Source organism: Lissotriton vulgaris, unplaced genomic scaffold (genome assembly GCF_964263255.1).
Source record: "Lissotriton vulgaris unplaced genomic scaffold, aLisVul1.2 SCAFFOLD_3581, whole genome shotgun sequence".
Lineage (NCBI taxonomy): Eukaryota > Metazoa > Chordata > Amphibia > Caudata > Salamandridae > Lissotriton > Lissotriton vulgaris.
The window spans coordinates 152060-224148 of NW_028245482.1; the positions used below are offsets into that span (position 1 = coordinate 152060).

Sequence of the window (72089 nt, forward strand, 5' to 3'; positions counted from 1 at the left end):
TAGATCGAGATAGAGAGAGAGAGAGACAATTCAAGAAACGTACATATTGCAAATCACTGCGTAGTCACTGTATAGTGACATTGTTAATCATGTTTTTTCCAAGTCTTCTGATTATTGTTGCAAGTATACTACTTCCTATCTATTACCCTATTTTCAAGCGTGAACAATCTGCTTACAATGTTTCTGCTGAACATTCTTTTAGCGAGTTACCTCCACATGAACTTTCGTACAGACTTGCGCTGCGCAACAACACATTCATTAGTATGCTACATCATTCCCATCAAACTAATAATGCTACGAATTGCTGGATATGTGGCCGACTCCCTCCCTACCAGAATTACAAGGGAGCTCTGCCCCTCTTTCCGTACCCGTTCACTCACAACGGCTCCTGTGGTGCATGGTTTAAAATAATTAATTCCTTAGATCCTGATATTGCTGTTTTCGAAGGGAGCTGGGTTTGGGGAAACTTGAACTTAGTTCTGCTCGACGTCTGTTACCCTGATAAGGAGGGACTCCCCACTAGAATAGGAACTGATCTAAAAAATGAAGTATATGGATTAAGTAATTACACAATTAACCTTATGATTCTTACTGTTGAATCCGAAGCTGCACCAGTTCTGCCCGCTATGTCAGTATTACCAGTTACTGGTGAATTATGTGTCAGGAAGAGAGGTTCAGTACACTTAGGTCATAGTAAATGTACTACTGTGGTCGAATTCAGTGATCATGGTAAATCGTCCTTTAAAGCTATCCGTCATTCCTATTTTGTTTGTGGTCATACCGCATACATATGCTTACCTCCAGATTGGGATGGTACCTGTTATATTGCATTCCTTCTGCCACCTGTTTTTCTAGCTCCTCCTGATTATCACAGAAATACAAATCTAGTAAAGAATAGACTCAGAAGAGATCTCCCGCTTGTCGACTACACAGAAACGGCATGGGAACAATACACCGATTTTAATAAAGGATTCTTTTTCTTTTTAGGCCCCGTCCAAAATAGTAAACTAATACGCAGATTAACTAGAACACTTGAAGCAGTAGTGAATGAAACTGCCTCCGCCCTAGGTAACCTAACCAAAGAGCAGTCCGCCATGCGAGTTGTTGTCCTTCAGAATCGTCTTGTTATTGACGTCATCTTGGCAGATAGAGGTGGAGCCTGTAAGGTCATCGGGTCAAGTTGCTGTGTTTTCATTCCAGAAAACGCGCCATCTGTATACAAAGCTATTACACGTCTTCATAAAATTGCTAATCTGATACATCAGAATCCAGGCACCTGGACTTGGTCCGGTTGGTTCTGGACAACGTTAACCGCTTGGGGATGGAAGATCCTATCCTTCCTAGGCATTGGCCTAGTCCTAGTATTCAGTTGCTGCCTGTGCTTACAGTGTGGGCCAGCGATTTGTGGACTGTGTGCCACATCATGCATTGAACATTCCAGTTTTCTTTCAAGACGTGAAAGAAAGAAAGAAGAGCAAATGATGTTACAAGAACAAACTGATCGATTCATGAGGATCGATATATCATGAAGGGTCCGTAGGGAACAAGGAGGGAATGAGGAAATAAAAGTTTTATGGTCAAGTTGTGTTCCCTAGCGTGTACCCCACCGTCTCCATGTACCAGCTTAAAGTGCATGTAACTTCCCTCCTGTGCCAGCTATGAAGACGCAAATACATTTGCGTCCAACGTTAACATGTCCTCTTTCAGACCCACCCTGAATGGGTTGAATAGTCCGTTCCTAAGTATGCTATGCCAACGTCTTTTTGTAGTGTACTTTACACGTTTTTCAGCTCTGGCAAAGTAGGCCCTGAATTTCTGCCATCGAGCCTTTTTCTGGCTTCTGACTCTGAAAGCCTCAGCCCAGGCTGTCTCTGTACCCGTGAACTCGGACTTACTTCCAGCGCGGCCCACCGCGCTTAGTTCAGCCTGCTGCCTGCCAAGACTGACTACAACTTTCAAATTATCTGTTCCGCTCCTCGAAAATACATTCCTGCCTACTAGTTTAAGTAAACATCCCCCAGCTGCAGAGCCGAAGGGCCGGCCTGTCTCCGTGCAAGTAATTCATAGCCTCTGTTACCATGCTCCCATGGAAGGCCCATGCCCCCACGCTTCTCATGCAGACACTTAGGCGCTTATACACGCACTCACAGTCAGTATAGAATAGCTTCTGCCCCAGAGACCTTTTCCGTTCAGATAATATGGTTCCCAAACATCAGATATCAGATATGATAGAAGTACAAGCTGATCTGACATGCCAGACTTCTGTCTCTTTCCGTCAGTGTAAATGTCAAGCCCCCTGCACCCTCCAGTTTCACGTCAATCACACGTCATGCAGCTGCGCGCGCATCCAAGCCTCCGATTTCTGCTGACATTGCAACATTTCTGTTTAGTGCCACCCCCATATGACACCTACCTGTGACGTTTCTAGCGCACACCTCTAGTTCACGCCTAGTCCACGCCTTCTGATTACGTACTAGTAACACGTGGATGCTGTTATCTTGTCTTCTCTCAGCTGTTACGCCTCCTATATTGGTTTCTATGGTGTAAATTAAGTATATAAGCTATGTATTGTCAATAAAATATTGCTCTATCCCTTCCTGAACCCTTTGTGGTTGCAGGAACCTGATATCCAGTTCCGGAACGATTCCTTTTTAAGGAATAAAACCCCTAAGAACTCTAACACCACGGACTCTGTTTCTTTCTTTCCGATTAAGTTATTATAGATTAAGTACTTACCTGCATAGAAATTAAGCCGGTAAATTAAATATTTACGACAGACGGCTCTAGAGCGGACAAACATTTTCTGGTAACGGCGGCCTCTTTGGCTAAATGAGATATTGCAGCGGCCTGCGCCCAGCCCAACCCCCCTACCCTGTGAAAGTGGCACCAGGGAGTGGATTGGTGCGTGTCCCAGGAGGAACATGGCTGTCCCACGAGGTGCCAAATGGCTGAACCTACTGTTTTAAATTGCCAGCTTTGGCTGTCCCATGTAACCGGGTGCTGCTTTCCAGCTTGGGTGGCTTGCATAAATACTCCTACTCTAACAGTGGGTTAATTTACTGTCTGTTGGAGACGGAATTGGCTTTACTGTGTATGATGTATGCTGTCTTTTTTTTTTCTTTTCAAAATGATAATAAAATTGATTATCAAATAAAAAGAAAATTCTCACCAGAACAAACCATCTCAAAACATTACGAATTGTGTAACGGTCTCGGCAGTTGAAACTGCAGAATGATATGGTTGGTGCCTCCTTTGTAAGTTGTTAGACTCTGGACAGCCACGAATCCTCTTTTGATCTCTCAGTCTGGATGGGTTGTACAGAATATTTACACAGCCGGTCTGAAGATACTGATAGGGAGTAGAAGTTCCTGCTTTAGTGATGAAAGGAGTTTATATTTTTTGTCCCCAAGTGGTTATTGATTCCCATTTCTTCTCCTAGTTCCTTTTCCCATGTGCTCAGGTATTTCAATATTTTTTTGTTGAATCCCAGAAGTTATGTCTATCAGGATAGTTTATGATCCACAGTTGGTAACATGTCCTCAACACTGCACACATTTCATGGGAGTCGGACAGGTTTAATTCGCAGTGTCGCAGCCTCTGTGAAGTTTGTTGCCTGGTGAAGTGACGTTAGTGACGTTGAAGAAGCTACATTCTGTTTGGAGATGCTGCGAACGTTAGAGTTTGTCCTTTAACTCAAAGCTCTTCTGACATTCAGAGGAAAGGGAGGACCTCAGCCCGGACGGATTGTTAGATGTCATGGGAGGTCTAACTTCAGCTGTAGATTCTTAGATGATGTAAAGGATCACATTTCTTTGTTTAAATGAAGGTTTTTTGGCAGTGCTTCGAGAAGGCTTCCATCTTGTATGTGTTACTTGAGGTTGCTGAGCACCACCTTTTGTTTACAGCAGTTTCCATATCCTGTACGGCGTCATGGCCGTCGCCTGTGTGTTCTTTGATGGCGTACAAGGCTTGCCTTAAGATCAAAGCTCTTGCTACACACAGTGCAGTGATAAAGCCTCTGGTCTGTGTGTACGCTTTGATGCCGTACAAGGGTCCCCTTCCGTGAAAACCTCTTCTCACACACAGTGCAGTTATAAGGCCTCTTTCCTGTGTGTATGCTTTGATGGCGTACAAGGGATGCCTTAAGAGTAAAGCCCTTGGTACACACAGTGCAGTGATAAGGCCTCTCTCCGGTGTGTGTTCTTCGATGCAGTACAAGGGATACCTTATAAGCAAAGCGCCTGGAACACTCAATGCAGTGATAAGGCTGCTCTCCTGTGTGTGTTCTTCGATGCAGTACAAGGTGTGCCTTCCGGGAAAAGGGTTTGGAACACACAGTGCAGTGATAAGGTCTCTCTCCTGTGTGTATTCTTTGATGTTGTAGAAGATTTCCCTTCCGAGTAAAACTTTTCTCACAGATATTGCAGTGAAAGGGCAGCTCTTCTTTGTGAGTTTTTTCATGTGTTGCCTTTTCAGCAAACCTCATTTCATGCTCAGGGTAGGGATACCGATCTTTGTGTGTTTGTTTGTGCAGTAAAAGATGCGTCTTTCCAGTAAATGTTTTCTTACACTCAGCACAGACATACGCTCTTAGGCCGGTGTGTATTCTTTTCTGCCTTGCAAGTAGTGTTTTATTGTTAAAATTCTCCCTCGGAGTACAACTGCTTATATGAGTGAAATCAAAAAAATGAACTGCTTAATCTGAGCAACCTATATACTATATACCTATATACTTTACAACCATACAGCAAGTGGGTGATGCATGTGAGCCTGCAACATGACAAGCAGATAGTATTTGCAAGTGAGTAACATTTTCCATTTGCAGCAAGCTGTGGCACTTCAAAGGTTGTGCCATAACTTAAAAGAATCGGTAAGGTCCAGAACGCCGCAGCCAGGCTCATTCTAGGGACACCACGCCACAAACATATGACGCAACACCTACAAAGCATATACCTGCTCCCCGCTGAGAAGAGTATCACTTTCAAACTCCTCACCCGCGCCTACAAATCCCTCAACATTGGACCCACATACCTCAACTACCAAATATGTTGATGTCACCAGAGAAATATTTTATGACAGGATGCACAGAACCACATGTTTCTGCTTTACAAATATCTACTAGAGGTATGTTGGGTAGAAAAGACATGGTTGCATCATTATCACACGTGGACTCAGCCTGTGGTATTTCTATGTGGTGTCTCTGCTAGGCCTGGGCGGTAAATTCAGTTCCACTTGCGAAATTTGAGGAATTTGGGTAATTTCACGTTCTGCGGAGAAAGTGGAATTGCCAAAACCTCCGCGATCCCCGGCTTCGTAGAATTGTTTGCTTGTTCACGCTTTCAAAATGTGTGTTTGCAAGATATTTCCCCCCGAGCACGCAAACAGCGTTCGCAAACAGGAAAAAAGCATTGTGAACGAGCGGAAGAAGCAATTCCGAGTATTCGCAGAATTCTGCGTGCTCACGGAAATTTTTTACGCTGGGCTTTGTGTAACACGACTACGCAAATTCCGCCCACCCCTTGTCTCCGCACGAGTAGAAAACCATATGCCAAATTGTGCCGGTGCAAAAAAATGTCTTATTTTTCATACATTTTCAATTCTGATAATGTAGAGCAAGAGTGCATGTTTAACACTGGATGCATATTTAACTTTGTCTTTGTAAACTTGCAGGAACTGTTCCTCTACTGATGGGTCGTGTCGTTTTCTAACTGTTTGAGGAAGTGACTGCTACTAGGTAGACAACTATCTACATTAAGGCTTGCAGTGATGTAGTGGCTTAAAAGGTGGACTTGTTACTCTTGATAAGACAACATTAAAATCTTAACTGGATTCCAGGGGTGCTATGGTGGGATAACCATTCTCAACTCTCCCATGAACATTTTCGCAAGAGTTTTTTCAAAAGTATTCAAACGTTAGTGTAGGCTAGGCCAGCTTCTTTATGTATGTATCTATATGTTATTTCTACATTGCAAACCTAGCCTAAAGCTGGGGCCAAAGATGAGCATAAATTATTTTTAAAGAAGGAAGTCCTCAGCTCTTTCCTAAACGGGAGCAATGTCGGGCGGTCCTGATGGATACAGGGATGTTGTTCCAGATCATGAGTTCATAGATGGAAAAGGCCTGCCAACTTGTTTTTTTCTTTGTTACAGTTTGTGAGAAGTTGGCCTGGTATATAATGCTCACTAATTCTTAGTGATCACTTTGTACCATGCCAAGCAACCCTTATGATGATGGTTGTAATTCAACCTTGTAGACCAGTTATCCTAGTGGTAACGTGGACAAAGCAGTCTTAGGCTAAACTCTGAAAGGCATGTGAAGCCAGCTGTTATACCACACACAACCCCCTTGAATACCAAATGAAAGGGACACCACACAGATATATATTGAAAATATATATTGATTTATTAACTATTAAAATCCCCTGGACTCTTTATGAGCACAGAAGCACAAGCGTAAAATCACAAGACAGTTTAAAATACACAAAAGTTGCACAATATGGATGAGCCCTAGGGGCCACCTAAACCATATACTAAAAAAGTGGTATAAGAGATACCTAGAGGAAAGTGAAGAGGCCTAGGGCCTTGGGAATCGCTGGAGCTATTCGAGACTGGAGTTAACTAAGTCGGGAAAGGCCCACGGGACTCGGGTGCAGTGTTCAAAGTGCACGCACTTCTCAATACAAAGTCTATGGTGCGTAAAAAGCACAAAGTTAGAAAGTTAGGAACCTTCCGAGTGACCTACGGAGCTGAAACTTAAAACACAGGCCCTTGGGATGTGTACCAGTGCAGGAGCACCGGCGGAGCTGAGTTACCTCACCCACAGGAAGCGGGTGCACAGGGTCGAAGATGTGTCGGGTTTCGTCACGCTGGTCGATGGTGCTTGGAGCTGAAGATGCTGCAGGCGGCTCGATGAGAAGAGTTCCGGTGGATCCAAGGGTGGATCAGAAGAGTTGAAGACCTGAAAGCAGAGGGGACAGTGTTCAAAGTCACTAGCCAGTGACTACCGTGGAACCAGATTGGAACCAGGCGATGTCGGGTGCAAACAGGCGTTGTCGGGTAGCTTCTTTCTGCAGCCACGTGGATACCCGGGGTCGAGGACGTCCAGGAATCGGTCACGAGCTGTCCCACGTAGGCTTCTCGCTGTTGGCGGTGTCGGCGACCTGATCGGAGCAAACAGGCCTTGGCAAATGCAAGCCACGCAGAAGTTGAAAGATGCTGTTCACTCGGACCAGCAAGGTCAGAGCGGGTGCTCCTTTTCACAGGAGCTTGGGTAGGTCTGGAGCAACCAGACCTGCTGTTTAAATCTTCGGGTTCGTCGCCAAGATGGCCGCTGGCCGCGTGGCTAGTGGCCGGGATGGCGCGTCGAGTGGCACAATGCAAAAGGGCCCCACGCAGATCGTGGAGATGCTGGAGGGCTGATCTTCGGTGCAAGGGCTGCTCGGTGGTGGGGGTTCTCAATCCCCAAAGCACAACGTCGAGGATACCTCAGAAGCTGCGCAGTCAGCTTGTCGAGTGTCTTCCAAGAGGTCCGGTCCCACGTCACTCGGTGCCTCCACGGGTCCCTTCTTCGCAGGGACTGTGGATCGGGCTCTGAGAGGTCTGGGAGTCTGGTTCTTGTCGGGCTCTGGGCTCGGTCTCCGGCGGGAGGCGGCGGCAAAGCAGACGTCGAGTCGCTGGTTGGTACCTGTGTTCACAGGGTGGTCACTCCTTGGCCACAAGGGAGATTCTTCTTCAGTCTTCTGTGCAGCAGAATGTCGAAGTCCAGTCTTCGTCTTAGTTTTAAGTTGATTTCGGGATGATCTGCTGTGCAATGGCACTGCTCTCCCTCTTATTCCCAAACTGGGGGTGGATCACCTACTAGGTCCCTCCTCTGGGAGGAACCAGGAAGGGGGCGGTTACACCCCCTTTCCTTTGTCCAGCTCCGCGCCAGGACTGGGGCTGGAAGGCCCCAGAACCGGTTTGGACTGGCCTATGCACGGGGACACCTTGTGTGCCCCGGGCATGTCTGATTCTTTTCAGCCCTGTCCTACCTAATACACAAAATCCTGTCTGGGGTGGTGCTCGCACCTCCCAAGGCAGGAAACCCTTTGTCCAGGCCACCATCTGCCGAGTTTCGGTCAGCAGCAGGAGGCCAGACTTGTGTCTGTGGTGGCAGCGTCCATTTTGTGAAGCTGAGGCTCTGTTTAACTTTAACCGGGGTTAAGGCTACACACATGTCGTGTCCCTCTAGAAGGGTGGAATGCTATCCCCGTCGCCAGAATTGGCGAGGGGATAGTATTCCAATTCGTATGACACCTTACTCGACATGTTTTGATAAAGCCAAACCAAAGATAGCATTTAACCGCGAGGATTATAATGCACTTAAGAGTATATGGTATGGCAATATCCCGGAACAGCTTAGGGAGTTGTTCCCGACAGCTGCAGACAGGCTCAGCTCATGCCAGAGCACCATCTCACATATTTCCAAGCACTCTGCCTCCAGGATTGACGAGGCCTTCCATAGGAGTGGCTGATAGGAACATATGTGTCCAGTTTAGGGTTAGGCACAGACATACTGTACCTAAGTAAGAGGTGATTACACCAACTTACCCCAGCTGAGTGATCAGCCAGTTGTGTCAAATATGGAGGCCAGGCCAGGGGTGGCACAATACATGCTGCAGCCCCTGGCAGGCCTTGGCTACACCTATGCCCTGGGTACCTATGGTACACTGTTACAGGGGCCTATAAGGTGAACCAATTCCAATTGTGTTATGCACCTAAGGTACATGGAGTCCATTTTAAGGAGAGAGCAATCAGCCTGGGGCCCTGAATAGCAGGATCCCAGGCCAACTAAGTCAAAAACCAGCTAAACACCAGGCAAAAAGTTTGGGGGTAACCATAGTCAGATATCCACCTTCCTACATAACCCCCCCCCCCCAAACGAAAGGAGATAAGGCTATCCTTGACCAGGTAAGCCTATATTGCCTAAGTGGCCATATAAGGAAGTACCAGCTCTGGCTTGGTAACCCCCTGTCTCATGGTCCACTAAGCAATCCCTCACCCTAAGGGCATCTGAGGGTCTCCACCATAGGGAATCTCTACCTGTGGTGTGTCTTTGCAAAGTCAAAGGCTGGTGTTGGGATGGAGTACTGAAGTGAGTTTCCTCTGTAGGGCTCAGCTTCCTCCAATCACTCTCCACCATGTGTGCCTTTCTTTCTCTGACTGAGTTGCACTGTGCTCTCAGGGTCAACCTCTGGCTACCTAAAGCTGGAGGCTGAGTCCCTCTGTTTGGCTTACTGGAGGGACAGGTCAGGTTTGGGCCCTTAGGGTCCCAGGTTTGGCTGTGCCCAACAATATCCATCTGGGGGAGGTCCCTAACTACTTTTAAGGGGGATCCCTCAGGAGTTTTTAAAGCTTGCACCTCACTAGGGCTACTAGTTTCGGTGCCCCTAATCTGCTGATGGGGGTGCTTTATTTGACAGGGGGCCCTTTGGGTCTCACTGTCCTTCTTGTCCTCTGCAGCCCTGGGCTGAGTAAGGCAAGGTAGAGAGGGGCAGGTTACCTGCTCCAGACTGGGTCCCTCCTGAGAAGGGTCCACTGTCATCAGAGGCTCTGTCAGGCCAGGCCTAACAACCTCTGGGACAGTTCCTTCATCAGGGGTAAGATCAGTTCCCTGAGGAGGCTGATCCTTTCCTAAAGTCTGGTGGGAGGGAGATTTCTCTTCCTCCTCAATGCTCTCTGTTTGGGTGGAGTGATCCATCATTTCAGGCTTCACTACCCAGGTATCTGTTTGAGTTTGGGCTGTGGCCATCACAGCCCCTCCAACCTTTTCAGGAGGAGACTCAGTTTGGGTATGGGCTGTTACCAGTACAGCCCTGCTACTCTTTCCAGGAGGGAAGTTATCTAAAGATGGGGCTGAGGTTTGCTCAGCCCTCCCAACCTTTTCAGGAAGGACATCTTGAATTGGGGCTGTAGCCATTACAGCCCCACTAACCTTTCCATGGAGATTTACCATTCTAGAATGGGTTTGCTGTTCAACCTCAGCCCAGGCTGAGATTTCCAAATCATTACCCAGTAGGCAATCTACAGGCAAGTTTGCTGACACTGCCACTCTCTTTGGGCCAGTGACACCTCCCCAGCTAAGATTGACTACTGCCATGGGATGATTGGATTCTATGCCATCAATGTTTGTCACCTGATATTTGGCATCAGGTAAAAGTTGCCTTGAGGGGACTAGACATTCAGCCACCATGGTGATGCTAGCCCCTGTGTCTCTGAAGGCCTCAACTTTCAAGCCATTGATGAGGGGCTCCTGTCTATACTTGCTCAAAGTGTTTGGGCAAGCTGTGAAATTGGCAAACCCCATGCCAGTCTCATAGACAAGAGTATCTGAGTTAGGGGACCTGGATAGGCCAGAGTCCACCTGTCCTCCAAAAGTAAACCCACCCAAATTCTTGGGGGTGCTCCCACCACCTGGGGGACCACTGCTAACAGTGACAGGAGGTGTTGGAGCCTTACCTGGAGGTATATTCTCCTTATTGCCATGCTTGGGACAACAGCTATCTGTTTTGTAATGCCCCACCTGTTTACAGGTATGACAGTAAGGCTTTTTCTGGGATGTAGAAGTGTCTTGGGACCCACCCCCATTCTTGGAGTTTTGGGGCCCTGGGGAAGTCTTTTCCTTACTTTTATCCCCACCCTTCTCTTGAGGCTTGGTAGTCTCTTTCTTTTGGTCACCACCCTGGTTCTTAGGCCTGATCCTGGTTCTGACCCATTTGTCTGCCCTCCTACCCAATTCTTGTGGGGAGGTCAGATCAGAGTCAACCAGGTGCTGATGTAAAAGCTGATTTTGACAATTACTTAAGATTTGCTCTCTCATAATTAAATTATACAATCCTGTATAGTCAGTAACCTTACTTCCCAGCAACCAGCCCTCCAGAGCCTTAGTGGCACACTCAACAAATTCAGACCAGTCCTGAGTCTGTGTCTTCTGGGTGTCTCTGAACATTAACCTGTACTGTTCAGTGGTTAAGCCCAACCCATCAATCAGAGCACTCTTCAGGACCATGTAGTTTCTAGAATCCTCATCACTAACTGTGAGGAGTCTGTCTCTGCCTCTGCCTTCAAAGGAGAGCCACAAGATTGCTGCCCACTGCTCCTGAGGGATCTGCTGTACCATGCAGGCTCTCTCAAGTGCAGTCATCCATTTGTGGATATCATCCCCAGCTTTGTAGGGGGGCACAATCTTACTCAGGTTTCTTGTATCAAAGGACCTGTCTTTATCCTTCTGGATATTGCTGCCACCAGTGGATCCTAATCCACTCTCTCTAGGCTGTCTTGCTCTAGCAAGTTTCTCCTTAGCCAGGGCAACCTCTAACTCTTGCCTCTGGATCCTAAGCTCAGCCTCTCTCATCTTGGCCTCATGTTCCCTTCTCTGAGGGCTAGTCATCTCCTTTCTGGAGTGACCATGAGAGCCTCTAGAGACATGGGAGGTATTGGATTCACCTGAGTGATGCCTTCTCCTCCTATGGCCCTGGTTAAGTCCACCTGGGGGTCTGAATGGGTTGTTACCTGATTCATTCCCAAGTTGACTTAAGTTAGCCTGGTTCAGTCTACTGACCAGCACCTGACTATCTCTGTCATCATCTGACTCACTGCCTTCCACCTCCTCCTCCTCTTCTTCTTCCTCTTCCTCTACATCTACTTGAGGAGCTCCAGTGGTGGAGGCTTCCTCATCTACTAGGATGATAGGGGTAGGGGTGTCTACAGTGTCATCCTCTGAAGGATGGCCTCCTTCAGCATCCCCTGTGGGGTTTGCCTTAGAGGGCTTTAGAGTCTCAGACTGGTCCAAGAGCTCTCTTAGGTGGTCTGTAGTAGGGGAAGGCCCTGTCTTCAGACCCCTTAAGACACAAAGCTGTCTTAATTCCTTAAAGGAAAAAATAGCAAATTTGGATGGTGCCCTTGGAGGGTCACTCTCAACAGGAGTAAGTCCACTGGACCCCTCTGCTCCAGACATTGCTCTAGTGTGGGTGGATGTGTTGCAATCTACCTACACTGGTGTTTACCTACTAAACCTATCTAGTAGTTGTAGCTAGGGTGTGCTACTCCCTTTGCTCTACAACAACTAAGTTCAGTAGAACTTATGTATACTAGTCTTGTTTTATATGTACCTAGCAGGTACCTGTATGATCTTTCAAATGATAATCTCAAAGATTGTAATGGTAAAACAACAGCAAGCTCAGATCCCAATCCGCTGCTCACCAATGTGAGAAGTTGGCCTGGTATATAATGCTCACTAATTCTTAGTGATCACTTTGTACCATGCCAAGCAACCCTTATGATGATGGTTGTAATTCAACCTTGTAGACCAGTTATCCTAGTGGTAACGTGGACAAAGCAGTCTTAGGCTAAACTCTGAAAGGCATGTGAAGCCAGCTGTTATACCACACACAACCCCCTTGAATACCAAATGAAAGGGACACCACACAGATATATATTGAAAATATATATTGATTTATTAACTATTAAAATCCCCTGGACTCTTTATGAGCACAGAAGCACAAGCGTAAAATCACAAGACAGTTTAAAATACACAAAAGTTGCACAATATGGATGAGCCCTAGGGGCCACCTAAACCATATACTAAAAAAGTGGTATAAGAGATACCTAGAGGAAAGTGAAGAGGCCTAGGGCCTTGGGAATCGCTGGAGCTATTCGAGACTGGAGTTAACTAAGTCGGGAAAGGCCCACGGGACTCGGGTGCAGTGTTCAAAGTGCACGCACTTCTCAATACAAAGTCTATGGTGCGTAAAAAGCACAAAGTTAGAAAGTTAGGAACCTTCCGAGTGACCTACGGAGCTGAAACTTAAAACACAGGCCCTTGGGATGTGTACCAGTGCAGGAGCACCGGCGGAGCTGAGTTACCTCACCCACAGGAAGCGGGTGCACAGGGTCGAAGATGTGTCGGGTTTCGTCACGCTGGTCGATGGTGCTTGGAGCTGAAGATGCTGCAGGCGGCTCGATGAGAAGAGTTCCGGTGGATCCAAGGGTGGATCAGAAGAGTTGAAGACCTGAAAGCAGAGGGGACAGTGTTCAAAGTCACTAGCCAGTGACTACCGTGGAACCAGATTGGAACCAGGCGATGTCGGGTGCAAACAGGCGTTGTCGGGTAGCTTCTTTCTGCAGCCACGTGGATACCCGGGGTCGAGGACGTCCAGGAATCGGTCACGAGCTGTCCCACGTAGGCTTCTCGCTGTTGGCGGTGTCGGCGACCTGATCGGAGCAAACAGGCCTTGGCAAATGCAAGCCATGCAGAAGTTGAAAGATGCTGTTCACTCGGACCAGCAAGGTCAGAGCGGGTGCTCCTTTTCACAGGAGCTTGGGTAGGTCTGGAGCAACCAGACCTGCTGTTTAAATCTTCGGGTTCGTCGCCAAGATGGCCGCTGGCCGCGTGGCTAGTGGCCGGGATGGCGCGTCGAGTGGCACAATGCAAAAGGGCCCCACGCAGATCGTGGAGATGCTGGAGGGCTGATCTTCGGTGCAAGGGCTGCTCGGTGGTGGGGGTTCTCAATCCCCAAAGCACAACGTCGAGGATACCTCAGAAGCTGCGCAGTCAGCTTGTCGAGTGTCTTCCAAGAGGTCCGGTCCCACGTCACTCGGTGCCTCCACGGGTCCCTTCTTCGCAGGGACTGTGGATCGGGCTCTGAGAGGTCTGGGAGTCTGGTTCTTGTCGGGCTCTGGGCTCGGTCTCCGGCGGGAGGCAGCGGCAAAGCAGACGTCGAGTCGCTGGTTGGTACCTGTGTTCACAGGGTGGTCACTCCTTGGCCACAAGGGAGATTCTTCTTCAGTCTTCTGTGCAGCAGAATGTCGCAGTCCAGTCTTCTTCTTAGTTTTAAGTTGATTTTGGGATGATCTGCTGTGCAATGGCACTGCTCCCCCTCTTATTCCCAAACTGGGGGTGGATCACCTACTAGGTCCCTCCTCTGGGAGGAACCAGGAAGGGGGCGGTTACACCCCCTTTCCTTTGTCCAGCTCCGCGCCAGGACTGGGGCTGGAAGGCCCCAGAACCGGTTTGGACTGGCCTATGCACGGGGACACCTTGTGTGCCCCGGGCATGTCTGATTCTTTTCAGCCCTGTCCTACCTAATACACAAAATCCTGTCTGGGGTGGTGCTCGCACCTCCCAAGGCAGGAAACCCTTTGTCCAGGCCACCATCTGCCGAGTTTCGGTCAGCAGCAGGAGGCCAGACTTGTGTCTGTGGTGGCAGCGTCCATTTTGTGAAGCTGAGGCTCTGTTTAACTTTAACCGGGGTTAAGGCTACACACATGTCGTGTCCCTCTAGAAGGGTGGAATGCTATCCCCGTCGCCAGAATTGGCGAGGGGATAGTATTCCAATTCGTATGACACCTTACTCGACATGTTTTGATAAAGCCAAACCAAAGATAGCATTTAACCGCGAGGATTATAATGCACTTAAGAGTATATGGTATGGCAATATCCCGGAACAGCTTAGGGAGTTGTTCCCGACAGCTGCAGACAGGCTCAGCTCATGCCAGAGCACCATCTCACATATTTCCAAGCACTCTGCCTCCAGGATTGACGAGGCCTTCCATAGGAGTGGCTGATAGGAACATATGTGTCCAGTTTAGGGTTAGGCACAGACATACTGTACCTAAGTAAGAGGTGATTACACCAACTTACCCCAGCTGAGTGATCAGCCAGTTGTGTCAAATATGGAGGCCAGGCCAGGGGTGGCACAATACATGCTGCAGCCCCTGGCAGGCCTTGGCTACACCTATGCCCTGGGTACCTATGGTACACTGTTACAGGGGCCTATAAGGTGAACCAATTCCAATTGTGTTATGCACCTAAGGTACATGGAGTCCATTTTAAGGAGAGAGCAATCAGCCTGGGGCCCTGAATAGCAGGATCCCAGGCCAACTAAGTCAAAAACCAGCTAAACACCAGGCAAAAAGTTTGGGGGTAACCATAGTCAGATATCCACCTTCCTACACAGTTCTAAGTCTGCAGTCCGATGGAGTTCTCCAACCTCACATTTATTGCACTTGAAAATAAGAGCTGAACTTAAGGACAACGAGAATGATGAACAAGTGATAAGGAAGAGGTAAAGGCTACAAAAGAGGAAATTTTAAAGGGAAAAGCAAGACTACTGTCCTGGAAGAGTCTTTAACATTGTAAGATGATACGAATAAGTAAGGAGAGCAGTCAAAATTTGATTGACACATAGACAACATGAGCTTCTGACAGAGGAATCAAGCTCAGAAGGTGACTCAGATGACTCTGCTAGCAACTACCTAGAAAAAAACGACTTGGCAGACAAGGACGGACAATGGAATATCATAAAAAAGGAAAACAAAAGCAAGAGGCACAAACAGAGGAAGAGAAAGACCGGATAGAGCAAATGGAAGACAAAAAGATAAAACCCCATAGGAAGAGAAAGGTGATAGAGCAAGGCGAGATATGATTATTAAATCATCACAACATTAACTGACAATGGATGAACTAAATATCCAGAACCTTGGTTTATATTTCTGCCCCAGTAGGGACTTACATTGCAGTTCATGTAGAATTGACATATTTCCGTTTCTAAGATATCAACATAAAATCAGACCCAAGCCAATGCATGAGAATAGGGGAGCCCAATTCAGAAAACATGACTTGTGTTCAAGAGACGCTGATACTTCATGACATTGGCTGGTCTGGATAATAGAAATATATGTGCTACGAAATAGCGGGAAGCGCGGCTTGGAAATGAGGCACAGATAGATCAGGGAAGCCTAACTCGCTTCAAAAACCACGCTACATATAACTCCTCAATGCCTCATGATAATCTGGATGTCTTTAGTGACTTGGTCGCCAAAGACTTGTTCAAATAAATTGTTCACCAGTCAAGGCAAGAAGGGAAGAATCAGATCCAACTTGAGTAATGGACAAAGGGAGGCCATTAACACATTCCGTAATGACAACATAAGTACCAATGTCATCCGATAAGGGGCAAAAATGTGGTTTTAATGATTGTTTGCAATTATGAACAAAAGGCTTTTCAATAATTATTAAATACGGATTGTTGTGAAATGGGAATGGCAACATTTTCATTTGTGTAAAACACTACCCTCTACTCTACCATGCTTTTACCTTCTAACAAATGTATGCAAGAACAAGCGGGCGTATAGTGCCCTCCAACAATCGCTCACTGGAAAACACAGCAATAAACTAAAACCATGTATTGCTGATTCTTGTGGAGAGCCTCCCATCATATTGTATAGATAGAGAGAATTTTCTACAAAAGATATACACAGGAGACAATCATATTTGACAATTACCTAGGATGTGATCTTGATAATTATGCATACAACATACGCAAGGTCTAAGAGCATAAGAACACGCTTTTTGCAAAAGACAAATATCTCCACATGACTATACATGGATGCTTAGGACCATGACTTTTGCCTAAATAACAATATTTTCATATTCAAAGATAGATATTACAGACAAATCTCAGGAACAGCAATGAGCGCCTGCTCTCCGAGCTATGCAAATGTATTTGTGGTCTGGTGGAAGGAACAGGTGTGTTGTGTAGTTCCCACTAATCCGTAGGACCTGCGCGTTTATTGGACAATATAAACTTTGTATGAGTTGCCTTCGCTGGCTCCGGGCACCTCCGCAGGATGAGTTGGCCTAGAGACCAGCTAGCTCACAGTGCCACCATAAGACTCCCTAACCTTACCAGGAAGCCAATGGTTTCTGGCAACCTCAGAACGTGACAACCCTGACCCCTCAGGGATCGAGGAAACAGAACAGAACCTTTCGCTCAGTCACTCAAGCTTACTTGCTCTCAGAAAAATATACAGAGAATACACAGTGGGACGTTTTCAATATATTTATTGAACCAACGTTATTCTTGTATAGAATACATAAGCTGCAATAATCAGTAGTCCGAAGCAGCTGACAGTGATTACAAGCACGTAAATAGTAGATATAGTTCTATCATGGATGCTAAAACAGTGTATATATGCAGGCATATAAGCAAGGCAGTAATCAGGCAGACTCCTACTATGCACTTCCTACTCTGCGTGTACCTAGAGTGTGTGTGGGTGGGAAGCCAAGAATCCCCACTAAGAGACGATCCCACCCCATTACCTGACAGGAAAGAATGCAGGCCTCGTATTGGTTATAAACTGAACTCCCCCTCACGGAGATGCCAAACGTCTGCATAGTGAAGTCTCAGCCTGCACTGACCCTCAACGTCGTCAGCTGTAGCGCCTCCTCTACTAATCTATTGGGATGCTCATTATTTATAATAGAAAGCATCTTTGTGATGTACGTATAGATCAGTCTATGTACTAGATATGTAGATAGCCCTGTCACCCTGTGGATGAAGATACGACATTTGAGCATAGCGCGGCAAGAGGCCTTGTACATGGTGTTCGAGGCATCGTGATAATGTTGTGCGAAGCTAGATGTGTAAACAAAGTAGTTTCAGAGAAACAAATCCAACATTGTTGTGCATGGAAATATTTCTAAAAGGTCACAGCAGAAATGTTCCTGTAAAAAATAGGACAATATATGAAATGAGCTTCTTCACTACATGGGCTTAACCCGGGCACATAACAGGTGGTCTGGACATCACAACATGAAAACATGACAAACCATGCGCTGATTTGGATCAGGGATATAGATGACCTTTCCCTGCTGTGGGACGGAAGTAGGGAAATGTCTAAAAGATTAATCCAGAGACAAAAACTGATCTCAACCTAAAATTCACTCATTAGATCAGAAATAAATCTATAAATGACCTGGCTATCCATACTGAGCTAGAGAAGCACACATGGTCAAAAGCCTACATAGAAAGGAAAAAGCAGGGCATTGAGAATAGCGTGCATCCACAGAAACTGATAGAAAGTATCCCCTATGGTGAAATGCTACGGACCCGTCGAAAAAGGGAAAGCCAAGAAGTGTATGAGAAGGAAGAAAAAAGTAAGCGGCCAGCAGCCAAGCGAGAACCCAGAACATGAATAAACTACTTTCAAATCAGAGACACCAAAGGAGAGACCTGATATTACCGTAAGGTTCATCACTACAAACAATACGAGGTACAGAGCAGCAAGACAAATTCTAAACATTGGAAAATATTAAAAGCTGATCAGGTGATTGGACACGATATTACCTCACATCGCTCCATCACGTATCGTAAAGCCCTATCCTTAAATGACCAACAAGTCCATAGCTATATAGATAATCCAATGAGAGAAAGGGTCCATCTAACCTTAAAGGTTTCAGAAAATGAGGTAAACGTATGGCTTGCAAATCTGGTGTCAAAATAAAGGAGGTTATTCTGCAGAACAAGAAGGAAAGCAATCAATTCATAACCTGTAGCACAGATTTCTGTGTATATATACGTGAAAGAATGCACACACAGAAAACAATATGTGGCAAACTTGATGTTCCTCATTGGCAAGTGATGGAGCACATGAGAGGCATCAAACACCCGGGCTTAAATTCACCAGTGTCTGGAGATTTTGTAGAATGCCATGATATCATTGTAGACGCGCTCGGTTTCTTTGGCCTTATATCAGAGGAGGTGATCAAGAGAAGAAATTGAAAAGAATGGATTTAAGATATTATTCAGAGTTGGGTATCAAGGAAGTGAAGGGCCTGAATAAAGATGAGAAATTACACGGGCACATAGGATGCTTACTGATGTCGAATCTGCACACTTTCCCACTACTGACAATCTCTGGAACACATGTTAAAAAAAGCCACCATTTCCATGCAAGATTAAAAATAAAGAATTTCTTTACATTTCTCAGTGCTCTATTTAGGGTAAGGGGGTATACCTCACAATCATACTGGATTGAAAATGCCCACCAAGAAGGCGGCAGAAGTTGGACTTAAAATCAGTGATACTTCCGCGATCCCCTGCGGCTACAAAATCACACGCAAATACAGCGTCGACCGACCAGGAGAAGGCAAAGCCATCATCCTCAAGAACACCCACCAACTGACCACTTACTCGAATGACTCAACGACTACCATGGAACACCTCCCCTTCCAGATCCAGAGCAACCCCAACACCACACTCTGTGGCGTCCTAGTCTACAAGACCCCCAGCCTCCACCCTTCAGTGATGCCATCAAAGACCTCATCCCACCCCAGGCTCTACCATCCACCGATTACATCCTACTCGGAGACCTCAACTTCCACTTGGACAACCCCAGTGACCAAAATACCGACTCCTGACTGGAGAACCTCGCCAATATTGGACTCAATCAGCTAGTCACCACATTGATCAATACAACCAGACACACGCTAGTCCTCGTCTTCTCCGTCAGCGAGAACATCACCTACAGCCACACCACCGAACTCCTCTGGACCAACCTGCACTGTGTGCACGTAGCCATTACCACCGTTCACCACCACCCTCCCCCCACTCTGCCCCATATGTTGTAGCTGGAACAAGGCCACCAAATAACTTCTCGTCAACTTTCTCAGCATGACCACACCACCAGCAGACGCCAACATTGCAGCACACAACCTTCACCAATGGATCTCCAACTGAGCCGACACACCAGCACCCCTCAAGAAGACACCAGGCAGGCAAAACTTCAAGAAAGTCATCTGGTTCACTTCAGCCCTCCACAAGTCCAAACGTACCAGCAGACAACTCAATAAGAGATAGAGGAACAACAAAATCCCAGAAACCCAAGCAACCTTCAAAACCGCTGTCAACGCACACCACCTTCTCCTTAAAACCACAAAAAAACGGCCATCAAAGACAGAATCAACGCCTACGCACAGAACAGCACAGAAGTCTTTGCCATTGTCAAGGAGTTCGCTAGGCCCAACAGCGAGACCATAGACTTCTCACCCTCCCTACGACCTCTGCAACAAACTCAGCACATTCTTCCACCATAAGATGAGGCAGATCTACGACAGCTTTGACACCCAAGACCCTGCTACAACGCCTGCCACCACCGCACACAACAAGGTCTTACCCCAACATATCATGCTCAACTGGACTCCACTCACCACAGATGACACACTCAAGACCATAAAGAGCATCCACTCCAGAGCCCCACCGGATCCTTTCCCGTACCACATCTTACATTGAGCAGTCGCAGCATCATCAGCTGCTCCATCAAAACTGCCACCTTCCCTGCTGCCTGAAAACATGCCAAGATCAACCCCTGCTGAAGAAGCCGTCTGTCGACCCAACAGACCTCAAGTGTCACGTTTCCCCGACCACTGGTAAACACTGACTGCCCAAATACGCGCTCAAGGGACTAGAAACTACAAATCCCATGATCCTTGGGGCGGGGAAAAAAGGCATTTAGCGTGCATTCAGGCAGAACGCGCTGCCGATTATTTGTTCTTGTGAAAGTTAGTTCTTGTCTGGAGGATCGGTGAATTACACTGCACGTTGGATTACTTGGCAGAGGCTTAGGAAGCGCCTACCTGGATTGACTGGTTTGTTCAGTCCCAAGGGTAGGAACGCTTACCTTTGGATATCTTGGCAGAGGCTTAGGAAGCGCCTAGCTACAGGTACGAGTGGGGCTTACATCGAGGGTATGTGAGTCGGGAGTCCAGTGGATTTTTGGCTGGGGCTTAAGAAGCGCCTACATCGTACGCCGTCTGTTTTCAGGTCGTCATATTTCTTGGTTCCAGGTGGTTCTTACTGAGTTCAGGGTTCCGGTGTCCTGTTCATTTCCCTGCACCCTATTGAAATATTACTTTGTGAATCTGTGAAAGTATTGAACGCTAGTAGTGACTACTTACCAGATTTTTCTTCCTGACTATTGTGGATCCTTATGGTGGGGAAAAGAATTGTACTATTGGATCTTCCTTTTGTCCTGAGCTGCTGATATTATTTGTTTGTTAGAACTTTCGTTTTCAAATACTTTGTGGAGGGAACCAAATGTGTTAGCGACACTCCAGGTGACAGAAGTATGTACACCTATAAGACATTACTTCGTGCATGAAGGAATGCACAAGCTATTGCATACAATAACATTACTTAAGGAGTCTAGAGGTATAGAATTGGTGGTCTTCGGTTTCCAGAGGATCGTTTGGTATTCCTTCTCCCTTCAGGGGTAGGTGTATATTCTAGTTAAAACATACCAAGAAGAGATACTGTGTGGTGGGGGTATTTCGATACTTAGAGGTTGTTATTTCTCATTACAGTAACCTTGGGGGATGAGGAGTTATCCATTTCCTTACCTCTTATATCTCAGCATTCCTGAATGATTATACAGGTGAGGAAAGAGTAACATAGTTAGTTGTGGTTCAATCTAGTAACCCAACACCACTTATTCCGTGCTTTGTATATTTCAGATTTCCGGTTCCAGCAGCCCAGCAGTTCCCCTCCGGACCTTCTATTTTCCCCCGCTTGATCTCCTTAACAGTCTGTGTACTAACAGTGTCAGACTTGGGATGATCTAGAGGTGGGCCCCTTTATAGCATCGGTACAATCCTGGGGATACATCACAGCGGAACCTGACATCAAGTACCTCAGACCTATCTCCCTAGTCCCCCCCTTGCCAAGGTCATCAAAAGGCCATCAATGCCCAACTCTCCAAGTTCATTGAAGCAAACTATGTCCTGAACAACTCCCAATCCGGCTTCCAAAGCAATTATAGCACCGAGACCGGACTCCTCGCTGCCATCGACGACATCCGCTCCCTCCGCGACTGGGGCGAAACCACCACCCTCATCCTACTGGACCTCTCGGCCACCTTCGACAACATCTCCCACCGCACCTAATCAAAAGATTTCAGGACGCTGGTATCCACGACAAATGCAGAAAGAACAATTGATGGACAGAATGCAGAACAATGTCATACATTCACCCTAGTTCAGAGATCTGGGCCTTAAATCCATCGTTTTTTTGCTCACCATGCGATTCCAGTTTGGACCCAGCCATATGCAAATCAGCCTTGACCCTGCGCCCAATGGGAACAGTCCAGCCCAAACTGCCAGGCCAGGTCCTCCCTGGACTGGAAACAAGCATCCTAGGACTGGTTTCGGGGTTTCACCCCTCGTCAGCCAGGATAGCTTGACTCCAGTGGCATGGAGAGCACGGGACCCACGTCTGGGCAAATCCAAAAAGACAAATGCAAAAAGAACAATTGATGGACAGAATCCATAACAAAGTCATACATTCACCCCAGTTCAGAAATCTGGGCCTAAATCCATAGTTTTTGCTCACCATGCCATTTCAGTTTGGACCCAGCCATACGCAAATTAGTCTTGACCCTGCGCCCAATGGGAACAGTCCGGTATCAACGACAAGGCACAGGACTGTATCCACTCCTTCCTGACCGGCCGAACACAGAGTGTCAGAGTATCCTGTTCCTCTCAGAACCTACAAAGATCAGCCGTGGAATGCCCCAGGGCTCCTCCCTGAACCCCACCCTCTTCAACGTCTACATCGCCCCCCCTCACGGCCATCGTCAGAAACCACAGACTCAACATCGTCTCCTAAGCCAACAACCAATCCAGCTGATCCTCTCCCTCACCAACGAATCTACAGCCGCCTGATTCAACTTTCATAGCGGAACGAAGGTCGTTGCTACCTGGATGAAAGACAGCTGCCTCAAGCTCAACTCAGACAAGACCGAAGTACTCATCCTGTGACCCGCCCCTCAGCCTGGGACGACTCCTGGTGGTCCGTCGCACTAGGAACCCCTCCCACCCCTACAGACTATGCACACAACCTCGGCATCATACTCGATTCCTCGCTCACAAAGAACCACCATATCAACGCTGTATCCTCATCCTGCTTCAAACGACATTCAGCTGGATCCCCATAGAACCTAGAAAGACAGTCACACATGCACTCATCACCAGCAGACTTGACTACGGTAATGCACTGTACGTAGGCGTCACCTAGAAACAGTTCACGAAAATACAGAACGTCCAAAACGCCACAGCCAGACTGGTCCTAGACATCCCCTGCTGCAGCCATATATCAGCACCTCAGACAACGCCACTAGCTACCAATCATCAAGAGAATCCCCTTCAAGCCCCTCACACATGCCTACAAAGCTCTCCACGACATAGGACCAGCATACCTGAACCACAGTCTAACATTACACATACCCGCCAGACGACTTCACTCCGTTCACCCTGCCCTGGCCACCGTCCCACGGATCCACAAGACCAAAGCCAGAGGAAGAGCCGTCTCCTACCTCAGGCAATCCCTGTCGCTGCTCCAATTCAGGAAGGACTTCAGGACCCGGCTTTTCAACGGAACCTCCACGCCCAGAGGGATCAGAAGCCCCCCCCCCTCCGCTCAGCGCCTTAAGACCCTCAGGGGTGAAGAGCTGCACTATACAAACTCCGGATTAATTGAGCGATGCCTGCTTTTATTAAAAGAGCCCACTGGGTCTGTGAAACCGAATATATCAGAGGATCTGATCCAGTATGAATACTGTGTACACGTGGCCAATATGGGATTGTAGGAAATCATGTGCCCACTGGGGTTCTCGCTCTGGTATTACCGCAATGACTTGCATTGTATAATTATACCCTCACTGTCGAGTCCCAAGCGATATATTCATAGATAGGGTTCTACTCTTCTGCAATGGAACAGAGCATCGAATAATACATTGCGATACTTGCTGCCATAGTTCTCATTTCAATCCCTCTCCTCTAGTTTGCTAAGCTGTTAAGGGGCAGGCTCTATTGCTTGGACACATTATGATCCACCACAAAAGAATGACATAATCTGATGGACCCACATGCATTTCCATAGTAGTAACAAACTGCTGGATGCTATAGAAATGATAATTTAATTATACATTTGTGACAGGTCGAGTTTAAGTCCCATTTCTATGTTAAGTAATGACAGAACCAAAGCTGATACCGAATACCATGAAAATGAATGTAAAGCTCTAAACACTCTATCAATGAACAAAGATGATTATAATGAACCTGTTTTCAGTATGGTGCATTGGTGCACAAAACAAATGCATCCTAAAAATGATTGTGATTGATGATGTGAAAAGGAGTAGCAATGAGTATTGATTGTTTATCGCGGACCAAAAGATGCAGATCTATGGAGATTAGGGCACTTCACTTGAGGTAGACAAAGGCTTGTTGTTAAGCCACAACGCATCACTACGACACTTGCTGAACACAAATTAGGCATCCAGGAGTACTGGCTTGGACCTCTTTTGTGGGGAGTTGAGTAAATACGAGTTACGAGTCTGCACACACACAGCGCAGTGGCAGTAGTTCTAGTTAGGTCTGAGTTTCCATAGGAAGATTGTTTTTGTATCACTAATAACTTAAGTCCCGTTTGACTTAAGGTTAAAAGTAACATTATAGTTAGGTGTTGAAATACTACAAAAACGAATGTTAAATAACCAAAACACTAATATTTACCAACTACAACCCAAACTAGAACTTGAGCCCCCGCCATGCACTGCTTATGACCTCATATATTACATCACATCTGACAATAGGGATGACATCACTGATGACACCATACAGACATTATGACACCGTACCATTGAGTGTGTTGACATTAAGTAATTCAACATGCTTGACAATTTTCTATCATCAACTAAAAGACTTCGGATTGATCCAAATTTTAAGTCCAGAGGTTGACAAGTATACGTTTGCTTCTGTAGGGCTCCATGGGCTCAACGCTAAGTAGATTAGTCAAATACACTGCACACGTTCTGGAGGTGGGCATCACAGCTGCAACCTTAGGGTCAAGCCTACAGCACTAGAATGAGATAAAACTCCTCTAAGTGGGACACCCCTACATTTTATATTATTCAATAATCTGTAATGCCTGAAAATCTTTAGTTAAGTTCTACAAATAAATATGCACAGCTTATAAAATGTCTCTGGACCACTGTATCACAACTACTTAACTTTGGCCAGAAATCCAGATTGTTAATAAATTGTCAACAGCGACTTTGGCCTTTTTCACAGATTTTCTTTTGAATGGGCTTAAAGCCACAACCTACTTTCAAATATACCTCTGTAATCCACTTCAGGTGCACTCAGCTGTTACCTTTTTCACCATGGAGTAATTCTTCCATCTGAACTTTAGTGATTTGAAAAGCATGCACAATAAAGTTTTTAAAATTCGTATTTACACTTGTCTCCTGGGCTTACACTATTTTCATGCTATTGACTTCCACATGTACATTGAGTAACGTTATGCTGCATATGACTATGATGTCATCAGTGATGTCATCAGTAATGCTGTTTGAGAGCTCAAAAGTGATCTCATCAATGATGTAATTTAACATATCATGATTGATGTAATATGTGACGGTATAAGCAGAGTATGGTGGGGGCACAGATAATAGTTAGCTCAGTAAATTATACCTGGCGAACTTCAGGTTTGTTTTTCGTTCCTTTTTACCTTGTTTCGACACCTAACTAAGACAGAGAGAATGAGAGAGATAGGTTCGGGGTGATTCGTCAAGCAGGGACCAAGAAAAGGTGACTGGGGAGGGGTGGTCCCAAAACACTTTTTCCCCATGCAAATTCCCATAGGATTTTCAACAGGACTACAGCCCAAACCGCTGAACGGAATTACACCACATTTGGCAGAAATCTAGATCTTGGTCCAGGAAGAGTTCTTTCTAATTTGGTGTAAACGTGTTGAGTAGTTTTGGAGTTCTTTAAGAAAAAAGATTTATGTATATCTTGGGAGCGGATCCACGCGCCAACAGCAATGCTGCGATTGTCTGGCTGGAACCTTAGCAAAAAGTTGCAGCCGCCATTTTGTGAATTGGGATATGGGTTTCGGGGTGGGGCAATAAAGTGTAAATAGGATATGAGGGATCAGGATAGAGGTATCCTGACCCCATGGGACTAATGTAGGGGTCTGTGGGGGGCCCCTCTTGGGAAGGAAATTGCCCAAAAACATTGTATTTTTGCCGCAGGAGGATCCACCACGCCGCTCAGCGCGCACCCCCGCGTGAATCTGTAGAGATCCGCGGATCCAGAGCCTAATTAAAACAAGCGTTGGCACAGACAATAGGCATTGCTGTTTGGACCAATAGTCTTTACTAATGCTGGGCAGCATTGACTAAAAAAAGTTACTTAAAAAAAATGGATCTTCACATTTTATTTTCTCTTCGCTCAACAGGAAAAGCTTTGAAACAGCTGTTTGGGGTATTAAAAATAATTCATTTTCAGGCAAGCAAATCAGACTTTGCAACCCCTCCTTTTATTGCATTTTCACTAAATTGCTACTTTCCTAATTATTTTAAAATAAAGTGCTAAATCCACAAACCAAGAATTATAAATAGGCCTTGATTTTGACAGGAGGATATTCTTCTCGATTGCTGGAACTAACCTGTTGGACTTGGCCCTGCTTGGTCATCCCAATTTATTTTGCCTTTCCCCTAGCACTTTCGCTATGATGGAATTGGTGGGTTCAGGATGTTGGCCACTTTGGCGCTGGTTACCAGTGCAAAGTGTGTGTGCTTTCTGCCTTACATAGTTATAGTAGGAACTCCCCCCCACCTTTAGGAGACATCTCCCCCCATGGTAGATAATTTATATGCCATGCATGGTGTGAGAGGAAAATAATAAATGCTGTGTAATAGTGTACGCACCTTTATTTTCACCATTGCAGAAATGTCACTTTTAAAATGAAATGAAAATGAAAATAAGATTTGTAAAGCGCTACAGCTGCCCTCAGGCGTCCAGGCGCTAAGACTAAAAGAGTGCCATCAGATGAAAAAGCAAGGGTTCTAGTTACTGAAACAAAAAAGTTTTAAGCTGCTTCCGGAAGCTGGATAGATTAGGGCTGTTTCTCATGTGCAGAGGGAGGGTGTTCCATAGCTTTGATACATTATAAGAAAAGGAACGGCCTCCTGCTCTGGCTCTGAAGATTCTAGGAGTCTTAGCCAGAAATGCAGACGAGGAGCGAAGCACTTTATTGGGCAAATGAGGGGAGATCAGGGAACGATTGATTTCTGGGCCCATTTTCCAGAGAGCCTGATGAGCAACGCACAGAGATTTAAACTTTACTCTGTCCCTGACTGGCAGCCAGTGCAATGTTCTTAGCCCAGCTTTTATTGAAGTTCTTCGTGGGACTCCAAGTAATGCACGAGCCGCACAATTTTGAGTGCGCTGAAGTTTTTGTAGGGTGTAGTCCGGTGCTCCAAGATAAAGGGCGTTACTAAAATCCAGGCGAGATTGAACGAGGCCCTGTATAAGTATCTGCCTGGCCTCAAACGGAAGAAGGGGAAAGATTTTTTATATCACCCTAAGGAGGCCAAAGCAGATGGCCGCCACCTTGGTAGCCTGTATATTGAAGTTCAGCGACTTGTCTAGCCATACCCCCAGACTTTTGATTTTATATCTGGGGGCAGGGACCGCACTCATGCTCACGGGCCATAACAGCCCCAAAGTGGAAGGGGCTGCCGTGCCCAAGAGCATGAGCTCGGTCTTGTCGTCATTGAGCTCCTCACCTCACCAGCTCCTCACCTCCTCCAGACACACTGCTAGATTTGGTGGTGACTGGAGGCCACTCTTCTGCACAAGGGAAACCCCCAGCTGGGTGTCGTCCGCATAGGAAATGATGTTAATACCATGCGGACGAACAATCCCAGCCAGCGGCCTCATATATGCATTGAAGAGCGTAGGGCTCGGTGACGAACCCTGAGGAACTCCACACCCCAGAGGCCTGCTCGACGAGACGGATGTGCAGTCAAAGACCTGGAACGTTCTATCAGTTAGAAAAGACTTGAACCAAACCAGGGCTTCTCCGGACACTCCTAGGTCGGCGAGACGGTTCATCAGAATTTTATGAGGTACCGTATCAAAAGCGGCACTCAGATGGAGGAGGATCACTGCCACTGATCCCCCCGCCCCCCCCCCCGATCCAAGATCCGCCTCGCCTCCTCTGTCACAGCCAATATAGCAGTCTCTGTCCCATGTTTGGGGCGAAAGCCCATCTGGGAAGCATCGAGGAGATGATTTTCCTCGAGGAACTTCGTCAAGATGGTATTAATGTGCTTCTCCAAGATCTTAGTTGCCCATGGGAGCAGAGAGATCGAGCGGTAGTTACTGGGGTTAGCTGGGTCAAGGGCAGGTTTTTTCAGCAAGGCCCGTACCATTGCATGCTTCCATGCCACAGGTACCGTCCCACTCAGAATGGAGGAGTTCAACAACTCCATGAGAGTAGGGAGAACCAACACCAGTGGGCCCGGAGGAGCAGGGTCGCACGGAGAACCAGTTTTTATTTGTTGTGCTAGAGACTCCAGAGTTTCCAAATTCAACAAGGGGAAAGAATCTATCTTATTTTGAGGGGGAATTACTATATCCAGGGCCGAATCAGAGCATGGGGGGGGGGGCGGTAGTTCAATGACTTGGTCTGGAAAGGAGAGGTAAATTTTATTAACTTTCTGAAAGAAAAAGTCCACCAGCTCGTTGCATCTAGAAGAGGAGTTACTGTTGTCTGCCGCGAGCGGGGGGGGGGGGGGGGGGGGGGGTTGTCAAAGAATTAACTATCCGATATATTTCTTTGGACTTAGATTCAGCCATTATTATTTTATCATTATAATAGGCTGCTTCTGAGGTTTTTATTGCAAGTTTATAGTTCCTAATAGCATCCCTGTAAGTGGCTTTATCAGTGGGGTCATAGGTCATGCGCCATCTCCTCTCAAATCTTTTGCAGGAGCGCTTTTTATCCCTAAGTTCTTCTGTGTACCACGGTGCTGATTTACTCAGTCTCTTTGACCCAGATAAGTACGAAGGAAGAATCAAATCTAATGAGGAGGTGATCCAGTTATTGTATTCGTTATTATTAGCGATGGGTCATGGGAGAGTAGAGGTCTAGTGGTACTAAGGACCTTCGTCCAACTGTCTTCGGAGAGTTTGGACCACTTTCGGATTTTCCAGGATGTGAACATGGATGGTGGAGGTTTACTTGTGGTCCAAGTGAAGGCTATCAAAAAGTGGTCCGACCATGGTAGGCAGCTGATAGTGCCCACTTTGAGTTGATCGCAGTTACTAAAGATTGGGTGTTATAGATGACATTTTTCATGCGTTGGATAGGGAACTAATTGCTCTAATTGGATGGCGGCTAAACTCGACATCATCTCTAGAGCCGTGGGGTCCGAAAGACTATCAAAATGAACATTAAAATCTCCAAGTAAAGTAAAATTTGAGGGAAAAATGGTCATTTTTCAAGGGTCTGCATGAGAGGTAGAAGAGGTAATGTACGTAGTGTCATGTGTGAAAATGATTTCTTTCAAGATTCTAATCCCCTTGAGCATTCGACTGAACATTCTGAACATTCTGAATGTGATGTAAAGATGAGGCGGAGGCAGGAGCTGTAGTAGGAGATTTATTCAGGAAAAGAGAGCCGTCCAGCATGAAGAGGAGACAGGGCAGCTGCAACTGCCAAACAGAGAACATTGGAGGAGAATGCACAGTACATGAAGAACCCACAGGTGACATCATGAAGTTCCAACAAGTATTGCATAATACAGATCACCACACACCTCCCCCCTTTCTAAAAGAAAAACAAGATGAAACAAGAATGAATGATGAATCAAATATAGTCACGAAATCTGTTAGGTCTAACAGTCAACCTTGAGCTTTTCCTAAAACCATTGTCAATTGGGACATTGGGGGTAGGAACAGTTGCACGTGAAGCACGAGAGGGATCTCTGGCAACACGAGAAGTGCTCCACCAATTACCATTAGACAATTTGACAGCATTTTTGCGAACCTCCACAACTTGTTGGGAATCAAGAAACTTGGAAAAACCTTTCTTAACAGTGACAGGATTTTTGATCCTGACCCAATCACCAGCATGAATATTGTGGAAAGACCTCTTGCAATGTCGCACGTCACAAGGCAGAGAGTTGGAAGATTTTTTGTTGGCACAATCCCATGCCACTTCCAAATCACAACCTTTGTGGAGACTTTTGACCATCCAAAAGGGAAGGGCTTGAGAAGAGGCTTTCCTTCCTCTCATCAATTCAAAAGGGGAAAAACCTGTAGCAACATGTGGAGAAATTCTATAAGACCATACAAGATCTTTTACAGCTTGAAAAATACAGCTATTGGATTTGAAGGCGGCCTGCACACATTCAACAATAACTCTATTGAACCTCTCGGTTTTGCCATTGCTCTGAGGGTGATACAAGGGAGTTCTGGTATGTTTGATACAACAATTATTCAAGAAAACACTCATTTCCTTAGAGATAAACTGAACCCCATTGTCGGTGAGAATTTCTTCCGGACAACCCTCCCTCAGGAAAATTTTGGTCAGACAATCAATAACACTCTTTGAATTGGGAACATTGATAGGTTCAACCTCGACCCACCTAGAGAGGTGATCGACGAGGACCAAGAAGTACTTGGAGGTGTTGGGAAGAACATGGAATGGACCCAGAAAGTCCAGGCCAATTTTTTGCCAAGCCCTGTTGGGTGGGGGAACGACAGAATCACAAACACCTTCCAAAATAAGGACTTTATCGCTGGTGTTACAGCGTGGGCAAAGTTTGACAGCATCCACAATTTGATTGTCCATTCTTGGCCACCAGAAATTCGATCTGACATTTCTTTTAGTAATGGTGGCACCTAGATGACCAGAATGAGCATCGGCAATAATCTTTTCCCGATAAACAGAGGGAGGGATAAATTTATTGCCCCTAACAATTTTGCCACTTTCCAAGGAAAGTTCGGAATTGATTTTCCAATAAATCTGGAGTTCAGGAGAGAGAGATTTTTCCTTGGGCCAACCTTTCTGAATGAAGGAGACAACGTCCCTAAGTACAGCATCATTCTCAACAGCATTAACCCAATCATTCTCAGCGAAAGAAATGGAAATTTGTGAAATGTTGGCCACAAAACACTCTTCAATCTCAGTTTCCCACTCATTTTCGTTAGGTTCTTGTATGGGTAACCTGGAAAGACAGTCAGCACGTTTGTTCTTGCCCCCAGGAATGTAGATAACTTTGAAGTTGAATTCTAACAGTATGGTGGAGTCTCTAGCCAACCGTGCGGTTGTGCGCTTGACGTTTCTGCCGGATAGAATGTCGACGAGAGGTCGATGATCGGTTTGAAGAACAAATGGTCTGCCCCATAAATAAGATTTAAACTTTTCAACACTCCAAGCACAGGCCAGCAGTTCCTTTTCAATAACAGAATATTTTCGCTCGACAGGACGGAGAGTCCTGGAGGCAAACCCCACAGTAAATTCTTTACAATAGGCCAATTGTGAGAGAACAGCTCCTAGGCCATATTCACAGGCGTCAACGGTGACAAAAGTTTCTCTGTTCCCATTGAAAGGTTGAAGAGCAAGAGCTTTAGTGATATGTTCTTTGATGAGCTGGAAACCTTTTTCACACTCATCAGACCAGCTGAAGGTGGCACCTTTTTTGAGTAGAAGTCTAAAACATTCAGTGGTCTTGGCGTAGTCTCTCATGAATTTGGAGTAGAACTCACAGAGGCCGAGAAAGGACAGAAGCTGTTCTTTGTTAGAGGGGGCAGGGGCCTCAATGATACTCTTGACTAGACCTGGCCTGGGCTTAATACCACATTCAGAAATGGTATGGCCAAGGTATTCTACCTCCCTGGTTTTGAATACACATTTACTCTTTTGTAGGATTACACCTCTTTTTTCCAAGATGTTGAAAACTTGGTCAATGACTAAGTTGTGTTCGTGTTCAGTTTGAGTGAAGATAAGGATGTCATCCTGGAAGACGACAACATTAGAGAGTTCCTCAAACATTTCAGACATGATACGCTGGAAAACAGCGGCGGCAGACGCCAACCCAAAGGGTAGACGACGAAACTGAAAAACTCCATCAGGAGTTACAAAAGCAGTGAGATGTCGAGAGAGCGGATGTAACTCAATCTGGTGGTAGGCTGCTTTTAAATCAAGTTTGGAAAACCAAGTGGATGAGCCCACTTTAGCTATCAAATCCTCAATGCGAGGGAGGGGAAAGCCATCGACCCAGATAGCTTCGTTGAGACTGCGTAAATCCACACACATCCTAAGATCGCCAGACCTTTTTCTGGCAAGAACAATAGGAGAAAGCCATAACGTGGATTCTACTTTTTCAATGATTTCTTGCTCGCATAATGACTTAAGATGTTTGGACAAATCTTCTCTAATACTAAGAGGAACGTTCCTAAGCTTGTGTTTAACTGGGGAAACACCATCTTTGACCTTGATAAAGTGTTGGAAATTGGTGATCTTGCCTAAACGATCCTCAAAGATTTTTCCATATTTGTGCTCCCAGAATTCACTATTAAAAATGTTGCAAACAGAAGTAGAAGATGCAGGAGAAGAGAGATTGCACCCTTCAATGAATACAGGGTTGGGTAAACCAGGTCTAATGGTGACACCAAATTCTGCCTGATGTATAAGCCCTAGAACATTGATACCATGTTTGGCAACATAGACCTTCCCCTTGATGGATTTGCTGAAGATGGAGATTTCCGCCAAAAAATAGCCTAAAAGGTTAATTCTGCTTCCTTCAAAGGCCACAGAAAGAACATCAGGAGGAAGTAAACATTTATTTTGCCAAAGGTGAGAATATTTCTCATAGGAAACAATGGTGATACGAGCACCGGTGTCCACCAGTAGTAGGATATGGTGATTGTCAATAGTGGCATCGACTTCAGGATCAGGGACAAGAAAAGTACGGCTGAAAGTGTCATTGTCTTTCACTACAACAACATATTCCTGATTGGTCACATCACATTCAGAATGTTCAGAATGTTCAGTCGAATGCTCAAGGGGATTAGAATCTTGAAAGAAATCATTTTCACACATGACACTACGTACATTACCTCTTCTACCTCTCATGCAGACCCTTGAAAAATGACCATTTTTCCCACACTGAGTGCATTGTTGATTGGCAGCAGGACAATTTTTAAAATTGGAAGCATGGTAAGACGAGCCACATCTATAACAGAAAGTACTTTGGCTGTATTGTCTATTAGGTGTGAAAGGTCTTCTAAAACCAGTGTTTCCCATTCTTTTGAAATAACCACGAGAGTCACGAGGAGTGAAATTAGAAGTCTTGGTAGGAAGAGGCATCCTGGTGGAAACAGCACCAGAAATGGAAGTGTTAGAAAGAGAAACTTCTAATTGTTTGGAGTCTTCTAAAGATGTTTCAATACTTTTGGCTATATCGATAGCCTTGTCGAGAGAAGGATCTTTCCAGGACAGTAGTTTCCCTTGGATTTGTTTGCAGGAACAGCGAGCAACAAGTTGATCTCTAATAAGTTGAGAGGTAAAATTGTCAAATTCGCATTTAGACGCAAGTATTTTTAAAGCAGTGACAAAAGTGTCAATGCTTTCTTCGGGTTTTTGAGCTCTGGTGAAAAATTTGTAGCGATGCACAACCATGTTTTTAGTCTTAACAAAGTACTTGTCTAATTTAGCTATAGCTATTTCGAATTCATCAGGAGTTTCACCAGTAGGTGGAACATAGATTGGTAGATGGTCAAAAACATTCTGCCCTTCCACACCAAGATGATAGTACATTAGACTCTTTTTCCTTTCTGCACGGTACCTAAGACCGTCGATTGCCCCTAGGTAGGCCCTGAAAGATCTCAACCAAAGCTTCCATTCAAGAGGAGGATCTCCAGGAGTCTGAAGAAATGGAGCAGGGGGAGATACGTTTTGCATAGCAAGATCTTCTATTTTTTCCTATAAATGAAAAAAAAAGTGCAAGGAAGCAAACAGTAAAATAACAGTGAAATTTTATAACAAACAAAAAAAAAACCTTGTAAATATGACAGCGTAAATGTGTAAATAAACTTTTGTTAAGAGCAAAATGCGTGCATATGATGTGCTAAGGCTGTGCACATCAGCGAGTAGATACAGTGCTGAAAAGCTGTGCACGTCAGCGAGTAGATACTGTGCACATCAGTGTATTGAGGGAAAAATGTATGCAGAAGCTGTGCACGTCAGCGTGCAAGGACTGAAAAGCTGTGCACGTCAGCGTGCAGAGATTGAGTACTTGAGCATGTAAATGTTGATGTAGAAGGTATAATCTAGTATAGGCTGTGCGCATCAGCGCGAAAGTGTAGATCTTCTTCTCTTTTTTTTTAAGAGTAAAAATTTGCTGTGTGCTTGAGCTGTGAACATCAGCGTGATAAAATGAAATATGAAGAGCTGCGAGCGTCAGCGAAGGTAAAGGGTTGAATAATGGTGCAGCGGGAGAAGTCTTAGTGACATGTAGAAGCAGCTGACGTAGTCAAAACAATGAAGCCAGGATTGAAATCGACGCGAAGCCTTTGTGACGTGAGAGCGTTGGAAATCAGGAAGAACGTCGTGACGCGGTGATTGACACAGAGGAAAGGCGTTTTGACGTGCAGGTTGCTATGGACAACGAAGTGCGTGCTGGCGCTGGGGGGAGATGAAGATTCGACTACGTCATCATTACACAGCGTAGCTTGAAGGTGGAAGAACAAGCGGTAAAAATATACGCAGAGCAGGTAATGGACGATCAAAACACAAGCAGCGCTGGGCGGTGAAGACACACGCAGTGCAGAAAATGGGGAGTGAAGTAACACGTGGTGCTGGTAAGAATAGAGTCAGTTGGTAGAACGAAGTTAAGTAAACAGTTTGACGATGGCAGCTGGGACGGCTCTCGATAGATCTCAATGAAAACAGCGCGTAGGAAATATTGGTAAATGTACTCACATGGAAGTGGGTTGTAGGCAAGGAAAATGTTCATAAAATCAAACCTCTTTGCTTGATGAGGTTGATCTGTAGGTAGAAGCGACAGCTGAAGAACAGCTGACCATCCTCAGTCGCCAATGTAAAGATGAGGCAGAGGCAGGAGCTGTAGTAGGAGATTTATTCAGGAAAAGAGAGCCGTCCAGCATGAAGAGGAGACAGGGCAGCTGCAACTGCCAAACAGAGAACATTGGAGGAGAATGCACAGTACATGAAGAACCCACAGGTGACATCATGAAGTTCCAACAAGTATTGCATAATACAGATCACCACACATTTTTCATGCGTTGGATAGGGAACTAATTGCTCTAATTGGATGGCGGCTAAACTCGACATCATCTCTAGAGCCGTGGGGTCCGAAAGACTATCAAAATGAACATTAAAATCTCCAAGTAAAGTAAAATTTGAGGGAGAGGTAACCAAATCGGAGGCCACCGACAAGAGAGATGTGTTAAATTGACCGATGGTTCCAGGGGCGCGATAAATAAGAATGCCAGTGAAACTGGTGTTAGGGGAAAACTCGATCACGAAAGGCAGACTTTCGCAATCCTCAATCTCCTCCGTCAGGCAGCGGCAAACATAGCTGTCTTTATAAATAATCGCAAGCCCACCACCTTTACCCTGAGGTCGATCTGACCGCACTATCTGGTAACTAGGAATAATGGCCTGCACCAGATCCGGCTGAGAGTCTTGACTCAGCCAAGTTTCGGTCAAAAAGATCACATCCGGAGTATGTTCATCTGAGAGCAAGGAGATTTCTAAACAATGCTTAGGAAGAGACCTACAGTTGAGCAGAAACAACCTCAGACCTGGTGGTAGTAGTAATGGATGCAATTTCTGTCTGCTTGTGCCGCCTGCCTTCGTTGGGTTGGCTGTCTAGTGTTTGAAGTGACAAGGGGCTCTACACTTTCCCCACAGTGGCAGAAGAGGCTGGAACTGCCAGGGACCTTCTATAAGCTTCCAGCTCTTTCTGGTAGATGGGAAGATATATGTAGAGCGGTAGAGATGCCATGTGCTCAGACTGAGTGTGGACTGGAATGAGAGGGGACACTCTGCCAGGATGTACCGCCGCAAGAGCCTGTGTGCTGGCCCCTGAGCCCATCTGTACCGCTCTGCTGCCCACAAGGCCAGTGAGAGCCTTTGCTGGAGTGAAGACTGCTAAGTAAGGAGGAGTGCCACTTTATGGGAGAGGACTGCTTCGAGGAGCTGCTGTCCTGTACGGATGAGTGCCCACTGTCTGCTGATCTTGCCCAGCCTGGCCTGCCTGCTCTGCTGTCCTAGCACCTCATGAGCGCTATACTTTGACTGCCTGCACTCAAGGAGGTGAGGAGCGTGGGCGCTACTCCCATGGGTGGGACCCCATCCTGTTAGTCACCTAGCGCCTGGTGAGTGCCATATTCGAAGTGACTGTGCTGCTCTGCCTGCACTCCAGTGTCTGGTGGGGACTGTTTTCCTGACTACCAGAAGAGTTACGCGATCTTCTGTCCCTGAAGCTTCTAGTGGGGCCTAGTGCCTTGCAAGCGCTATATTCAAGGTGCCAGGGGAAGAGGAGCTGACGCCTGCAGTGCTGTGCTGTCAGAGTGCTATATTTCAATTCCCCTTCGCATTGACTGTGCTCTGCTTGCTGCCAAGGCGCTACAACTGTGCTCAGGAGAAGAGGAGCGGACGTCTGCAGCGCCGGGATTCTAAAGCGCTACGAGGGGATCTCACTGTGTTGGATTCCCCCCTGCCTGCTTTGTTGACAGTGGGCAGCTGCAACGTATTGGGGGCATTGTACTCCTCAGGAAAAGAGAGAGGAGGGAGAGACACTCCTGTCCCGCCCCAGTGCTTTGCGCACCTTGCTTTTGCTGTTTTTGCAGCCAGCCCTGACTTTGCGGGATATAGGGCATTTGAGCCCCGGAGAGAGGCCAGTTGGCCAGGGGCCAGTTTCAGAGTGTTGTGCCCCCGATTGGGGCGAACTGTGTTTATGCTGGCGAGGCCTATTGCCCCATATGATTTCTTGCATAATATTGTTGCATAATGCATTTGTACCTAGGATGATAACAAATGCTTTTCCCTCCGGTTTGCAGTGCTGATTTTGGGCCACTGGTAATTTGAGAGCCCCCGAGTAGGGGCTCCCAGGCGCAGTATCGCCAGAAGCGAATCTGAAACTTTGGGGCAGCTATTCCAGGTGTATTTACATAAAGTGTACTGTTAACACCATCGCTGCTGATGATATCCTTCTCCTGTGCTGGGCCATAATAAAAACGGGTGTGGTCATGACGAGCTCAGCTCGTCATGAGCACCGAAGGGGTTAATGTTGCTCATGCCTAATGCATGTGGTTATATCGCTAATGGTTTCTTTCCCCCCTAATGCTTACAGGATGTTTGGGGGTTACTAGGGATGCACCATTATGCTAATGTTCTGTCCTAATGTGCGCCATGATGAAATGCCTCATGTGTTTGCCCCATTCTAATATGATTAGGCCCCATGTACCGCAGGAGGTGCCTTATGCATCTCTAATGCCTAAGGTGATGTTGCCTAGCGTTTTTACCCTAATGAGAAGGCTTCATGCTTACTATGTTTATGTCCACAGGTTGATGCCTAATGCTTTTCACACCTAATAGGTTATTCATACTGTGTGTAGGCCTAATGCATTAATGCTGGCAATGCTTTTACCCTAATGCTAGCTTGTGGGGGTCCTGCGTAAAGTGCCAAATCTATGGTGATTTAATGCTCCCATGGGTTAGTATGAGTATGGTGTGCCTAATGATGTGCAGAATATGCTCACCCGTTATGCCTAATGTATTCGCGTTTTCAGGTCCACTGTGACGGTAGGCCTAAGGTGTTGATTCAGGCTTTATGCCGGACCACTGTGTGTTTTATGGCAAGCTCTAATGGTTTCTTTTCCCCTAAGGCTGCAATGCTGGTGTTCTGCATACTATGACATACAACAAAGCAGACCAGGTCTAGAGGGGGTGTATGACTATGCCAGTGACTATAAAACAGCTGGATGCGCATGTGTGTCAGTGCCGTTGGTAGTTATTGGAAACAAACAAGCTAGAAAAAATCCCATCAGACCACCCTTATTGGTGGAGTATGCGTCACGTGGGACTTTCTGATGAAGCCATATCACATCCAACCGATTAGTGCTAGTGTGAAAATGGATGTCAGTAATCTTAGCCATGGTGTTTGCCAAAGAAGTGGACAAGTGAAGTGCAGTGCTCAAGAAATAGTGATAAATAAAATTAACTACGCAGGCTCTGACTAAGTGTGCATTCAGAAGTCTGTGTGTCAAAAGGTTAAAAGCACGCCTAGTGGAGGGCTATTACTCCATGGCGCTGTACAGTATGGTCGACATGTTTCAGCCTAAGGGGATTTTACCCCGGCTTTCTTCAGGACCTTGAAATGTAAAATAGCTACTGCAACCAAACCCAAGTAATGAGTTGGGAAGAGATGACGATAATGTTACTATTAAACAGATACATATCTACCAGGAATTTGGGCGTCCACTGCTGGGAGAAGATAGTCTTCTTCCTATCAACAAACGAAAATATGTTTTTGTATAACAACACCAAATCACAATTACACAGCCACCAGAATATAGACCACTGTACAGAAAAACACCTGCATGAATATTTTGTATTCTGCATCTATACAAGCATAATAGCTTAATCGCCCAGAGGCATTTCCTCTAGGTGATACTCACCCAGCCTTGTGTGGGTGAAAAACCTCACCTCACCCGGCAACCGCTCGGGAGAACGAGGCCCCGCTCTATGGTGTAGAAAAAAAGAACACAGTAAGTACGCAACTTTACGGTGCCTAAGCAAATTGCTCTACACACTAAACCTAACAAACGTGTGATAGGTACCCATCTGCCAACACAGAGCCCTCTCTCCACAACCCTAATGACACATTTGAAATTACATATCCTGCGACATATCTCATGTCACACAGCGTATTTCCAGCATTGGGGATGTCTCTACCTAATACGCTTATTGGCAATTTAATGACCTCCTCATTATAATAACCAAACAAAACAAACTGCTCCTCCATCCCATTCAAGGGGTGTTGGTGAGAGGGGCATAGAGATTTATCTGGAGGGTAACTGTGACTGAGCTCCCCAGAAATGCAAGCTGTTTTATATCACGAGGAAAAGGGCAACAAGAGTCCCCTTGTGCTGTTTACCAGTAAAAAACAGAGACCAATTCAGCTCCTTATACTCTTATTATTTCATGTGAAAAGGCGGATCTTATTTTACCAGCCAGAGAAGCCATTAAGGCACTCACCTGTCCGTCGGTGCCCCTGTGTCTAAGCCGAGCGGAAATGGAGGTGTTGGGCGGGCCATTTTCGAATCCTTAAATGCACTGCTAACGCTGGCGTTCAATATACAAGAAGCAGAAAACTCGATGACAGACACTTCTCTGTCGCGCATGCGCAGATGCTAAAACCGCCGGTAAAATTAATTTTCATTCCATCGTGCAACTGGAAAAAACGGAATTGTCATGTCCGATCACTAAGGCGAAATAAAAATAGAAATGCCTCTTGTGGGAATGGTGTTATCTGGTTAATCCTATGTCTCACCAGAAGCTAACACGCATACCAAAAACGGGAGACACTGTTCCCTCAGGCATGCGCCTGCCAGATCACGCCGGACTCGGTTTACAGTCTTAAATCATTACAAGTGAATAACTCCAGCGTGTTTATCCTGATCAGAGAGCTGCCAAAATATCATGGAGCAGCTAGTCACATTAAAATGTTACCTCAGGAAAAACTTATAAGTAAATGTTTACTCTCTTCAAAAAAACGTCCACAATAAATGCGGTGGGAAATTAAAGAACCCTGTGCACTAGATGTTTGTGAGCAGTAAGCATTCAGTTAGAAATAAGTACACATCAGAAAATCAGTAGGTATGAGAACCATGGATAGACCCATGGCTATCTTAAGGAAATTATGGACATGCATAGTTTATGCTAGCAACAATCGCTCCATGTTAGGACATTGCTTGACTCAATACAAAACCATCATGTTGTTAAGGTGAGGTGCAGAGTATTAATGCGTATTGATAAGAGGTGGACATGATGTCATTATCATAGTGTGTCATTAAAGGAGGCATGTGGTGGTGGCTAAGTCAGCAGGCGGGCAACACACACAAATGAGTTAGGTGAGCTCTGAAGGTGCAAATAATCGATGGTTGCACCTATATTGAATTGACCCGCAACTAAAAAGTTGCTCTTATTACTAACAAAAATGACGGTGTGTGGAGGGTCAAGGGGAATATTTAGAGACCTGTATGCTACCTCCCCTACTATAAGAACATATGACATACAACAAAGCAGACCAGGTCTAGAGGGGGTGTATGACTATGCCAGTGACTATAAAACAGCTGGATGCGCATGTGTGTCAGTGCCGTTGGTAGTTATTGGAAACAAACAAGCTAGAAAAAATCCCATCAGACCACCCTTATTGGTGGAGTATGCGTCACGTGGGACTTTCTGATGAAGCCATATCACATCCAACCGATTAGTGCTAGTGTGAAAATGGATGTCAGTAATCTTAGCCATGGTGTTTGCCAAAGAAGTGGACAAGTGAAGTGCAGTGCTCAAGAAATAGTGATAAATAAAATTAACTACGCAGGCTCTGACTAAGTGTGCATTCAGAAGTCTGTGTGTCAAAAGGTTAAAAGCACGCCTAGTGGAGGGCTATTACTCCATGGCGCTGTACAGTATGGTCGACATGTTTCAGCCTAAGGGGATTTTACCCCGGCTTTCTTCAGGACCTTGAAATGTAAAATAGCTACTGCAACCAAACCCAAGTAATGAGTTGGGAAGAGATGACGATAATGTTACTATTAAACAGATACATATCTACCAGGAATTTGGGCGTCCACTGCTGGGAGAAGATAGTCTTCTTCCTATCAACAAACGAAAATATGTTTTTGTATAACAACACCAAATCACAATTACACAGCCACCAGAATATAGACCACTGTACAGAAAAACACCTGCATGAATATTTTGTATTCTGTATCTATACAAGCATAATAGCTTAATCGCCCAGAGGCATACTATGCCTAACATGAGGTTACCATTCCAGGCTACGGCAACGATGACTTATGCCTGAAGTTATGCGTAATGTGTTTTCATGATTAATGCCTTTATGCTACTGTTTTTCCCTAATGCCTACGTGGCTGGTTTCATGTTTAGGCCTACCTTGACAAGTGCTTAAAGTGATTTATGCCAAGTGCATGTCTACTTACCAGGAGGTACGGCCGGTGAGATGTTATTGCTTATGGACTTTCAGTTATCCTTGGACTTGTGATGGTTCCGGCAGCGGTCTGATTGGCGCTGCCCTGTATATAGTCCCCCTGTGTATTATTCCCGGTGCAGGCTGGTACAGTTTATCTGCACCTGTGATTCCTTTCTGATGTGTTTATTTTACAATACACATACTGTTTTTCACCTAACCTGGTGTGGAGTCTCTTTTTGTAGTGTGCCTTGTGTGTCGCCTGTGTGTGCTGCGATGATGCTTTACACATTTCCTCCGGAGTTTGACCCGCTCTGCACCAGACTACCTGTTTCTAACATAACCCCAGCGTGTTTTTGTTTGTGAGACGTGAAGTTGCTGCATGGGAGTGCTGTTTAACTGCAAGGAAATATTTTTGTGGTTTGTTTTTGGTTCTGGCACGCCATGGCCATAAATGAAAGATAAAGAGAGAGGCAGAGACTGGGATCGTGTCCTTCACCACAAAACGTTGTGCATGAAGAGGGGGTTAACGCCTAATTAACGTGGCCCTCTCCCCGTGTAGGTAATTCAAGCCGAGTCACTCAGGAGTTATAGGACGAGAATCACCAGAGACGAGTATTAGCCCAAGACATCAGTAAACGGTGAAAGAAAAATAAAGGCAGACACAAAGAAAATATCCTCATGAAAGAAAAGAAAATATGCGGCTTACTTTGGTGCAGTACAACCACCCCTTGACTGCCTCCCTTTACCTCAATATGCTTTCCCCTGCTAGCTTGATGCCCACACTTCAGCTTGTTCACTCACCGTCCTAGCTGCAGCTCTCATGAGCTGCGGCGGCGTTTTCACACCTCCTAGGGGAGGTGGGGATCCACCAATCCTCGCTCCACTCCTCTCCTTCGTCCGGGTTATCATTGCCGTCGTCGTCCCGTTTTCTCAACGTTTCTTCCCTCTTCTCTCCTCTGGCATCCTGCTAATACAACTCGATGCACACTCCGCGTCTTCCGTCTCCGCCTTTTCTTTTCTTGTCGGCCTTCCTGATTGGTCCTTCTCCGTAAAGCCAACTCCTTCTTACTACAAGGAGGAGATCTAGAGCAACGGGTGAACCCTTGCTGTCCCCTGGCTTTCCGTGGTATCTCCGGTTTCCAGGACCGGTAACAGGGGTTCAGGGCCCTACTTTCGGGGTCCTCCTCACAGGAATGTATCTATTTTTTCAAAATGTACTGAAAATGTTGCAGTGATTGCGGAACCACTTCACAACCTTTTCACAAAGAATGATTGAGGGATTTGGGGACAGGAAGGTGCATTTGCCGAGATTAGGGGAAACTGCTCAATGCAGCACTTCTGAGTCCATATCTACCAGGCAATGAGTGCTGTATCACTGATGATACTGGTAGCTTTGGCAATGGCGCTGTAGTGACTCAAGGTAAAGGAAATGAGGAATGTGCAATGGCATCACACACACTGCGACCACATGAACGTAAACACTCGACCATTGAGCGTGGGATGTAGGACTGAGCGTGGGAAACTGAAAAGTTCAAGTCATCCTTATGTGGGACCAAGTTCAGAATATGAACAGATAATAAACCTTTTTTGAATGGTAATAATGTGAACACCAGCAGGCTACTGCCAGGTTGGTGAGGTTAAGTTTGAAACTTTTGAAACATCATTTTGAGGTTGAACACACTGCAGGAGAGAGAAAAAAAATACTGATTGCTTGCCCCGACTGCCCTGAGGGCAGGAAGATGTGGAAATAAGAACAAAGAGAATGACTGTGAGGATGTGGAATGTACTGCCGCAAGTATTTGTTGGTCGGGTAAAGACTGTCTGTGTGTGTGTGTGGGGGCAAAAGTAGAGAAAGACATTGGATGAAGATTCTATTTTATTGAAAGTGATTCATTTCATGAGGAAAGAATGGCCAAAAGAAAAAGGATTTGTTGTGAAAACTGCATACCAATAGCAAATGTCAAAAACAAAAGCCCACAGCAGAAGACCAAGGTTTAGCACATTAACTTCCTCTGTTTCATAAGTTGTTGTGGTGCAACCACTCTCAACATCCACTGCCAAGGATGTCTGTTATACGTAAGAATTACAAAAATATTTAGAGGTGCACTCAATAGTATAATTAGCAAGAAAAGTTCATGAAATTTATAGATCTTCTGTTCCTTCTTTATTGGTTTCTTTATTTCTTTCTTTATAAAATACAGAGGCACAGCCAATAGCAAATGTCATACTGTCAGAGGTGAGACATTTAGCTGTGATATCGAAAAACAAACGACTGACAATGCAATACTGGTCGCCTGCCATCGACAGGGATGTGGAAAAATTAATTAGAGAGAGTTACCAGTTGTTTGCAAAATGATAAAACACTGATATACATAGTTCTTCTTATGACAGAAGTGGGTTTTCCTGACAGTACGGGACCATGAATGTAATGATTTTTTTAGGTCTGTTTCAGATGCTTCCTGTGCATCAGAAATTTGCCATTGTGCTTGAAGACTGCATGTCAAATTGGTTGCAAGTACGGTTTGTACGTGTCAGAGAGGGTTTTCAGGGTGAATTGGTTTCGGATAATGGTGTATAATTGGTCTTGAGAGAGAGGAAGCAGTATTTGGATGGAACAGGTATCAAGCATAAATGTGCTAGTCTTCATCACCCACAGAGTAATGGCCAAGCAGAGAGGATGAACAGATTGGTCAATCAGGGTTTTTTCATGGCCGGTATCAAAGTGGAAGATGCTGTCAGGCTATGCTTACAGCTTATCGCAACGCACTGCACTGCACCATCTTGTGCAGAGAGGCAGAAACTTGCATGATTTGGACTTCATACTATGCACTGAAGTGTTTAAAGAGGGGCTAAGACATATTAGCTATCTAAAGAAGGAAGAAAGATGAATTGACCTTCAAAAGATGCATGTGATATTGTAAAGCTATTGTTCGCATAAACATGATCACAGATGCAATAATAAACTTATGCAATCATAGTACTCTGGAATGACTGGGGGAATCAGATGTCGAATTTCCACAGTAATTCCACATATCACAGAGCCAACTTTCCACAGTAATTCCATACATCTCAGAGCAATCACCATTTACTTCACCCACCCTTCAGCAGAGTTTCTTTTTTTTTTTTTTTTTTAAAACCTTTATTGTGCATTGAATCAGAACAAATACGGGCCTACAACCTGCCGGCCGGCCACGAAAACAGTTAAGCACCAATGCTGCGTTACGGCGACACAGTAACATCTCTCATTGTAAGCGAGCATTAAGATTACACTGTAATTACCACATTACCATGTCTCAGGATCAGCGAAGGTTAATTTTAAAGGTTTTCATCGTAACTATTAAGAGCAGGTCATACTGTTCCGTACTTATACAAAGAAATTAAGAACCAGGTCCATGTAGGTGGGACTCGACAGTAGACACCCTTACCAGTCAGTACAGTTCGCTACATGCAGGTTCCAGCCAGAGGATGGTCACAAGTTATGCACACCCCCAAAGAGGACGTAACAACCCAACTAATACCGCGCTACCACCCTTCCCCCAGCATGCCTAACATGGGCCTAGAAAAAGAAGAAATTATAGAAAAACAAAAAGGCACCATAGAAAGAAAAACGAACTAAAATTTACCCCCCCCACCCTACACACATGCAGAGGCTACGGCCTACCCCCCCCCCCCTAGCAGAGTGTTTGTCTCCCCATAACCCGAAATATAGTAAGAAAGAGAAAATTGAGAAGGAGAAAAAGAAAAGGAAAATAGGAGAAAGAAAAGGAATACAATTCACATAAGACCGGAGGAGGGCCCGTGAAATATACTCAACACAATTAACGTACAGTTCCTTAGCCGCCCTTACCCCGACCCCAAGACCAGTACAATACCGATATTCAATGTCCCCGGCAGTCCGTCAACAACCCAGCAGTTCAAGAGAGACAGTCCTGAAGCAGGAGGGGGCATCCTCAACCCTGTCCCCTACGGTGCGGTGCAACGAGACAATCCAACTGCACGATGGCCCACTTGGAAGGTGGGAGCACACTGAGGGACCACTGCCGAATCAGGGGACGATCGCAAAAGTCCATCCAAGTCGTTACCATGTAGTCCTCAATTATAACAGCAGATCCGGAGCACGACAATGGTCCACCAAAGGCAGTTAGTCCACACGATGAAGGCCGTTTCAGGATGAGAGACGGAGGTCCGCCATGTGTCCCCGAGGAAGCCCCCAGGCGCGATGTCTCACGGCGCCTTCCAAGCCAGTCCGATACTGTTGGACAGGCCACATGAAGGGCTCGCTCCCTCCCCGCACGACCAGGCCCAAGCCCGGCTCCTCCAGTGTTACACACCACCACGACCCGTTTGCCATCCCCTCCGGGACCCCTGCCTCTGAACATCTCGACCTCATTGGCGCGATTCCCTACCGGCCTGCTCGCCCGACCTGGGCGCAATCTTGGACACAGCACCACGCGGCCGCGTGGCCTCCGATCGACCCTAACCCTGGGCCTGGCCAGGCCCCGACATTCCGGCACCACCATCCACCCAGGAGGTGAGCGGACCACTTGGCAGGTCAATGGGAGAAAGAGGTGTCGATGGCTCTCCTCCGCCAAGGGCCGATCGCCCCAGCTCCCCCAGGCGCTGGCTCCACCCCCCTGCTGGGTGTCTGGACTCCCTCATCCCGGACCTCCCGACCCCCAAGTACGAGGGTCCGGACATCAAAGGGCGCCAGACCTATAACTAGGGCAGCTCCAGAGCAGGAAGGCAGTTGTATCCTGGAGTCGAGAGATGCAGTGAAGAACTCATCCTTGACGGACTACTGGCGCTGCCGTAGCCCTGCCTTGCGAACTATCGTCCTGCCTGCTGGCGCTGCCGCAACCTTCTGAAACCTTCATCGTCGTCGGGACCTGCTGGCGTGGCCGCGGACCGTTTGTATCTACCACCTTCATCGGGACCAGCTGGCTCCGCCGCGGACCGTCGCCTTCAACCATCTCGGGACCTGCCGGCTCCGCCGCGGCCCGATCATCTAGAACGCCGAGCTCGAGGATTGAGAGCTATTTCATCTAACCAATTGGTAACAAGACTGTCCCGCTACCCCTTTTCCCATCCAGAGACCAGAACCGAGGGGACCCCTGAGTCCAGACCTCCTTGTACCATTCTATCGTACTTAAAGAATTGCTATAAAATATCGTTGAATCTTATCCTTGTGTGGTGTACGTCTGTGGGGGGGAAGTTACTAGTCTGTACGATCGTCGGAGATGGCTCTCCCCGGGGACCTCTCCTCCTATCCTCGGCCGACCCTCCCGGTCCGTCTAACATTGGTGGCCAGCGGCGCGATCCGAATCACCGCATAATCGTACAGAGAGTAGCTCACCCCACGACAGATTCACCATGACAACCAAAGAAAGCGGATCCACCGAGAAATTCCAGATGGAGAAATAGGAAGAATATAGCCATCGTGAGTTGAAACAATTCTGCATCGAACTAGGTATCGCTACCACCGGTCTAAGTACTAAAGACGATTTTAAACACGCCCTTGAGTCCTGGGCAGAAACCGGGGCCGTCAGACCCCCGGACCAAAATGTCGCAGCAGCAGAAAAAGACACCACGGCTCCCGAGGAACGAAGAACGGGTCTCTCGCAAGACGAGATCCAAGAACGAGAAAGAACCCGACTACACGAACTAGAAATGGCTCGGCTCAAAATGGATGGTGAACTCAAGTTAGCAGAACAGAAACTAAACCTGGAGCATCTACGGCTCCGAGAAGAACGGGAAGAGAAACAGAGACAAAGGGAGCTCGAGGAAAAGAGACTGGCATATGAACATGAGCGCAAATTAGCTGAGATAGACTTACGCAAGCAAAACAAAGAGGTAGGGGTGCCCGAGCAATCTCGCACCCCAGGGACCACAGAGAAAAAGGTACACATCCCCAAGGATGTCGTCTGAGAATATTTCCGAGAAGACGACATCCAGCAATGGTTCAAGGCCTACGAAATCGCTATGACCTCCCACCGGATCGATCGAAGCGACTGGGGAGCCGGACTATGGGGGAGGTTCCTCAATGAGGGCCGCGATGCCCTGCTGCAGCTCCCAGACCATCTAATGACCTCCTATGACCACATGAAAGCTGCCCTCCTCACCCGCTATGGGCTCACACCCGAAATGTACCGCCAGAGGTTCCGAGACTGCACCCGAATCCCGGGTACGACTTGGGTGGAATACGTGAACTATTTCAGCCGGGCCTTCGAGGGTTGGATCAAAGGAAGCAACGTCACAACTTATGAACAGCTCTTCAACCTCATGGTATGGGAACATCTATCAAACAACTGCTTCGTCGAGCTCAGGCAGCACCTCCTCGACAGTAAAATGACTGATCCACGGCAGCTCGCCGCCGAGGCTGACCGGTGGGAAATCACCCGAGTGGGCCGAAATGGCTCCTATGAACAGAACCGGAACAACCACGGTCAGCACCGTCCCCGAGGTGGAGGAGGGGGCCAAGGACGAGGAAGAGACAATGCTCCGGCCGCACCCGCTACCAGCACCCCACCCCCGGCCAACCGGGGCAACACCCCGGCGCAGCCGGGATACCGAGCCAATGTCACGTGTCACCGATGCCAGCGAGTCGGCCACTACGCAAACGACCCAAATTGTCCACAGAACCAAACTCCGAGGCCCCGCCAGATGGCTGCCGCCGCCCTGGGGGAAGAACAGATCTCCGAGGAACATGAAGAATATGAGCAAGAACACCAAGAATGGGAGCCAGCCGCCATGGCTCTAGCCTGCTTAGGGGGGAGAGACATGGTCCCGCGGGTCCCCCTCCCCGCCAACACCCGGAAGTACAGTCAATGGGTGAGCATTAATGGACGCCGGGCCGAAGCCCTACGTGACACTGGGGCCAGTATGACAGCCGTCCGCTGTCACCTGGTGACCCCAGAACAGATCCTGCCGAACATTCTCTGCCCTGTCCGCTCAGCCGACAATTCGGAGAGTCTATGTCGGATGGCTTGCGTCCCCTTCGAGTGGGGAGGAGTCTCCGGCATGTTAAAAGTGACGGTCCGAGATGACGCCCCCGTAGACTGTCTCCTGGGGAATGACCTGGAAAGCTCCCCGTGGGCCGCCGTCGAAAGAAGAGAGCACCTGGGGATGTTGGGCATCCCGGACTGGGCGTGCGTCACCACCCGGTCCATGGCCGCCCGTGCCATCCCCCGTCCCGAAGAACCTGAATGGCCGGCGCCTCCTCCACCGGTTGCTCCAGTAGAAGACGCCGACAGTACTGCCCCACCAGAACCAACTCCCGAGGGGCCCGTTCAGTCTCCGGACCTCTCCGGCCTGGTTCAGTGGCAGCAAGAGGGGGGGCCCACCCAGGAACAGTTTCGCCAAGAACAGAAAACCTGTCCCTCCCTCGAGGGACTCCGCCAACAAGCCCTCGCTCAGAGCGCAGGGGATACCTCCGGAACACATTGGGTCTATTGGGACAATGACCTGTTGTACAGCGAACAGAGAATCGCGGAGCTAGGGGCCAGTCGAGTGCTAGTGGTGCCCCTCCGCTTTAGAAACTTCTTGCTAAACCTGGCCCACGATGTCCCCCTGGCTGGCCACCTGGGTCAGGATAAAACCTACAGTCGCCTAGTGACCCACTTCTTCTGGCCTAAAATGAGGAACGACGTACTCCAACACTGCTGGTCTTGCCCCACGTGCCAAGCCAGTGGGAAGAGCGGCCGCAAACTGAAAGCCCCCCTGCAACCATTTCCAGTGGTCACCACCCCGTTCGAGAGGGTGGGGATAGACATTGTGGGGCCCCTCGACCCCCGTACAGCACAAGGACATCGATTCATCCTGGTACTAGTGGACCACGCCACCCGCTACCCTGAGGCTGTTCCCCTGCGAACTGTGACAGCCCCGGTAGTCGGCCGGGCCTTGATGGGGATCTTCTCCCGGGTGGGCTTCCCCCGAGAAGTCGTCAGTGACCGAGGCACAAACTTTATTTCGAAATACATGAAGTCCCTCTGGCAACAGTGTGGGGTCACCTACCGATTCACGACCCCCTATCACCCTCAAGGAAACGGACTCGTTGAGCGGTTCAACCGCACACTCAAAGGGATGATTGGGGGGTTGGAAGAGCCCCTCCGTCGCCAGTGGGATGTGCTACTACCGTGCCTTCTCTTTGCCTATCGAGAAGTCCCCCAGAAGTCCCTCGGCTTCAGCCCGTTTGAACTCTTGTATGGACACCCGGTACGAGGGCCACTCAGCCTGGTCAAAGAAGGCTGGGAAATGCCTCCTCTAAAGAACCCTCCAGATGTTTTCAAGTACCTCCTAACTCTCCGCAACCAGACCCGACGATTCCGAGAGATGGCAAAAGCAAACTTGGAGGCTAGTCAGGAAGACATGAAAAGGTGGTACGACCAAAATGCCTCCTCCATCGAATTTGAACCCGGCCAACAAGTATGGGTGATGTCCCCCACCGAACCATGCGCCCTGCAAGACAAATGGACGGGGCCCTTCAAAGTAATCGAGCGCAAGGGCCCTGTCACCTATCTCATCGATATGGAATCTTCACGGAACCCTCTCCGGGTTCTCCACGCTAATAGACTGAAACCCCATTTTGTGCGTTCAGAACTTAGCCTCCTGATGGCAACAGACAATGGGGCCGAGGAGGACTCCGAACCCCTCCCTGACCTCCTACGGACCCGGGACAAGGACGGCTCCGTGGACGGGGTCCGACTTTCAGAGGCCCTCACCCTGGAACAACGCCAAGGATGCCGAGACCTCCTGTTGCAGTTCGCCAGCCTGTTCTCCCTCACCCCCGGGGTCACCCCCTGGTGCGTACACGATGTAGACACTGGGGACAGTCCCCCTATCCGCCACCGGGCCTACCGCGTACCAGATCGGGTACGGGCCTGCATCCAAGAGGAGGTGACCCGGATGCTCACGCTCGGAGTCATCGAGCCCTCCGACAGCCCTGGGCCAGCCCAGTAGTACTGGTCCCCAAAGCAGCTGCCCCCGGCGCCACCCCAGAACTCCGGTTCTGCGTCGACTACCGGGGCCTGAATGCGGTCACCAGAACAGACGCGCATCCCATTCCCCGGGCAGATGAACTAATCGACCGCATGGGGGCTGCCCGCTACCTCAGCATCTTCGACCTGACAGCGGGCTACTGGCAGATCGGCCTCACACCCCGGGCCCCAGAACGATCTGCATTTTCCACTCCGGATGGGCACTATCACTTCAAAGTCATGCCCTTCGGCATGAAGAATGCCCCAGCAACGTTCCAGCGGCTAGTAAACCAGGTCCTGGCGGGACTCGAAGAATTCAGCGCCGCCTACCTGGACGATATCGCTGTGTACAGCCACAACTGGTCCGACCACCTCCACCACCTCCGAGAGGTGCTACAGGCCCTCCAACGAGCTAGTCTCACGATCAAGGCCAGCAAATGCCAAATTGGCCAGGGGTCCGTGACCTATCTCGGACACCAGGTGGGAAGCGGCCTGGTGGCCCCAATGCAACTCAAGATCGCTGCCATCCAGTCCTGGCAGCCCCCCATCACCCAGACCGAGGTGCGCGCCTTTTTGGGACTCACAGGCTACTACCGGCGGTTTGTGAGAGACTATGGCAGTATTGTGGGGCCCCTCACGGAACTCACATCCAGAAATCACCCAAAGAAGGTCAACTGGACCCCAGACTGTCAAGCGGCCTTCGAGAAGCTGAAGGCCGCCATGTGCTCCGCCCCGGTGCTCCAGGCCCCCCGACTACAGTCGGGAATTTATCGTCCAGACGGACGCCTCCGACCATGGCATTGGGGCAGTCCTTTCCCAGTTGAATACCGAAGGACTTGACCAGCCAGTGGCTTTCATCAGCAGGCGTCTCCTGGCCCGAGAACAACGCTGGAGCACCATAGAGAGGGAGGCCTTCGCCGTGGTATGGGCCCTCAAAAAGCTCCGGCCCTACCTCTTCGGCACCCACTTCCGGGTCCAGACCGATCATCGGCCCCTGCAGTGGCTAATGCAGATGCAGGGGGAAAACCCGAAACTACTACGCTGGTCCATCTCCCTGCAGGGGATGGACTTCACCGTGGAGCATCGACCTGGGCAAGACCACGCCAACGCAGATGGCTTGTCACGCTTTTTCTGCCTCGACGAGGAGAGTCCCCAAGAGGATGGGTGACTCTCCCCGCCTTCAGCTGGGGGGGACGCATGTTGGACAGGCCACATGAAGGGCTCGCTCCTTCCCGCACGACCAGGCCCAAGCCCGGCTCCTCCAGTGTTACACACCACCACGACCCGTTTGCCATCCCCTCCGGGACCCCTGCCTCTGAACATCTCGACCTCATGGGCGCGATTCCCTACCGGCCTGCTCGCCCGACCTGGGCACCATCTTGGACACAGCACCACGCGGCCGCGTGGCCTCCGATCGACCCTAACCCTGGGCCTGGCCAGGCCCCGACATTCCGGCACCACCATCCACCCAGGAGGTGAGCGGACCACTTGGCAGGTCAATGGGAGAAAGAGGTGTCGATGGCTCTCCTCCGCCAAGGGCCGATCGCCCCAGCTCCCCCAGGCGCTGGCTCCACCCCCCTGCTGGGTGTCTGGACTCCCTCATCCCGGACCTCCCGACCCCCAAGTACGAGGGTCCGGACATCAAAGGGCGCCAGACCTATAACTAGGGCAGCTCCAGAGCAGGAAGGCAGTTGTATCCTGGAGTCGAAAGACGCAGTGAAGAACTCATCCTTGACGGACTACTGGCGCTGCCGTAGCCCTGCCTTGCGAACTATCGTCCTGCCTGCTGGCGCTGCCGCAACCTTCTGAAACCTTCATCGTCGTCGGGACCTTGCTGGCGTGGCCGCGGACCGTTTGTATCTACCACCTTCATCGGGACCAGCTGGCTCCGCCGCGGACCGTCGCCTTCAACCATCTCGGGACCTGCCGGCTCCGCCGCGGCCCGATCATCTAGAACGCCGAGCTCGAGGATTGAGAGCTATTTCATCTAACCAATTGGTAACAAGACTGTCCCGCTACCCCTTTTCCCATCCAGAGACCAGAACCGAGGGGACCCCTGAGTCCAGACCTCCTTGTACCATTCTATCGTACTTAAAGAATTGCTATAAAATATCGTTGAACCTTATCCTTGTGTGGTGTACGTCTGTGGGGGGGAAGTTACTAGTCTGTACGATCGTCGGAGACGGCTCTCCCCGGGGACCTCTCCTCCTATCCTCGGCCGACCCTCCCGGTCCGTCTAACAGATACCCCAGAGAGCTTGCGTACCTTTGGGGGTGCTGCCACCAGCGCCTCAGCAATGATGGGGTCTCGTGACCGCAGCGGTCCAATGGCGACTTTGGCGAGGAACCCATGGAAAACAGCCGTGGGGTGTGGCGTAGTGTCCCGCAGGCGGGCAGACTGGGGGGCGGGCAGCAAGCAGGGTAGCGTCCATCCGAGCCCCCAATTCACAAGTAACCGTACGCATGGCGAACCCAAGGTCGACTAGGGCGCGCAGTATGTCACCGAGTTGCAAGGGTGCCTCAATGGGCAGGGACGCAGCCCCCTCCGGCACTCGAGTATAGCAGACGAGAGGCTGTCCCACTGGATGTTCGCCATCACCCTCAGCAATCCCACGAGCCCCCTGCCGGGCCGAGGCACTTTGGAAGCAGCCTGGGTGCACAGAGGTAGTAGTTTCCATCCCGGTACAGACGTGAAAGGGATCGGGCCAATGCCTGCGTCCTCACCGGCAGCTCTGAGTTAATAAATGTGGGAGCCGAGGGCAGGCGAGAAGATGGCGCTCACAGCGGCGTCAGGGGAGACAATGTTGCGGAGGAGCCGTGCCGAGGCTGGAGAGCAGCTACTTTGTAGCTCCAGTAGTGGCGGCGCCCAGAGTCAGGGTCCGCGGTGCCAGGCGCAGGAATGCGGGCGCTGCCAACGGAGGAAAGCAGCCGGCGCTATCTGACCCGTAATGGCCGCCGTCTTCATGTACAGGGCCGGCCGTCTCAGCAGGACAAAGACTCGGGCTGCGCCGGTCGGCGTCCAGAAGGGCGAGGGCGTCCCGGGGCTCCCACTGCCGGGATCGAGTGAAGAGGCACATCGGCATGACCGGGTTTGCCTCCCGGTTCCGCTAGTACAGGACAGTACTCGGATAGGAAGCAGGATGATGCGGGAACCGGGAAGACTGCAAAAGGGTCAGCGGAGCCGAGGAGTCAGGCGGCCATCGCGGTTGCGAGCTAGGCTCCTCCCCCCAGCAGAGTTTCTTTTATCGCTGATATTGCTGACTTGGAGGGAGGAAAAAGTGAGGGAAATGTAATAGGAGACATAATGGCAGACATAGCTAAGGCCTTATAATGGGGCCCATATTAGATAAAATAAACATAATAAAATATATCACCCTATCATGTATACTGTAATACAACTAACCCGGCTTGATATTCAGAACACCTTGTACTGTGCACCTAACCCTACAGACCACACTTAATCTTGAAACCTCTTTGAACTTGTACATTGTTCTACATGATGTAGTATGTTATAATACAACTGGCCCTCTCTGACCTGCAGGCCCCCCAGTTCTATGTACATGTACCTACACACCACAGAAATAGACCACTTCTTACCGAAGGCTCTGGGGTGCCGCGGACCTTACCCCACCCATTCCACCACTACCGACCTGACTTACAGATCACTTGTCCTCTTCACACTGCCTTCCTCCCCTTCTAAGCGGCAGACACTGACTGACCCAGAAATCCTCCTACAATCTGTGCACTCACACATCACATCGACCCAGTCCCATCTCTAAAGTGCTTTAGTTTGCACCAGCAACAAAAAAGGGCAATGTTACTCTCGGTGAATAACACCTCACTTTCATCTCACACTTAGGGGATGGTGAGTATCGCGGAGCTTGGATTGAACCACAGATTCTGCCACATAATTCCTCAGAGGTCCTGAGCCCGGAATGGGGCGTCTCATGCACAGACCAGAATTCGAGTCATTTTTCATGTGCAGAGTCCCAATTCTTAGCCTATCACTGAACGGGAAGGAGAAACTCCTGGTGTACTCCAGGCCCGCCCCCAAAGATACCACTCCACACAACTCAGATTTGGCCCCCTGCAGGTCTTACTAAAAATCTGGGCAGATCCACTTTGGAGATATTTTATGTTACATTCCCTGAGAACTGTACAAGTTACTCGCCATTCTGCATGTTAATTCAGTATGAAACAAATACCTGGGATGGCTTTGAGCAGCAATCCATCTGCGTCTGTATTTCCTCTCTCTAATGGGTCTCTAGCGATAGCTCCATCAGTATCAGGAGCATTCTGTGGCAGGAATGATGAGGCTCCAGATGGGCCCTGCGCATCAGCACATGTTGGTTGTAGGTCAGAGTTCTCATCTCGGTTCTCAGGGTGCAGTGGTTCTTGCTTGTAGTTCTGATCGTAGTCCTCAGGACTCAGTGGTTCTAGCTTATAGCCGCGATCTGGACTGAGTGCCTCATGGTGCATTGGTTCGATCTTGCAGTTCTGATGTGGTTCATGTGCACCAGAGACCACCTGCAGGCATGTGTTGAGCTGCAGACTCTGGTCTTCTGGAAATGCTGGTTGTCTGCAGAGGTTTTGCAGTTGACCCTCCCCCTCAAACCACAACAACTCTTGCTTTAGAAGTTCACTTGGTCCCTCCCCATCTGGGAGCACTGGTTGTCTGAACTGGTTTTGCTGTAGCTCATGTCCCTTGTGAAACAGTGGCTGCGGGCAGACGTTCTGTTGTGCGCCCCAACTATCTGCACACAATGGTTCTTTCTTCATGTGTTCCTCTGGTTCTTGTTGCATGCAGTGGTCTTGCTGTGGTTCATGGCCATCAAACACTGGTGGAAGACCTGGGATAACTTGAGCATCTGGAGGAGGGCACCTGAAGCCAGTACAGTCCTGCTGTGGTCCAGGGCCATCCAGAGACAGAGGTTGGAGGCACTGGCTCTGCTGTGGTTCATGCCCATGAGGAGACAGAGGTTGAAGACACTGATTCGGCTGTGGATCACGACCAGGTGAAGATGTAGATTGAGGGTATTGGTTCACCTCCTTGGCCCTGACTGAAAGATTGATCGGAGGGGACCTGCTGAGAGGACAATCTCTAACCACCACCGGACTGACCCTCTCCAAAGACACCCCCCCATTTTCAAGGTGATCTAGACCCTTTGCTATCCAGATTTGCTCCATGAGCCCAGCGACTCTTGACGGCACGTCCTCTAGGGTATTCTGCAAGTTATCCACTTTGGCACCCAACTGCTCCAACATAGATAAAAGGATCATGTTAGGCAGGTTCCCCGATAGCGGTTCCATCTCACAGTCCCTCTGAGCATCAGTTTGGGATCTTGAAGAAGGCACATTATGGATAGGAGAAGATGGGAGTGTGGATCTTACAGGTTCAGGTGAACACTGCACTTCTCCTTTTTGTCTTGGAACCTGCCTTTTCTCCATTCTGAAATTCTGATGTTCACGTCCTCAGGTGTCTGTGAAGGGGAAGAAAATAGAAAAGACAACACATTATCACAGAACAATTAGGTCAAAATACTCCTTCCTATATCACCACAGCTAAGGCTCGAAAGAACTAAATTGTCTCAAGAGCTGGAGAGGATCTACCCTGCTCAAGGTCAGGCTGTCCCCGAGGACATCAGGAGTTACCCCGCTACACATCTAAACCCGCTCAGTGCTGCCCCAACGTGATATGGTGAGATTTCATGCAGGTCCGCTCTGCCCTGCCAGAGAGGACTCCCTATCCAGAGCTGATCTGTTAAGCTTCAAAATGTATCAGTATGACCTCATCAAACCTAACCCTATAATTTAACAGACTTATTACGTTTTTGTAATTCTTTATTTTTTTTTAATTAAAATGTGGTAAGCATTACCATAATAGATATTCCCTATGAAATTGAGCCTTGAGAAATAATAGATTTAAAGTCCCAGATAAAAATACACATTTTCTGGTCAGGAATTGAGCTACCTAGGTCACGTAATCTCTGATAATGGGCGAGATTGAGGACCCGTGAGTCACTCTGAAATTGCATGCAATGTGTTGGACGGAAAGTTTCCCAATCTGGTGATACACGTTCAGCCTGTAAAGAATGATATGAACCTCTTTAGGACCTAGCACCCGATGCCCAAAGCCTCAACATGGTTCACCAAGTTGGAGTACTCAACTGTGCGAAGACGGCAGAGAGATCTAATGAGAACAAAGCATTGGCTCCTGCTCCCATTTCCGCTCATCCATAATCGGTAGAGGCACTGTCTCTTTATTGTGTGATGGCCGAAATCATGCCCTCGTGTCCTTGAGAAAGTGGTTTTGGTACAAACCTTTCCACCAGCTAAGTGCAAAAGAAAGTAACAATATCGATGATAACTTTTTAAAAAACAAGGAATCTGCTCTTGGCTTCCAGAACAAGGGATTCGCTGTGGTGTCTTTAAGAGCGGCAGGAACCATACCACTAACAACTAAGTGGGGAGTAATGGCAGAAGTACAGGTCCAACTTAGAGATCCAGTTGTTTGAAATTTATTACAGGATTGACGTTGTTCAGCTAACCAGATCTAGTCACCTCAAAAGGAGGTTGCAGAATTCTCAGGGTATAAAGTGGAGAACTCCCTGTGTCAAATAATACTAGGTGCTGAAGTGGTCTCTACCGGGGGAAGGTACGTGAATCAATCTCCCCATTAAGGTTTTAATTTTGTTGTACAACAACAACAAGAGAGTAAGGGCTCAAAGGACACTCCTATACCCCATTCTAAATATAGTTAAAAACAGAGGAGTGACTAAGTAAATAAAAAAGAAGATTTAAAGTGAAGTGAAATGTGGAAAAAATAATAATTTTTTATATATTACCCTCACTCACCCAACTATTGGGTGACATGCTTCATCATTGGGTAGTTTTCACCGGACAGGAAAAAGACCTGTCTGGTGTGCTGCGACACCTGCAGTTGCAGTGGAGCTGGATTGAATAAAAATCAGTGAAAACAAGTGTGAACGTGATCAAGTTAAAAAGGTGCGGACGCTGATCCAAGCCAAACTTTAATAAAGATCAGCGTGAGCATCTAAATATAAAAGATGAGAAGGACAATATGGACCTTAAGTTTGAGTCGAATTGTCCAAATCACTAGGTCGACATGTTTCTGCTCTTGGAGGCCAGGTCGGCCGAGCTTTCATCAGGACCAAAAAACAAACTGGACACTGGGCGGTATGCACTCACTAAGGCGCACCCTGACCTCAGTGTTATCTTAAGTGTTATTTAACTCCCGGTTCTTAATACCGGTTAAACCTGGAATTCCCAGGTGATAGGGATCTGTGGAGAAAAGAAAGAGAGAAGAACCCAATGATGAAGCATGCCACCCAATAGTTGGGTGAGTGAGGGTAATATATAAAAAATTATTATTTTTTCCACATTTCACTTCACTTTAAATCTTCTTTTTTAATTTTGTTGTGTCACACAGCTGGTGCAACAGTGTGAGAGTGAATTATAAATTGAAAGTTTCTGTGAAGCTGACATACAAAGGGACACGGATGAGTTGGATGACAAGATGAAGTCATTGTAGGAGGCGATAAACAAACAGATTCTCTGAGCTAGAGCAATAACCCCGCCACATAACTTAGTTGGGGAAAATAAATATAATAGTTCAGTAAAGGAGGAGGACTTGAGAAGAGGTCCTGAAGGAATAATATCAGGATCGAGGAGTATATATGCGCGAAGAAGGGGAAGACAAGTAAACATGTTAGAGAAATGTTGCATACAATCCTCGACTAAAGATGAAAAGGCCTGGGAATGACGAGGTTATGACACTATGAACGGTTGAAGACAACTGCTTATCATCATGGGGAAAGGACCTTTTAACGGAACCCTAATAAAAAGAGCTGAAATTGCTTAGCTATTGTGCAGAAAGGTTTCTATCCTATTAAGGGCACAGATGTAAGGAGTACGCATTTCTCTCTTCGTATTATCCAATGAGTGCCATGCTCTGAAAAAAACAGCACCTGCTTTCCAAGTAAAACAGGCACAAGGCGAAGCACTTCCTCTTTATTTGTGCAAAACCCCCTCTCCTTTGTCATTCCTCCACTGGTAATAATGTTTCTGGTCGGAGCTTGAAAGGAAAACCCCTTTAGAGTCACGTAATTCGTTGACCCTGTGCCACCGTAGAATCGTCCACATTGCTCAAAGTATTTCTTACAATCATCAATAGAATGGGAGCAGATTTATCAAGATCTTTCAATACTAAAGAAAGGTACCTATCCTCAATGAGCTTCCATTCTCCTTCTTGAGTGGGTGCAGTATTAGTTGTACGTAGGGTGGGAAAATTCTCGCCTCCGTGACATTAATAGAGTTTAATTTTCTTTCTTGACAGGTCGGAAATATGGTTATGTTATGCTACTACAACTTGTAAAGCGCAACAGCTGCCCCAGCGAAGGGGCGTCCCGGCGTTGACAGCAGAGCAACTGACATGTAAGGGTGGAACTGAGGGAAGGACTATGGTGCCGGGAAGAGGTGAGTTTTAATGGCCTTCCTGGAGAATTCAGGAAGGCCATTAAAAGTCACCTCTTCCCGGATGTGAGCTGGAAGTGCATTCCAGAGGAGGGCTGCTCTGCTGCGAAAAGAGCGGCCTCCAGCGCAGACTTTCTGTGTTCAGGGGACCACTACCAGGTGTTGACTCTGTGAGCAAAAATGGCATGAGGGAACATAAGGCAAGAGGAGGCTGGCCAAGATGTTAGTGGACGACAGTTTCAAGGCTTTAAAGGCGATGCATAAAAACTTGAATTCAATTCGCCTGGCTACAGGCAACCAGTGAAGACGCAGGATGGCGTTTGAAACCGGGCAGGACCTGTTTAGACCTAGCAGGGTCCTTGCAGCCGCGTTCTGTGCCCTTTGTGGCCTCAGAATTTCAGCCTTATTGGACCCTAGATAAAGAGAGCAGGCATAGGCCAGTCTTAACATTACAGACGCCTGAATGATGATCTGTTGTGTGGGTGCATCGAAGAAACCCAATAGGGGTTGAAGCCCCCGAATTAGTCAAAAGCAGGTCCCTGCCACTTTTTGGTTTGGGCTCGGAAGTTGAGAGATGAGTCTATCCACACCCATAAATTTTTCAGAAACTGTTTGGGGGGGCGGGGGGGGGGGGCACTACCAGCATTGACACTACTGACCATGGTCCTTGCCCACCAGCAGCACCTCCGACTTGCTGGCATTCGACTGGAGACTGTTGGTGGTCATCCATTCAGCAACTGCTGCTAGGTCGCCCTGAAACTTGAGGGCGTCCCGCTCGGTGTTATTAGAGAGCGCCACCACCAACTGTGTATCGTCGGCGTAGGAGACCATGGTCAGTCCTCTGCTCCCAGGGGTTGGACGTAAAAATGTAATAGCAGGGTGCTGAGGGAGGAACCCTGTGGTGTAAAAATGTAAAGCGACATACATGAACATTACCGGCGCCATCTTGCTTAGCGAGAGCCTCTGCGTGCGCGTAAGCGACAACCATTTTAGACATCGCAGCCATTTTATACTCTGCTGGTCACCTATGTTTCACCCTGACCCCACTGCCCTCCCCAGCGCCCTGACGAAGCACGGATAAATGTACTGGGGTTGGCCTAACGGCTAGGGTGGCCGACCTCGAATCTGGACAACTGGGTTTGAGTCTCTGCAATGACGCTGAACATCCTGTGATTCTGGGCAAATCACTTAATCTCCCTGTGCCTAACAAAAATGAATGTGTCCTCATGTAATGCAACTGGTGCAATGTAAAGCGTTCTGATACCCGATTAGGGTCAAGTTTGCGCTCTATAAAACTCTGTACAATAGAAAATAAAAAAATAAAGAAAATAAAACCTTGTCATCATGACAAAGCCCCGGAGTCACTTTCCGCCCTACACCCGCTCGTCCTTTCATCCTCCGTACACGGGCAAGCCCTTCTGATAACCTCACTCACCGCACCTGGCTGCTCAATCCGGTCCCAGTTGCTAACCCGCCCTTGCGGACATAAGTATATTGCCCACACACAGCAGGACTTGTTTCACTGACAGAGAGGCCTGATTTAATCAATGGCGTGAACCATTAGACCTGACCGATCCCACATGCCTTTTGATCCTGCCGAAATACCCAGCTGCGAGATAGCGATCACCTGCTAGATCTGGGTGGGGGACGCCTGCTGCTGGGTTTGAGTGGGATCCTGCTTGGGGCGGGAATTCCGAGGATGTTTAACCAACCAATAAACTGATGCAAATGTGTATAAAAGACCGAGCCACGGAGATGCAGTTAGAGCACCTCCCGAAGACATTCCGGTTTCCGAGTTGATGTGTTCTCCTCTGGAGAAATAAACCTGTTTCTTGCCTTCCTGTTCCCAGCGCCTGCCTCGTTCTTTGAGTAGATAAAAGAAAGTGAATCAGAAGTGTTTCCGCCGAGCAGCATTGGTAACCTTAAGAGAAATTGTTGCTTTTCACAATGGCAGCCCTTGTTTGATGAGGTGTTCACCTGAGGCATATGCAGTGACTGTTACCACAAACGACCTCTCATGAAGAAAAGAGGCAAGCCACTCCAGTGCCGGACCAGTGATTCTTGCCTCCTCCAGGCGGCTCAGAAGTATGGCATGGGACACCATGTCAAACGCAGCGCACAGATCCAGCAGGAACAGCGCCGACGTTTGACCAGCGTCTAGTGCGGACCAGAGATGTTCTGTCACAGCTAGCAGAGCAGACTCCATGCTCTGACCTGGTCGGAAGCTGTTCTGAGAGAGGTCCAGCATGTTATTCCTGGTCAGAAAGTCAGATAGGAGGGAGTTGTCAGTCAGTCAAAGTCAGCTTTATTCGGTATTTGACAAACACCATATAAGCAAACATTACAAAAATACAGTTTAAAACGACATTGTTGAATATTTACACACTAAAAAAGAGTGTTACACAAGTACAGGATATTACACTAGTCATCACTACATTTAATATTAAAAACCGTTTTTAAAAGAAAACTTTTTCCTCTAGAGAGTGATTGATATATGAGACTTTGCAATTGCATGATCGGTGGGTCGAGGTAAATATGACATATTTGTGTATTATATGATGTTATTAGGCACATGATAATACTCCAAAAACCCTCAACCTACTAATCACTTCTCATAGACCCTCTACATTTTATGATGAACGACAGGAATTTTATCATTACTCTAATAGTACATTCATCCTGAAGCAAGTACAATCTGTGGAGGGCTGCTTTACAGCTTCTTAGGCCCCACAGTTTTAACAGGGGCAATAAATGTTTTTTTCTTCCCCATTGGTAGTATTTGCAGAAGAGTATGCAATGTATGTTGGACTGGGTGGCTATTCCGTCACACGGGCACTTAGTCATTTTCACTGTCCAATCATTCGGGGCAGGGAACGTTATTAGCCTAAAAAAGCAGTCTGTCCTCATACGAGCTAGCAGCATTCTATGGTAAGGGGAGATATTTGGCGCCAGATAGGGATGTAAGCCGTGTTCATACAAAATCTGGCGGTGAGCTATAATGGTGGACTTGCTCCCGTCTAAATAATATCTCCTGTCCTCCAGTAGGCCTAGACACATCTCTCTTAGTGCTTTTTTGGGGATTTGGGCACATGATGCTGGGTCCGAGAATAATTCTGGGTTGCCAATGGAGTTCAGGAATTTTTTTACGTAGGTTAGCCAAGGTTGGTTAGCCCCATTTCCTTGCTGCATGCAGTCCTGAATCACCTCCCTATTAAAAGTCGTGTCCTCACATGTCCAGATCTTATGCCACAACATAACTGGCGCTATCTTTATGATGTCGCTAATGTGAGATCTGTCCAGTTCTTTGTGGCAGATGGTGGTGGATGTGGAACGTGGGACTCCAAGGAGGTACCTCAGGAAGGCATTTTCCACCCTTTGGATTTCGGAGCTATCTGCAAGTCCCCAAATCCCCGCCCCATAGACAGCTGTGGACACACATTTTGCTACATAGATCTTTAGTAATGTGTCTACGGGTTTCCCGCCCAATTTTTTGGCAAATTGCTTAACCGCCCCTATTGTGCGGGTAAAGGCCAGGTTACGGGAAGTGATCGCTGCAGACCATGTCCCCCTATTGCTAAAAATGATACCCAGGTAGGAAAAAGTTTTCGACATCGCTATCTTTGATTTATTCACAAATGTTTTACAGTCTGGGGCTTTTTTTCTCATTGTGCATGACATCGTGAATGTTTTACCCACGTTTATTATAAGGCCTCTCGAACTCATGAAGGTTGCAAAACCTGTTAGTGCCTTTTGGAGTCCCCGCTGAGTGCGGGCCATTATCACCGCATCATCAGCATATAACAATAGCGGGACTACAGATCCGTTTATCTCGGGGTAGTCCACCTCTAGGGCATTCATCGAGTCCGCTACCTCGTTTATATATAGATTAAATAAAAACGGTGCGAGAATGCAACCCTGGCGAACTCCCTTACCAATTGGGAATTTTTTCGTTCGCTCGCCATTTTTGCCATGTCTCACCGAAGCTCCTGCATCCCTATAGAGTTCCTGGATAAAAGTTAGAATATTTTTATCTATCCCCATTTTGATCAGGGATTTCCACAGGGTTCCATGGTCCAGACAATCGAAAGCCGAAGTTAAGTCGACAAATGTCAGGAACAAGTTCCCTTTTTTTGATCCTATATATTTATTAATTATAAGGGACAGGTTTAAACCCTGCTCTATGGTTCCCACCCCCGACTTAAAACCATATTGAAATTTTGAGAGTAACCCGTTATTTTTGGACCAGATTTGTAGTTTAGTTAGTAGAACCCTGCCAGCAACCTTCATTAAGTTGTCTAACAGAGAAATGGGGCGGTAGCATTTTGGATCTTGTCTATCTCCTTTTTTGAATATTGGGATGACTATCGCTTCCTTCCATGTACTGGGGAAGCCTGATTTCGTATATGCATTTAAGACATTTGCTAGTAGGGGTGCCCAGAGATCTATGTTCCCTTTAAAGAGATCAATGGGTATCCCATCAGGCCCAGGAGCCTTTAGGCTCGCACTCTGTGATATCGCTTGTTCCAAATCTGCAGGGGTAAACATTACATTTAATGGGAAATTTCCCTGTGGCTGTAAGAGGATCTCACTCTCCTCAGCCAACTCTTCTTGTGAGGTCAGCACGAGTGAGTCTTTCTTATAGAGTGCAGTGAAATGATTGACCCAGACATCTTCAGCTATGCCAATTTCCATAGTGTCCACCTTCCTATCCATAAAGAAAGGGGCGTTTACCTCTTTCCAGAAGGACGTGTTGTCCCTTAATGCACTTGCCTTTATCAGGGCTTCCCAGGCTGCGTTTTTGAGTTCTTTCTTCCTTGTCAGGATAGTGAGCTTGTAAGCTTGTCTAGCCTCTTTGATTTGATTGCTATCCCTGGGAGTAGTCTTTAATGCCTGTAAGAGTGTTTTATGAGCACTAGTGCAGGCTCGGTTAAACCAGCCATGTTTTCTCGTTTCCTCCCTTGCCTTTAATTTTTTAGTTAGCTTAGCATTTATTTCTGCTTTAATCTCGTCAAATGCTTGTATTATTTGTTCTGGGTTATTACTTAGTTCCAGGCAGATGTTAAATTGTCTAGTTTCTTTCTGTAATAGCTCTTTCAGAAAGTTCGTGGGTTCAATTTTTGCCCATTTAATGGCATAGCCGTTTTTCCTGGCCAGTGCCACTGAATGGCCATGTAGTATCTCAGCGGTACTAGTTTTTTGGACACCCATTATCCCTAGTTTAAGGGAAGTACTAATGGGGTAGTGGTCACTTATTGCTAAGCCCTCCGTTTCAAACCCACCCACCCAGCCCTGGTTCCTATTTGAAACCAGGATAAAATCTATTACAGTGCCTGCCCCGTGGCCAAAAAATGTTGTTTGAAACTGTACTGGTGGCTGACAAAGTTCGTTTGCGAAAGCCAGATCCCATTCGTGCATGAATTGATTTAGTAGATTTCCCCCTAAGGAGTGTTCGAAGTGTGTGGTGGGATCCCCTTGCGCATCAAGAATACCACAGTTTTTTGTTTGGCTATAGGGACATAGGTGACAATTAAAATCCCCTGCTATCAATAAACAGTCTGCCGCCTGGCCGCCTTTCTTTAACAAAGAATCCAATTCCGCTATTAAACTTTTTACCTCTACTTTTGGCATGTTGTTATAGAGGTTTATCAGGAAGAAGCAGCGCCCATTTAATTTAAAGGACACGCCTTGTAGTGAACTCCCTACGCCTGTTTTTTGCCCATTTACCTCGTACTTATTCTGTTCTATGTTACAGAGGTTAGAGGTGAAGATACAAAGTCCCCCCGAGCCTCTACCTCGGTTGCCCTGGGTCGAGGGAATGTAAAAAGTACTAAACCCCTCTACTGATGTCTCATATGGGTCCCAGCACTCCTGTAGACAGACTATGTCCTGCTTTTCCATAAAAGTTAGGAATAGCTGGTCCTGCGCTTTTTTCGCAAGACCCGCAATATTCCAGGAAGATATCTTGAGCATACAAGACCCCTCCACAATAGCACGGGGTTCTTCCTGTCTGGGTTGTGAGACCATGCACATATCTTGGACTAATATAGTCTTTGGAATCAGATGGTTAAAGTTTTCTGCTGGGGTAGGGCCATCATAGGTTTTGTTAGGGGGAACAATGACTTCTAAAATCCCTGTGGTAACCTTTTTTGGTCAATCGACCATGTCTAGACAGTCGAATCTGTTCCTCATGGGGACCCCCTCCCAGTAGTCGAAATTTGGGTTGCCTCTGCTATGGTGCCAGGTGCGGGGGTTCCAGCCTCTGTTCCATCCGTTATTATTGTTGTTCCTATTTCTATTTCTGTTAGTGTAGCCCACCTGGGTCCAGGGCCAATCCTGCACATCATTCCAGCCATTTCTGTTTTCATAACTCGGGGTATTTAACGGGGGATAGAAAAAGGAAAGGCGTTGTACATCCACCCCCCCCCTTTTTTCAAGTGCTGGCCAAGAGGAGATATAATCAGCCATAGCAGGGTCGTCGCAATTGATTATGACGCAATCGCCCTGTAAGCTTTTATTTGTATCCCCTATCCAAAAGACTCTTCTGAGTGAATTAATTCTGCTCTGGTGCGATGGCTGTATGGGTCTATTTTGGCTAAGCCATTGCATAACTTTATTTCTCAGAGACCACTGGGGCTCGTCCGCGCCCTCTGGTAATTCTGAAACCCCTGTTAGGACAACAGTGAACGGAGTGGCCTCAGGTGGAAGATGGAACGGCCGTCTAGGTCTAGATCCCGTCCTCTGTTTCTCCTGCGCTTGAGGGGGCTGCGATTTTTGGGATTTTTGTGTATTCTCCTTTAAATTTGCTAGCTGTTTGTTTAATGACACTAAGGCTGGGGTGGGTTGTGTGTAGTCACTCGCGGTGACGGGTTGGCTCTTACCCTCTACAGTTTGGCTCTTACCCTCTACAGTTTGGGGTTTGGGAGTATTTTGCAGATTCTGTTTTGCATTTTTCGTGGTCTGGGGGTTTCCTTCTTTAGCTGGACCACAGGACTTTGGGCCTACGGCTGGTGTTGTGGGTGGCTGCGTTGGTATAGTCGATTTGGCCGGTTTACTTGGTTGTTTGGTCTTCCCCCCCCCCATATCTAGGATGCTTAGTGACTTCTGCGTAAATGCAGGAGTATTTAGTTTGGCGAGTTGTTTTTCTATTACCCTTATGCTTTTCTCCAGGGGTTTCAGGTGGTATTTTAAGAGTTCTCCCATGCTATTTGTGAGGAAATCGTGTAGTGTCACACATGAGGTACAGGGTTTTTGTTTGCCCCCTACTGCGCCTAGTGACTCTTGGTTCCCCAGTGTCGTGATGTTTCGTGTGGGCGTGTTTAAGACCACACTATTAGTTGGCGTTGGTGTTTGCGACACTATAATGTTGTTGCTGTTTGTATTCAAGTTATTAAAAGTCTCACCATTTGGAGGAGCTAATAATTGCACATGTGGCTTCGCCCCCTTATTTGATCTCTTAGGTATAGCACCCTCCCGGACCCCCATGATGTTAGATTCTGTGGGCAATTCATGACTATGTAAGAGTTGTAAATCTGGTGTTTTTTCCAGATCCACCCTGGAGTCAGAATCGGAGCCTAGTGACAACTGTGTTGCTGACAAATCCACAGTGTTTGGAACTGTGTGAATTTGTGCACTTGTTGGATTCAGCAGGGGTATAATCGACCCCTTTTGTATGGGGGTCTGTGCTGAGGCCAGCGGGCCCATAGACGATCTTTTTCTGGCCATCTCCAATTCGTGGGACACCCGCCTATCTATCAATTGGATAGTGTTGTCAATGGCTGCATTGGCCTTGTGTAGAAATAAGTCAAGTGGGCCCGTAATGTCGGTGGTTTTGTCAGTTTTTTTGCTTCTCGTGACTCTAGACATAATTATAATTTATAATTATATAGTTAGGGGCTCTGCTTCACGGGGACTATAACTTGTGGGTCTCGTGCAATCAGGACTGGTATCACTGTTACAAGTAGACAATAAAGACCCACTGGGTTACAACCACGCCGTGCAACGAGTGGACGGAAGAAAATGCAACAATATTAACAGAAATGAAAATACCGTGGCCCAGTCCAGTCTCTCACAGTCTGGAACGGGCTGAAACGGGCCCGCCCTTGGCCCGGGCTTCGCCTCGCGCTTCTCCACGCGCGCGTCCCGCGTTGCGTGAAGTATAGTTTAATTTAAAGGTGGAGTGAAAGGGCGTTACCGCCGGGGGAAGAGGCACCAGGTGTTGGAAGCAAAGGCTTCTGGTCCTCGCAGTCCCCCGGTGCAGGCAGCCAAGCAGAGTGGGGTCTAGCGCACGCTGGGAGCTGTTGGACACTCCGTCGATCAAAGGAGGAGCTCCCACCAGCAGCGCGACCTCAAGGGGATTTTCCAGGCAAGTTTGGCGCTAGTTCGCTTTCAAAGCGTCCTCCAGCACAGCAGCAGGTCTGTTTAGTGAGTGGCACCCGCGAAGCGGGTGTCACGAAAAGTAAATAGGGAAACAGCAGGTGATGGGCGTTACCGCCGGGGGAAGAGGCACCAGGTGTTGGAAGCAAAGGCTTCTGGTCCTCGCAGTCCCCCGGTGCAGGCAGCCAAGCAGAGTGGGGTCTAGCGCACGCTGGGAGCTGTTGGACACTCCGTCGATCAAAGGAGGAGCTCCCACCAGCAGCGCGACCTCAAGGGGATTTTCCAGGCAAGTTTGGCGCTAGTTCGCTTTCAAAGCGTCCTCCAGCACAGCAGCAGGTCTGTTTAGTGAGTGGAGGGAGTTAACATAGGCCTCAGTGATCTTTGCCACCCAGGGGAGCAAGGAAATAGGACGATAGTTCTCTGGCTTGGCAGGGTCGAGGGAAGGTTTTTTAAGCAGGGGTATCACTTTGGCCTGTTTCCATGCCCTGGGCACAGTGGCTGTGGCAAGTGACCCGTTTATCACCTGACCCATGGAGGATAAGATAGTAGGAAGCACTTTCCTGAATTGGTCTGGTTTGAGCGGGTCTGCTGGAGATCCAGACTTGACTTTATTACACAGTGTTCGTAGCTGGTCGGCAGGGATAGGCGGAAAGATGTCTAAGGTATTCGCCTTTTTAGAGCCCCGTGCCGCTTGCTTGCTACTATGTGTTGTTGGGAAGGACCTATAGATGTTATCCACCTTCCTAACAACAAAGGTGGCAAGGTCCTCACACTGCTCTTTGGACTTGATGGTTGGCCCAGCGGCAGTCCGCTGGGATTGAAGGCCAGAGAGTATTGAGAACACGCTCTTTGCAGGGTTATCACGTTCGTGGATTTTATTGAATGTATGTGTATGTATGTATGTGTCTTGTAAAGGGTACTGCTGCCCTGAGGCGTCGTGGCCCTGTAGACCGCTGGGGAACCCGTCCTGGCTATCCCTGTGAGATGGTCCCTACTGGGTATCTCCAAGGTGAAACCAGGCATCCCCGGCGAATGTGGGGGGCCGTTGTAGAGATGAGGCAAGCTAATGCCCAGAGTTGCCGAGTGTGATCCCTGGTTAGAGTAGGCACCAAGGCGAGAATTATCGAGTCCGCTGACCCTGGTCCACGACCCTGCCGCGTCAGGAATTGAACCCTGGTCCCAGGCCGTTCTCTGCTTCTGGGTCTGCCGCCTCTAACCAGTGAGCCAAACCACTTCACTTTATTGGCGTAAAATGCCGCTCGGCCAATTGAATGGCCTTGTGGTACCTCTTAATCGCCACCCGGTAAATACCTTCACGGCGGGATTGAAATCCCTTCTCCATATATGCTCTAGCCTCTTGCAGCTCTTGCGCATATTGGCCAAGTCGCATTGGTACCATGGTCTAGTTTAAGTTTTGTGGTTAATATACCATTTCGCAGTGATTAGGCTGTCTAACGGATACCTGATCCAGTCCGACAATACCCTGTATGCCTTGTTGGCGTCAATCGACAGCCTCGGCCAGGTAACCGAGAGGCATGCGTCAAATTGTTCCCAGTTCAATTTGTGCCATGGACGTTTAAGGGAGACTGAACGATCCATACTCCGTACCGGGGTTATACCCTGGAGTGACATATGGACTAGGTAGTGAACTGACCATCCCATGGGGATGGGCGTGTGCACTGTAAGTGACAGTATGTTCGTAAAAGACTGGGTCTAACAGGTGGCCGGCAATGTGCGTCTGACCCGATACCAATTGCACAAGCTGACAAGCCGCGAGATCAGTTACAAAATTAGCTGTGTCCATGTCATCATAATTATCCAGATGGAGGTTAAAATCCCCAGTGATGGTAAAGTTAGTGGCGTTAACTGCTAATACGCTGACCGTCTCCATGAGGGCAGTCCTAAAGTCAGTGGATGGCCCTGGGGACCGGTATACCAGGAGCCCCGACATCATGTAGTTGGGGTTCAGTGAGATCTTAAAGTGTGCACATTCGCATCCGGTGACACCTGTTTTACAAAAGTACATGTGTAGCAAGATTTAAAAATAATCGCAATGCCCCCACCTCTGTACTCCCTATTTAAAGTAAGGATGCAGTAGCCAGAAGGGAGCGCAAGCTCTGGCTCGGCTATCATGGCATCAAAGAGCCACCTCTCGGCAAGAAAGAGCATGTCAGGGGAGGTGTCCTCTAATAGATCATGGACTGCAGCGAAGTGTTTGGCTAATGAGCGACAGTTCAGATTGAGGATGCTAAGATGCTTACTGGGATGGGGAGGTAGCTGCGTAGGGACGGGGATAGTACCGTACTGAAGAGGCACTGTATACAGCAGAATGGGCCCTCAATGGCATCCCCATAGGACTGTCTACAATTGCTCACCGAGTTCCTGATTTTTAGGAGGTCATCCAGAGTGTAGAAGAGCCTATCTCTAGTGGCGGAGGCAGCATGTCTGGCGGCAAACTGGCTTGGACGGGAGCAGACAGCCTTGCCTTTGGCGCGCCATTGGTGTGCCCGCTGAGTGCTTCCGCGACATCGGCCCCTTTTTACTGGGCTTGTGCTGAGTTTTGAGCAACTAGACCGTCTCCTCACCCACAATGGCAGAGGAGCGTGGCACACCGGAAGTGGGTCTCCCCCACTCTCAACTCCCTCCACACTAACAGCCCGCTCATGGTTGGTGGTGGACCGGGGAAGGATTAGCAGATTTTAAGTCCCAGATACCGTGAGTGCAGATAGGGAGAAAACAGCGAGTAATTTGTGCAATTTGCATATGTTTTTAAAAGACAGATTATGGCAGTGAGAAAATACAGGTCAAGCACAGACTCTGATGCCAAAGATTTAAAAATCGCACACACACACACACACACACGGACACACACACACACACACACGGACACACACACACACACACGGACACACACACACACACACACACACACACACACGGACACACACACACACACACACACACACACACACACACACACACACACACACACACACAACACACACACACACACACACACACACACACACACACACACACACACACACACACACACACACACACACACACACACACACACACACACACACACACACACACACACACACACACACACACACACACACACACACACACACACACACACACACACACACACACACACACACACACACACACACACACACACACACACACACACACACACACACACACACACACACACACACACACACACACTCAAGTCAAAGAATTTATATAGCGCACTACATACCCAGAGGGTCTCAAGGCGCTAAGAGAGGGGAGGAGGATTACTTGTCAAATATCCAGGTTTTAAGTTGTTTTCTGAATGCTAGGTGGTTTTGGGTAAGGCGAAGGTAAGTGGGGAGTGAGTTCCATGTTTTAGCTGCCAGGTATGAGAAGGATCTGCCTCCCAAGGTGGTCTTATTGATGCGAGGTACGGTGGCGAGGGCTTGGCTGGAAGAACGTAGTTGGCGGGAGGGGGTGTAGAAGGACAGACGTGAGTTGAGGCATTCTGGTCCGATGTCGTAGAGTGATTTGTGTGCGTGGGTTAGCAGTCGGAAAGTGATCCTCTTATTGACGGGTAGCCAGTGGAGGTCTTTCAGGTGACCAGAGATGTGTTCGTTACGCGGGATGTCTAATATGATCCTGGCTGAGGCGTTTTGGATTCGTTGGAGTTTCTTCTGGAGTTTAGCGGTAGTACCTGCGTAGAGGGTGTTTCCGTAGTCCAGTCGGCTCGTGACCAGAGCATGGGTGACTGTTTTTCTGGTTTCGGTGGGGATCCAGCGAAATGTTTTTTTGAGCATGCGAAGAATGTTGAAGCAGGATGAGGATACGGCGCTGACTTGTCTGTTCATTGAAAGTGAAGAGTCCAGGATAACGCCTAGGTTCCGTGCGTGGTCTGTCGGGATGGGTGCTTTTCCAAGGGCTTCTGGCCACCAAGAGTCGTCCCATGCAGAGGGGGATGTACCTAAGATGAGGACTTCTGTTTTATCTGAGTTCAGTTTCAGACGGCTGTGTTTCATCCATTCGGCAACTTCTTCCATTCCTTCATGTAGGTTAGTTTTGGCGGTGCTGGGGTCATTGGTGAGAGAAAGGATCAGTTGAGTGTCATCCGCGTAAGAGATGATGTTGAGGTTGTGTTGGTGAGCGATGGCCGCAAGGGGCTCATGTATACGTTGAAGAGGGTGGGGCTGAGTGAGGATCCTTGTGGTACGCCGCAGATGACTTCAGTGGCCTCGGACTTGAATGGTGGAAGGCGGACTCTCTGAGGCATTGTAAGAGGGTGCTGTGGCAGACTGTGTCGAAGGCTACAGAGAGGTCGAGGAGGATGAGGGCGACTGTGTCTCCATTGTCCAGTAGAGTTCGAATGTCGTCTGTTGCTGCGATGAGGGCGGTCTCAGTGCTGTGTTTTGCTCGGAATCCAGATTGTGAGGAGTCGAGGGATTTGTTGGCTTCGAGGAAGGCGGCGAGCTGGTTGTTGACAGCTTTCTCGATGACTTTGGCTGGGAAAGGAAGGAGCGATATGGGGCGGTAATTTTTGAGTTCGGTGGGGTCCGCTGTGGGTTTTTTCAGAAGGGCGGTGAGTTCAGCATGTTTCCAGCTTTCCGGGAAGGTGGCGGAGTTGAAGGAGCAGTTGATGACGTCTCGGAGGTGCGGTGCTATGACGGAGTCTGCTCTGTTGAAGATGTGGTGAGGACATGGGTCTGTGGGGGATCCAGAGTGGATGGAATTCATCAGGCGGATGGTGTCCTCAGCGGAGATTGGGTTCCAGTCGTTAAGGGTGTTTAAGGGGGGAGAATGTTCAGTATATGGTTGGGTGGGTTGGTCTCCGGGTTGGTTGTCGAAGCTGTTGTGGATGTCTGCAATTTTGTTGTGGAAGAATAAAGCCAGGGAGTCGCAGAGGGCTAGAGAGGGGGTGATGTCGTTGGAGTTGGCCGAGGGATTGGTAAATTCCTTGACAATGTTGAAAAGTTCCTTGCTGTTGTGGGCGTTGTTGTCTAGTCGATCCTTGAATGCTGTTTTCTTGGCCTTCTGGATTAGTTGGTGGTGTGTGCGGGTGGGCGTTTTTGAAGGCGTCTTTGGTGCTAGTGGTTGGGTCTTTTTTCCAGGCCTTTTCAAGGGAGCGGCAGAGTTTCTTGGACTTCTTAAGAACATCGTTGAACCATGAGGCCTTCTTGCTGCCAGGTTTGCTTTGACGTTATTTCAGTGGTGCGAGGATGTCGGCGGTGTTGGATAACCATAGGGTGAAGTTGGCGGCGGCTTGGTCTGGGTTAGAAGAGTGGGCTGGGGTGTTTAGAAGGAGCGATGAGGAG

The 72089-nt window shown here is 47.8% G+C and overlaps 1 protein-coding gene across 1 annotated transcript; it reads right to left on the reverse strand.

Annotated features, from left to right (window-relative positions):
• Nucleotides 1–3928: 3928 nt before the first annotated feature.
• On the reverse strand, nt 3929–55362 carry LOC147666406 (uncharacterized). The gene is made up of 4 exons (XM_086949082.1): nt 54937–55362; nt 54096–54888; nt 32004–32748; nt 3929–4661 (listed from the first exon to the last, which is right to left on the reverse strand). Exons 1-4 carry the CDS (start codon nt 55336–55338, stop codon nt 3929–3931), a joined length of 2673 nt encoding a protein of 890 aa, XP_086805208.1. The 5' UTR covers nt 55339–55362.
• Between the last annotated feature and the right edge of the window lie 16727 nt (nt 55363–72089).

Bases quoted from the DNA above. Each gene is read 5' to 3' on its own strand.
- LOC147666406 (XM_086949082.1), bottom strand. From the start codon at position 55,338: ATGGAGAAAAGGCAGGTTCCAAGACAAAAAGGAGAAGTGCAGTGTTCA. The intron at 32,749-54,095 runs GTATTTGTTTCA...ATTTCTTTCAAG, and splicing joins GCTGCTCAAAGCCATCCCAG to ATTCTAATCCCCTTGAGCAT. The intron at 4,662-32,003 runs GTCTGGCGATCT...TCATATAAGCAG, and splicing joins ATTGTTCTTGCCAGAAAAAG to TTGTACTCCGAGGGAGAATT.